Raw genomic sequence first — 70,548 nt, forward strand, 5'->3', positions numbered from 1 at the left:
CAGCATGCCAAGACATTTTAGGCAACTTCATGCTCCCAACTTTGTGGAAACAGTTCGGGAATGGTCCCTTCCAGTTCCAACATGACTGCACACCAGTGCACAAAGCAAGGTCCATAAAGACATGGATGAGCGAGTTTGGTGTAGAAGAACTTAACTGGCCTGCACAGTCCTGACTTCAACCTGATAGAACACCTGTGGGACGAATTAGAGCAAAGACTGAGAGCCAGGCCTTCTCATCCAACACCAGTGTCTGACCTCACGAATGTGCTTCTGGAAGAATGGTCAAAGAATCAAATAAACACACTGCTAAACCTCGTGGAAAGACTTCCCAGAAGAGTTGAAGCTGCTATAGCTGCAAAAGGCGGGTTAACATCGTATTAAACCCTATGGATTAAGAATGGGCCGTCACTTAAGTTCAATACTTTTGGCAATATAGTGTCATTTGGCTCAGTTTTATTTATATAGTCCCAAACCTCAGTAACAGTTGGCTCAAGGCACTATATGTTGTAATTTAAAGACTAGAATAATACAGAGAAAACACCAAGCATCAGATGGCTCCAAGCACTTGGCAATGGTGGGAAGGAAAAACTCCCTTTCAACAGGAAGAAACCTATGGCAGAACCAGGACTCAGGGAGGGGCAGGCCCATCTGACGTGACAGGTTGGGGGTGCTTTGAGTGCTAAGGCAAAGTAGAGAAAGAACTCAATAAGAATCAGTCCATTTACTTTGGTTATTAGTGAAGATAGCTGCACTATTATTTTAGACACTGAGTTTGTTGCCGCTTTTTCTCCAACTGAAGGAGAAGTTATCGAGGCCCCATTCTCTGCAGTCATTTGGGCATGGTCCCTTAAAAAGCTCCAACTTTACAGATGAGTTAAATTAAGCTGAATAACTCACTTTACAAATGGCTTTCCTCTAGCTATGCAAGAAGTGGAAGGCATTTTATATCGCCTCACAAGATTAGTGAGAAAGCAAACAAAAACTCCGATTCCAGGAATGATTCTCATTATAAATCCGTCTCTCCCACATCTGCTTGGACTAGAGGACTATAAGTCAACATAGCAGGTAAAGTTTTTCGGGGAGGTGGATATATTTGGCTTTTCTGTGAAAGCGACCAACTAAATATAAAGTGTGTGGGTAAAGGTTTGCGTCACCCCCGAGATATTCTGAGATATGGGACGCCTGGCCTTTTTCATCTCTGCGTGAGCGAACCTGCGTCAGTATGTCACTGTCTCCTCAGCTAAACAAATTTGTACGTTTGATTGATCAAAGTTTATACGAGGGCAGGTATTTGATTTCAAAATGCGAGGGGAGGGGAGGAAAGGGGGGCAGGGAAAGCGAGGGGATGTAAATGTGTAGACGCGGGCAGAATGAGAGGGCAAAAGGAAAGGGAGGGTTTGAGAGCAGGAGAGAAAAAGGAGAGAGACTGAGCAGCTGGATTGCCATGTAAATAGCTGTGCAGATAGGTAGGGTTGGGCTCTGTGCCAGAGGCTCTACAAAGGGCTCCTAACATCTGTTTGAGACTAGATTCCTGCTCTGTGTTGTAGTAAGAATAATAGTCTCACTCTGAGGGCTTGTTCCCTCATCAGACAGGATCATGAGCACGCATATACAATCTCTAACATCAGACCGCAGCCCTGCAGAGCTGAGAAACAGCTTAAACGCTGTTCTTGGTATTCATACACCGCACCTCAGCACGGGTGGACAGGTGGAGCATCACTTGGGTGACGGGGACTCGCTCAAAGCAACAGCACAATTAAATTAGCAAGAATCAGGTCCAGTATAATGCTGTAAATGTCCACTCGTGATAAGGAAGACTGAGCCAAAGAACATCGAGGAAGGAAAAAACTTATAACTCTGCTCCTTGTATCATGGATAAGAAGGAAGTTTATTCCACGAAACACAACTTTTATTGTTCCAGTTTATAGTTAAGTCAGGCCTCTGATGAAAAGAGAAAAACCACAAGTTTGGAGTATGGATAATTAACTGCTAAACCAAAATGTTAGAGACAAACTTGAAGTATTCCTACCAAGGTTTTCCCTTCGGTTTAAAAAAAAAGGGACGTCTCTGTTGGTGTCATAACAAGGATCTTTTTTTCCCCTCTCCCAAGAACATATGTAAGCAATTTGTATAACAAATGTTGGTTTTAGACCGTTTCCCTTGCATACAAGTGGCTTCTCAAAACCTACAGGGCTCCATTCGTTAGTGCTTGAAAGCAAAGCAAACAAATTAATTAACACTATCTTTACATGGGGTGGCCAAGGAAAGCAGGCGCTGAAATGTTACACCATTACCTAAATTCGCATCTGTCTATGCCCCCACCCCACCCCATGCCTGCCCTAGTCCTCCCCCCCAATGTGTACTCTCCCAACCCTGCCCCAGCGCACACAGCGCCCTTGAACAAGGCTGAAGGACCACCTGTGTGAAAGAGGAGACCCTCTCTGTTATGTCTCTGCTAGGGAATGAAATAACATGGAATCCAGCTCTGCAAATAACTCACAGTGAAGATCATTTTCCACATGCTGGTTGACAAAAGGTAAAATAAGAACAGATGATATCCCCTCTCTCTCTGGATGTTTGTAGCTCTGCTCTAAGGCTTATGCTTCGCAGCCTTTCTTTACACTTACAGTTGTCCAGCTCTGCGTGCAGGCAGACGGGAGGTCCTGACCCCTTTAGCGGCCTCATTAGCTGAGCAGTATGCGATATGAGGCCTCAGTCTTATACTGAGTCAGCCTTTTTTTTTTTTAAATGCCCTCACTGGGGTAAAGTTGAGAGGGTTTTGAGGAATCTGATCCTAGATCTGTGTGCCATCATAAGAAGCTGGAGGTCTTCTTCTAAACTGAGCATCCGTCAGAGTGAAGAGGCTCCACTGTGACTCTGGCCAAGACGTAGTCCAGCACGTAACCTCCCGTGAACCCTGTGTTATTTTGAAACTCGGGTTTTTGTAGCGATCAAGCAAACAAGACATAACATGGTAGGAACTGAGGCGATGGTGGGGGAAATGGAGCCAGCAGATCTGTTTCTTCTTGTTTCCAGTCTTCATGTTAAGCCAGGGCTGACTCTAGCTGTTTTGATGCCCTAGGCAAGATCAGAAAGCAGTGGCCTCCAACAGCTGTAATGAGCTCATATCAGAACCTGAAGATGTCCGCTGCGTAACAAACGATCGGACTGTAAGATTGGCATTCTGTGTGTGGATCTTACAGCTGCAGGTAACCCCAAAGAAGCTGCAGGTATTTAATAAGCTCAGAAGAAAGACTCCTACAAACAGCAGAAAGCAACAAGCGCTACTGTCGCGTTTAATTTTATATTTACAATCTAGTGATTCTTACCTCCATATTCTTCTGTCTTCCTCCCCTTCCTCTCTCTTTTTTTTGCGCCACTTTCAGCGCCTTGTGTTTCTGATCATTTTAAAACCTTTCATGAGTCATTTCGCAGATGTGATTCGAAGGCGGGATTAGACGCAGACATGGAGGATAGCGCACATGCTATCAGGAACTGGTTTCGCATATCACATCACGATAGCAGGCAGTGTTTACTCATGTTGTGCACATGAGACTGACGGTTCAAAAAGCGCACTAGATTTATTATTGTAAATAAAAATCTACTTTTGTTGATGATGTTGTTACTGATCTCTTGGCCTTTCAGATCCTAGGCAACCAGACCGGCTCTGTGCTAAGCTAACCAGCTGCTTGATTCTGTTTACTGTGAGACCTGCTTTAGTCTTCCCACCTAAATCTGGGCATGAAAATGTATCTTGTGTATCATAAGAAAAACTTTAAACTTCAATAATGACTCTGACAAGCATCTCCGGAGAGATTCATAATCAAATTAAGCACACCTCAGTCTGTGCATTTCTTTTCCTTGCAGGCCTTTGTTCACCTCTTGGAGGAGGACACATAAGAAGTTGCTCTAATCCAAATAAACAGGTGAGGTGCTTATTAGCCCCCCTGTTCCCAGTGCAAGTGTAACTTCATTTTCAATTCTGACTCTCTCTCTCTCTCTGTGACTCACGGGAGAGCAACTTCAAAGCTGTAGCTTAATGCACTTGAGGTCATTATCTTCATTTCTATATCCTCTGCAGGTTCTCAGCATATGGGAACATTTTGACTCTGGATTTTTTTTTCATCTGCAGCCATAAATCTGCCATGTCAACTATAAAATATGGCAGACCAGCAACAGATGTAGCTCTAATAGCTACCAAAAAAGAAAAAAGAAAAAGTAGAAGAAATCAAAATTCACCACCACTACATTTTTATTCTAACATAGATTGATTTCAGTTTTGTACAGAGGTGATGGACACCAAGCGAAAATCAGAGGAGGCCCGTGGGGAGGGAGGAAAAGTGTGTTTCCTTTTAATGTTCTGTTATTCTTGCTCAGTCACTTTCTTTCTCCTCTTCCCCCTTTTCTTTAATCCTTCTCCTTCCACCCTTTTAGCTGAGACCAATTCTCCTTTCATCCTCCTCGGCAGCGAGGGCCCTGGTGTCTGTTCACACAAAGCCTGCCCATCAGTGACTCCTCATCAACCCCTTTTTGCCCAATTCATCAAGCAGAGGCCCATGGGCATTTATCACCCCTACCACCTTTCATATCCTGCACCAGCTGAAAGCCACTGTCCCTCCTCTGACTTCAATGCAGCCATGACACACCCCTAAGATTTATGGAGGCATAATTAGTAGCAGTGAAAAAGGCTTGCATGCTTTGGAAGGTCAATCATACTGTATCCCACTCCGAGAAACTCTGAAAGCCGCTAACATCTGCTTCAAAATAGATTGCGCCAGTGCCACAAAAGCTGATAAATTAGCCCCAAAAAACAAGAAGCCAAGAGATCCATCTAAAGCCTGACAGTGACATCAAAACAATCATACACACTTTGGGTGATTTTAACACGCTGTTCGTCACTGTTCATTGGAAGTGAGACACTGTCATAAATCCCCTTTCTCTACAGGGAAGCTGCTGCTGCTGCCTGTGATGAGCAGCTCTGAGGTGAGAACTCCCCCTCAGGACGGGGGTTTCTGAAAGCAGCTTGAGGGAGGTCTAAAATAACACACCTTAATAGTTAAGTGATGTTATTCATGTAATCACTCCCCTCTCCTTCCTTCTAAACCCATCCTGCTGTCACTGATATCTCAAGAACAGTGAACTAATTAAAACGCTCCCGGAGTTTAGTTTTGATCTTCGAACAGGAATACAGTCTTCACCAAACAGCTTTGTTTTTTTCTCTCTCTCCCCCCCCCCCCCCCCCCCCCCCTGCACAGCTACACGTTAGGACCTGTAGTGCCATTGTGCCCAGGAGAGATGCAAAAATCCCCATTCAGAGCCATAAATTACACCTATTATTCATTAGTCCTGCTGTAACTTTCTCTGTGTTCTTTTTCACGGGCACGATGGCAAACATCAAATATTGTGCTCCTCTTGATTTATTTGACAGCTGTAGTTATTAGTTGCTTTTCAGATTGTTATTTTACATCTAAAACATGCGACTGTCTTTAAGATTAATTTAACTGAATATGAAGAATGCACAGTCTTGGCCAGGCACAGCCTAGAGGAACTTGGAACAATAATTTAATACATTTTCTACTACTTCTACTACTCTGACATCTAACAGCTTCTGACTATTGCTACTTTTAGTTAATTAAGTAAGAAGCAGAAATATTTCCTCCCCGAGAATGGCTATCTGTGGTGTTTGGTGCTTACTCTCTTGATGTATTTAGAAGTTTTCTGTGCTGCTAAAGTGACTGTTTAAGACTCTGCACCAGTCACATTTAATGCTACATGTCATCAGCATTTGGATTTTCCTTCTTCTTCTTTTTTTTACACCCCCCCTCCACCCCCACCCCTTCCTTGCCAGTAGTAGAAGTGGTTAAGCTCCTGGTTTCGCTGAAGCACGCTGCAAACGTTGTGCAGAGGGGCAAGGAAGCACCTGCTTCCAAGAGGAGGTGGAGAAAATGCTCTCGTGAAAAGCTCCAACTGCAGTGGTTGGCACTGAAACTTGTGCGGGAGGTTGGATTACTCCGAAAGTATGCACAGGTTATTTTGATAATCTGTGTGTGTGTGTGTGTGTGTGTGTGTGTGTGTGTGTGTGTGTGTGTGTGTAGTGTAGGGTGGGATGGGAGGGGGGGGGGGTGAATGTTTCTTTGCGGTTTTCCTTTGTGGCTTCCAGGAGTCTGTGGTGTGACTCAAAACCCAGTCAGTATACATTATGGATTGGCTTGGTGGTGAAGAAGTTCTCACAACTTATGGTGCATTTTCGGCTTTACGCCAGCTGTCATTTGTCTTTTGGCCATGGTGATCTTTGATTCCGCTCCACAAACTTTTACCAGACTTTGCTGCCCTGAAACAAGCGGTGCGGTTTTATCCGAAAGCCACGGAGCGCAAAACGGGGGAACTACGCGAAGAAGATACTTCTTGACCAGGATTTATTTGATCGGAGGATCAGATACGGCTCTCTGAGAGGGCAGAGACACGCACGCACGGACAGCGGCACCATCACAAGTAGAGAGAAAGAAGAAAAAAAAGTTGGACTGAAAGTGCACATTAAGTAAAGCAAACTGATGCGCGTAAGAAGGGATGCCAGCCAGGCGTGGCTTGTGTCTGAATATCCAATGTGAGAATGCGTGGGGAGCATGTATATAATAGAGTCTTTCTATTTGATAAACACAGATATCAAACTCATGATTGCAGCAAAGCACCATCAATAAACTGAGAGGACTGCGCTGATTTGGAGGAGCAACGGCGCGCTGCGTGGTACGCTTTTTGGCGTGCATGGACCGGACTTCTGTGAACTTTTCTCTCCTTCCTGAATTTACCGATTACATCCCAAAATACCGTCGTTTAATTTGACAGCTGTGCACACAATGGCAGAGGTCGTGAGTGTTCTGGGGACGCTCGGCTTGGATTTACAAAGCACTCTCTCTTCGGTGGGGACTATGCCCGTAACAGAGTCCCCCATAGGGCTGAATGAGCGACTGGGGCAGATTGAAGGCAGAGTGCAGCGCGGGTCGCCCACAGATTTCGGCCACCTCAAAGGGATCTTGAGGCGGCGGCAGCTCTACTGCAGGACCGGCTTCCAGCTAGAGATATTCCCCAATGGCACAGTGCACGGGACAAGACAGGACCACAGCAGGTTTGGTCAGTATTTCTTTATTCTTTGATCTATTATTTGGAGACAGAATTTCATTTTAATCTTTACCGAACTATTTTTAATACCCCATTTATCTCCAAAACGGTAAATGAGAAAGGGGTCAACTTTCCCCCATACATATATACCCGGTTAAGAAGGGGTTTTATCAAGAAGTTTCTTCTGAGCGTCCCCGGTGAATACTCGTTCGTGCGTCACTGTCACCTGGCGCGAGGGCACACACCTTTTTCTGGCAATCCCCGCTGCGCGTGGGCCACAGGTGTCTCTAATCAGGCGCAAACAAGCAGCGAGCGCGCGCGTCCTGCAGCGACAGCAACAACAGGCTCGCAGGCTCTCGCGCGCGCAGGTCAGAGGGTTTTCTCTCGTTAACAGACGTTATTTCACAGCAGGAAACACAGGTATGTATATGATATCATTAAAAAATAACAGTACTTGATTTAATTCTAGTCTCGTGGCCTGTTTTTATTATGTTTGTATTAACTTTACAAATAGAAGGTTGAAAAACTGTGTGCCGCTCGCGCGACACGCGAATCAAACGAGGTCAGAGGGCAGACTCGCACATGTCTCGCGCAGACTCGTCACAGGTGCAGGCCGGGCGAAAACGGGTAAGGGGGAAAAAGGCGGAATATCTCTAAATTAAAGCGTGACCACTGCGGAATTCAGAGAAGGTTTAATGTTCAAACTTGAGCCAAAACGAGCCGGTTTTAGAGACATGGGTGGTCCGCGTGTTTGTTTCTGGCTTCGCTTAGATTTAAAGTGCAAAGATCTTTGTGAGACCTGCGTGGTTTTGATTAGAGGGGTATGGGACACACCCCTCTTCAAATAAATAAATAAATAAATGAGAAGGATCTTCTATGTCATCCTCTGACATGGGATGAAGTCGCGGAGATGGGGACCAGGTGGCTGTAGGCTGGCCTCTCTGCCAGTCAGCACAGGCAGCTGGATCCTCTCTGACTAACCTCCGCATCAACAGTGGCTTTTAATTTTACCAGTTGTTTCCCAGCCTTTGATGTAGATGTTCGCTTTATTGTAACTTCCTCCGAGTCAGCGGTTCACTAAACAAGTAACCCACGTCTCAGCTTCATAAAAGCGACTTCACAGCCTGCGGGGGAAGTCCCAAAGACAGGATGAGCGCATTTATAAGCTATTAAAAATCTCATAGGTAGGAGAGGCAGCCCTTCGATTGCTTAATGGTCTTAAAACGGCAAATTTTCAAATGAAGTCTGGAATAGCTGCAGGATTTTGCATAAAATGACAGTAAGGACTGGTCTGCAGTCAGATTAAAAGAGGCCACCTGCTTGCGTTCTTTAGGGGTGATCACACTGAGTTTGTGGGCTTGTCTCACCAGTGTTTCCATGTTATGTGTTTGACCTCAGGTATCCTGGAGTTCATAAGTATAGCAGTAGGTCTGGTGAGCATCAGAGGGGTGGACGCTGGACTCTACCTCGGCATGAATGAGAAAGGAGAGCTCTATGGGTCGGTGAGTCAAAAACCCCTCCTTTCACTTCACCACCCCTCACCGACAACCTCTCTTAAAGAATATACTATCGCCTAGTCATTCCCAAGGAATTAAACTTTCCTTCATTCATGTGTCTTTCTTTTTTTCTACAACACATGTCAGTACAGAGCTATCAAAACGTTTAACAAGGTTCCCATATGCAGCAGATGGGCAAAAGCACAGTCAGACAAAACAAGTATGTTTCCTATTACTTACACTTGTTTTCTGTGTGAGGGGAGTCGAGGATAATCAGCTTTTAGAGTGAAAACCAACCACTTCATTTAGTTTTGAGATATGCGGAAATATTTACATATTTTCCCAAAGTGGAGACGGGAAGGGCTGACGTTACTCTGGATGTGAGCTGTGTGTGAATTTGGTGGAGATTGCACCTCCCTGCTCTTCAGTTTGACCTGCAGTGCTGTAAAAAACATAGAAGAGAGATCTGGTAGTTTTTCCAACAGCCTCTCTTTCCGACCGACACATGGTGCATACCTGCAGTCACAGGGAGAGGAAAGGGAAGAGATGAAGACAATGAAGGGGAAGTATGTGAGGCTTTACCTGTATCAGGTGTCCCAGGGCATTACCTGAGGGGGCCTCTCAGGGCTCAGACTACCCCGCACCTCCCCCGAGCATTTCGAACAGAGGCTACTTTTAAGCACGGCCATTATGTGGAAAGTGCAGATATTGTTACTGCATACTATCAGAGTCTGGCTCCCATCCTGGAGCTTTGACCCGGGGTGGTGGTGGGAGGCGGTGATTTGGGGGTAATTGCACACCTGACTGAGTCATCTGACTGACAGAGGGAGCCATGTAGACATGTATGAGTCTGAGGGGCCAGGGAGGGGAGGATAGCGGGTAAAAGGGTGCTTCCGTCCAACAACCACCAGACCATGACAAGCGTTTGATCCAATGAGGTTTGCGTGTGTGTGTCTCTGAGAGAGGGTGTGTGTGTGTGTGTGTGTGTGTGTGTGTGTGTGTGTGTGTGTGTGTGTGTGTGTATTAGGATGGAGCTGGCCCAGTCATGTGCCCTCTGGGCTGTGTTTACAGACAACAGCTTCGCTACACAGCCGCAGCCAAGCAGAGCCTGACAGCCAATCAACAAAATTGCTTCTGGAATAAAACACGGCAGTCTCGCACAGATGCTTCTGAGTGTGTTAAAGGCAGAGAATGAGAAATATTTCATGTTCTGTAGATGTATTTTCTACCAAAAAACACAAAAAAGGAAAAAGAGCAAGCAAACATTCAGAAGTGGTCCTCCGCTGAAAACCTTTTACTTGACAGGGTTCGACCCTCTTTACAGACCAGCAGAGGCTGACTGGTCTTTGCAGGAAAGCAGCTCAAACACTGATGTCTCTTATTGTTCCCACCCATCACCCAGCCAGCATGCTCTCACCTGCTGAACCCACAGCCATCGCTCATGCTGTTCTGTCAGTGAAGGCTGAGGCTTTGAAAGCTGCTCTGTATATATGTGTGTGTGCATGTTTGGTTCAGAGGTGGGGGTGGAAGACGTCCGCTTGGCGTTGTCATTGCATCACAGGGAGGGGAATAGTTCTCCATGCACAACGAGAGGTTAACAGGTCTGCGGAGCATAAAGTGAAAATCCGCTCGTAATGACTTCGCTCCTTTTGTCATAATGAGCACCTGCCTAAATGAGTTTCCACTGGTTCATTTCCACTTCTAAGTGCACAGTGTACAATAGTTAATGACAGACATAAGCTGGTGCATCAAGAGGAGAGGAATCTGCATGCGAAGCTCAGTCTTGACTGCGTTTTTTGCAAATGTTTTCTGCATTTTCAAACCTGTTGTTTCCTCTCCTGCAGAAGAAGCTGACAAAAGAATGTGTGTTCAGGGAGCAGTTTGAGGAGAACTGGTACAACACCTATGCTTCAACTCGGTACAGGCACACGGACACGGGGCGCTTCTACTATGTGGCTTTAAACAAAGATGGTTCGCCCAGGGAGGGCGGCAGGACTAAAAAACACCAGAAGCTCACCCACTTCTTACCCAGACCGGTGGAGATTGAAAAGATCCCTCAGGAATTCAGGGATTTATTCCAGTACAGGTGACCAGTGCTTACACTGGGAGAGCTGGTTATTTCTGAAGGAACAGAGATAAAAGAAAAAGACAAATGAGGGGGCGGGGGAGGGATATTGCGGATATTTTGGACCTGGTACAGAACTGTTTACCCTCACCCCCCACCTGAGGTTACCATGTTTGCATCATCTGCAGCGGACTTCAGAGAGGAGATAAAACTCTCTTATAAAACCCCTGTTATCATGGACAAAGGAGGCCCTCATGACTGCCCAGCTGTGGCTGAATCAGGAAAATCAAATCAGGTGCCATGTTTTCTCTATAAATGCATAACAGAGGTTCATGTGTAGATACCGAAGAGGCAAAATGGGAGTGGTCGCTCTTGATGGTTTTGGCCGGGACAAGGAACAGTCAATGAGAAGTGACTTTTAGGAGCTAAGGACATAAATCCCTGCATGATGTCACAGTGTGCACACTGTTATGGCAACATTAAATGTAAAGGAGAGGGAAGGAAAGCACATTCCACATATACAGCAGAGACGTGCAAACTTTGTGCTACATGTTTGTTAAGCGGTAGTTTGGGATATGTGATGAGATTGTCTTTGAGTTAGCTACGAGCAAGTTTTGTTTCAAATAAAAGACAAAGGATGGGAATAATGTCTCCGACTCTGGGATCAATCGAACTGCACTTACTGCACATCCCAAGTCTCAGCGTCACGCTCGGTTGGTCTGAGTTTAAACATCAGATTAAATTCAAACAAACACAAAAAAGCTATGGGAATTTAATATGCAAAAAACAAAAGCAGTTAAGCTCGGGCTAAAAGCACTTCATCCGACTGGGGTTGTGAAGACTAAAGAAATGGGTGTTCTTTTTAAGGATGATGACTTGTAATGTTCAGAGCATCGGGGAACATTATTAAAAATGCAAGCAGCTGAGGTGTACATATGGGTGTTCCTATTTATGAGATGTACAATATATTTATTTTCTACATATAAAGTATAAATGTAAATCTATATATTTATTTATTGCAAAGACTTTATTTTGTAATGAACTTGAAGTTATCTGGACTGCAGATTCTACTGAATTGACACCAAAAAAGGCAAACAAAAAATGAAGAACTGCAATGAAACGTGACAATAAAATTGTCCTGCTATCGCAACGTCATTGTGAGAGACCATTTTTGCTTGCATTAAAGTCTGTACCAATTAAAACCAGATATGTGAATCCTGCATGTCTTTCCTGTTATTTCAGCCTATTGTGGCAAAATATTTCACTTTTAGATGCTTCTATCACTTTAACATTTTCACTGACATTAATGCCAAGAGAGAATAAATTAAAAAAAAATGTCAGATTCTTTCCCATACCAATTTGCCCTCGTAAACCCCTTACCAAGTGAAGGGTTACATTATCAAGTAATGTGCACAGGCTCTGTCTCCATGAGGTCTTAGCCAGCCTACATCCACCATACAAAATCAGATTCCTTATGCAACCGGATCCCTAATTGGCTTTACACATCAGCGTGGATTAAGAGCAGTGATTGGTCGTTCACTGCAGGGGCCTCACGGTCTGGCCCTACAGCGGGTCTTTTCAACAGACAGAAACAGCTGCATGCGGTGCGCAGAGAACCAGCAGGGATGTGCTGCAGACCTGGAGTGGTGGCTCTGAAGTTAAGTGAGGATGGGATCAACATTTCAACATCTGCAATAGTTGTAATGTTTCTCCACTGGCAGATATCTGTAAGCTGGGAGAGCAAGCTCCCCTGGGGGGGAGGGAATGGAAAAGTCAAAGACATGCAGGGGGAAAACCCTGGCAGGCTGAGAAATGAAAACAATACCAGCAGAGGGGAAAAATAGATGAACGATTGAAGGGAGAAGAGAGTGGGACAAAAGGCACTTTGCTGTGGGTGTGAAATACAGGGACGCTGCATCAGGATGAATCAGCGTCCCAGCTGTTAAAGGAATAGCCGTAAATTTTGGGAAATGATTTGCTCTCTTGCCAAGAATAAGTTAAGAAAACGAATACCGCTCTCATATCTGTCATAAATAGGAAGCTGAAGCCAGGAGGCAGTTCATTTAGTTTAGCATAAAGCCTCAAAGTTTGCCTCGTAGTAAGTTGACGTCATACACCATATTCAACCCAATAGCCCCACCATCACCTTTATAGTGTTTTTGCTATGATAACCTAAAGTAAGTAGCTGCTGACTGTAGCTTCAGATTTACACTACTGTGCAAAAGTCTTGAGCCACACCTCAGTTCAAGGAGCCAGACCACTTTGTATTTTTCTCTGGTCTTGAGTAATAGTTCTCCAGGTTTTCTGAAGGTCTTAAAGTTCTTCTTTGGCGTATTATTGGCTTTTTTTTTTTCCCCCATTTGAAGCCGTTCTTAAGATTGACTGAAAACCAGTGGCAGCTGATTTTTATGGAAAGATGAATTCAAATTTGAAATGGTTAGTTCAAATTGTTGTCAATATGTATGAAAGAACAACCACGAGTGTCTCCACAGTGGAGGCTTTGTCATGGTTTGGGGCTGCATTTGACAATGCAGCAAAAGCAGACCCGGATTACAAAACAGTGAAACACTATCAGTCATGGATTGGCCTCCCCAGAGCCCAGACCTCAACATTATTGAAGCAGTTTGGTCTCACTTTGCAGAGAAGGGAACAAAAGGCAGCCAGCAGTAAAAGAGGAGCTTTGAATGTCCTTCAAGCAGCCTGGAGAACTAATCCTGAAAATGACTTAAAGAATATACAAGAAAACTGCCTGAGAGTGGTCAGGCTGTGTTAATGAATAAAGGTGTTTATAACAAACACACCTTGTTAAATAAACCTTGTTAGAACTGTACAAACTGCTTTGCCTCATTTTTCTTTATCTCTTTTACCCATTTCCAAACCAAATATAAAGAAATGGCAGGTGGCTCGGGACTTTTTGCACAGTACTCCAACAAAGACAAATGTAAGTGGTAACAATTCTGTAACACTTGGCAAGAAAGCAAATATGCACGGTTCACAAAAATGCAATCAAAACCATTTCCTGCCTATTAGTTGTGCATTTGTTTCCTGTGTATTATTCCCCATCAGTCTCCACCCAAACTCTCCTGTCTAATAAGGCATAACATGCAACGATCATCAAGGTGGAGCTAATCAGAGAGAACAAATGTGCAACCAGCATTCCTCTTTGTAAACTCAGCGAGGTGAATCAGTGGCAAGTACTTCAATCCCTTTAATAAAAAATAAAAATAAAAAAAAGACTCCAACACATGCACCGGTTATACTTTTGGTCACTTTATTAAATGTTATATTAAATACTTATCAAGATAATAGCAGATCAGATTCATGGCAAATCATGTTGGTGTATTCGCTAACGTAAGAACATTCTTAGACAAGGGCAAAAAACGTTTTCTACATTTATGAAATACACCTTGTGCAAACACAGGAGTCAATCGGAGAAGGCAAGTCGTCTCTCCGTGAGAAACGTTCATATTCCTCATGTTCAACAGCTACACCAGTTTAAGCATTTAGAAGCATGAATGTGCCAAAGTAGAATACAAGTAGTCTGGGGGCCTGCCTGGTGAGACTACAGTGTCCAGGAGAACATTTCTCACAAAGCAGAGGACACAAATCAGCCAGGTATAATAAGATTTCCAGCCTTTACTCTGTCAATCCCATCTGGAAACGCATATTTCAAACGCTGAAAGATGCTGAAAGGTAAAAGTTCTGGGCCCTCTGTGACACCTGGCTGAACCGCCTCCGCTTTGCGAGACCCGGCCTCTCACCCAGGCTCGGGGATCAACACAAGTGGAACGTAATGAACGAGACGCACGGTGCTATGCTAGACGACACGTGACAATGAGGGTGACGTTACAAAAGGGTCATAGGAACTGGCAGGCAGTTTCTGAACAACACAAGCATTCCGTTACCATGTTCAGCGACAACTAATGTAAACACTTAAAAGCATAATAGAAAAGATTCTCAACAAACCTCAAATCTTTACAGAGCTTTTTTTGTTTTGTTTTTTTAGCAAATCAATAAGGCCATATTTTTTTTCCCCCAGTACCCCCCTCCCCCCTTTTATCAGTTTCTCCCATCTTCCAAAAAGAAAGAAAGAAATAAAAAGCAGGACTTGCAGCACCAACAGCTGTCTGCTTTGCTAGATAAAGGTGGAGGAATCTACTGGAGTTCATCATCGTGTAGCGCTTTGCATCAGAGTCCTGTCACCAACAATACTGGTCCCACTCAGGTGTAGATAGTTAGGCATTTAAAACCGTATAAAAAAACTGAGCTGGAAATAATAAGGAAACCCTTTTTTTAAAAAGGGCAAATCAATACAATGCCTTAAAGCATTGGGGATAAAACTTTAAATACATGAAAAATGAAGATATAGAACTTGAATAACATTAAGGCGGTATATACATTTTTTTCCCCCTCTCCTAACAGACATTTCACACAGTCATTTATACATTACATCCTCTCAGTGAGTTACAGAATAAAGCACTGAGAGTCTCTCTCACTTGAGGCTCCAGTGGACAGCAGTCCAGTCTCAGTCTCTCACCGACCCTCTGGCTCGTTGCATCTGTGTGTTTTGAGCTTCTTTTTTTTTTTTGGGGGGGGGGGGGGGGGGGGGGGGGAGGACCTACAGGCCCTTGGAGGGGCCAGGATTTTTGCCCATACCCTGATGGCCGCCGAGGCCGTGGAGCTGCTGGTAGAGAGTGAGCAGGTCCATCTGACTGAGCCCGCCAGCTCCCATCATGCCATTCTGCAGGGCCAGCTGGTTTAGGTAGCTGGCCTGATTGGCCATGGCCAGCTGCTGCTCCTGCACCTTCCTGTTGGTAATCAGCTTCTGCACGTACATCATCAACTGAAACACACAGACATTGAAAATTAACACAATTCAAAGGTAAAAAGTACACTTTGCCCTGTCACGGTTTAACACAATGACAACAATTATAGGAAGTAGTGAGGGTGGCAGTCCCTTGTCCTCGTTAAAACCCAGCTCAACAGCTGACATCAGAGGTCACATATAGTGGTGTCTCTGAGCTGTAGTCAAGGCTGAATCAGAGCTTTTAAGAGGTCAAACTGCCTCATGCTTTCACAGACAGACAGTAAACAGAGATACTACTCCCACGCTAACCTTTTTTCTTGGCTGGTGCAGGTAAACCAGTATAGCCCTCTCAGCACAAAATGTTGTGATGCACAGTGATATTATTGCCAGTTTTTGGCCTTTTGACTGTTTGGTCATAATGGATTAATTTACAAATTACCCTGTTTAACCACCATAGATAAACTAATGAAATTAAACTACTGTGATGATTTGTTGGCGTCATTCAGTTGTCTGTTCTGTCTCGTATACAGAGTGGCTCTTACCGACTGCTGCCTGTTGAGGACATCCCTGTAGATCGCTTCCCTGCGTTTAAGCTCTAGCTCCACGGTGGCCTGTCGCCCCAGAGCGGCAGCCTGGACCTGGTTCTCCGTAAGCGCTGGGTTCTCTTTCCACTGTGGTGAGAGGCAACAGCCATTAAAACATACAGTGATCCCTGTAAATGGAAAGTGATTTCAAAGACCTCACCACTCTGCTGATTATATCTTCCAGCGACTCCCGTGATAAAGACTTTAAAGCATTTGTAGCCTCGATGACTTTCTGTCGGCCCTGGTTTATGAGATCCTGAGCAAAAACAAAACAAGGCAGAGAGAATACACATGAGACGAAGGCAGGTGATCTTTGCTTGTATTCACTGTGTCGAGTACTTGGTGACCAACAGTAGAGCAATATATTCAGCTGCCTCTTCAGTGAGCCTCTCTCATCCATCACAACTCCCCCAGAATGTTAGTTAGTGTTAGTCCTTCCCTTTCAGCCATGATAGCACCAGTTCTCCACCTGCTCAGGAGCAGACCTCACAGCAAAGACCAACACATCCTCTTCAACCTCAGGATAACAGAGTGAATGTAGAGGCCGCTCTACATTCACTAGAGGTGCCTCTATTCACACATTCACACAAAATAATATCACCACTATGACTGATCAGCCTGTCTTTGGGGAAACAAGACAGGAAACCTCTGAGCTAGTTGGCTAATAGCAGCAGAACTTCAAAATAAAAGCAGGGACTCTCCCATAGGGCTGCTCGATTATGGCAAAAATGATAATCACGATTATTTTCACTGAAATTGAGATCACGATTATTTGACGATATTTATTTAACCCTTTAAGACCTACTATAGAACCAAGTCCACCAGAGCTTATATTATTTTTTTTACATGCTGTAGTGCCATTTGTGGGAGCATTTCAAGTTGCTATACATCAATACAACTGTTATAGCCCATATTTTAATAATATGTATGCATTAAGTCCATAGTAATTACATAAATTGCAAAAAAGTGCAATAAACTAAAAAAAATTGAAAATCGCTTTTGTTTTGTTTACATATATTTCTACTTGGAGAAATTTAAGAGGTTTATCCCTCAAAACTTTAAATACAATAAAGTTGCAAAAAATAGTTTCCCACCACAGGAAATTTATTTTGAGTGTCTTCATAGTTTTATTTTGGAGATACAGCAATTTTTATATACTGCAGGAAAAACAAAAAACAATCCTATGATGCAAATTTGCAAAGAAAACAGCATGTGCATCATTTCACTGTGGGAAGTGTTACCAACAGCTGATAGGAACGGCAAAGCCTGTTTCTGGAATATTATGTTTTTGTTCCTGCAAGCGCTTTTTATGCAGTTTTTGCAAAGCTATATGTGGAACGAAACCGTGACCGAGGACAAGCTGATGGCATCAGATGTAAGTACAACTCCTCCGGTTTCATATGCAAAACAAATTATTGCGCTAGCTTACACGGTTCAGGTTCTACAGGGATTTAAAAATAGTTACGCAAAACGGAGCGTGCTGCTCTGACCGGCTTTAAAGGGTTAACAATGACTTTAAAATAATAATATAAAATGGTGTGCAACACCACTGAAGTTTTTTTTTTTTAAACTCTCTTTTCAACCAACGGCAGTCACTCTCCAAATAACTTCTGCTTAGCTTTCCGAGCTTCCCTCGGGTCCTCTTAATCAGCGGTCTCCAACCTTTTTTGCGCCACGGACGGTTTATGCCCGACAATATTTTCACGGACCGGCCTTTAAGGTGTCGCGGATAAATGAGGGAGGGGCTAATAATCGGCGCAGTCATTTTTAATGATCGTTGAAAGCCCAGATCGTAATCGTGATTAAAATTCGATTAATTGAGCAGCCCTACTCTCCCAAACAGATGGCAAAGTGAACAAAACATTTAAAAGATCCCAGATATTGTACCCTATGTATGGTAATCTTCAAAATGCGTAACGTCAAAAGGTGAATCATCTCCATCTGTGCAGCTCCACAGAAATCCTTCTAGCTTATTATTTGTATTTACAGCCCGCACATTTACTGTAATGTTGAGTCTCACCACTTTCAGCAACAACCAACAAAAAAAAAGAAAAAAACCTGTAACTGATTAGCTGTGCCCAGCACCGCACAGCAGACAGATAAAGTTTGCGACCGTCTAATACAACAGTGAAAACCAAAAGTAGTCTAAATATTAGATTTTCATTAATCGGATGACCTGATGCACATGAAAGCATGTGTCAGCAAAATCACTTTTGACCTCCAAAACCTGCTTTGCAGAGTCTACTGCTTTCCGCTTACATAATGTCTCATATGTGATTATTTAATTTATAAAGACAGCGTATAGTAGTTTAAATTTTAAACAAAAAGTTCTGTTCACTCCATCAGTTGTTGTGCATTAATAGCTGCAGACGTTGAGCAGCGTGGGGCAGAGTTGGGCTGATCTGCTACCAGGACTGCTGTCACAATTAGCTGTGGGGTTTGAGGAATGTGAGTCGCCATGCTGCGGGGGGAAGGAGCGGGACGGGTGTGAGGCAGCAGTGGTGACATGTGGAGCTCATTACTTACCTCCAGCTGCTGGTTGGTCATGGAGGGCAAAGCTCCAATGTTGTAGGTGAAGTAGCTGGGGTTGTTCATGTCCGCGTGAGCGTATGCCGTCTGGTAGTTGGTCCTCATGGACATACCCTGAGAGATGAAAGACAAGAGGAAGAGACAGAGGAGGGAGTGAGGAAGCAGAGGCTAATTACGCAGGTGTTAAGAGCCACTGAGGCCATGATGGGAAAAACTAAACAATCGGCGAGGCTGACGAGAGACGACGGCCCACTTTGTCTGTCATATTCAGTCGCACATTGATGTGATGAGGTCTTCACTTCATGTTGAGTCTTCATGAAGTTTTCATATCTACACAAATAACTCCAAAAGCAACAAGCTGTCCAACATCAGCCTGCTACCGCAGTATTAAATATGTGTGTGAAAGTAGTGACCTGAAGTAAACAGTCTCGTCCCAGCAAAGGCCAGCAGGATGCCGATGTTTGTATGTAATTGAGTCTCTGCTGCAGATGGTTTTCCCGTGCCCTGTAATCTGGCCATCCGGTATGCAAGGGGGGGTGTCTGTGTGTTTGTGTGTGTGTGTTGGGGGCCAGCAGGGATATTTGGACCTGGTCAGAGACAGGTGTGCAAACCTAAACAGTACAGAACTTTCAACACACATTAATCTACGCACACACACCTCTTTAACTTTAGCAGCATCCTCCGATGCTCTGCGCCTTTCATACGTTTTCACACAGACGGAAACCAAATCTAGCCTTTGCTTCCAAAATTCAGTATCTGAAATCTAAATTTATGGCATGAGCCTCGGTAAGCTTTGTACCAAGCTGAAGTCATCCCAGTGAGAACCAGGGCTCTTGGGTTCAATTTCGTTTTGGGCTCCCAATCGCATTCTCAGTTTTTCCCATTTCCCTGAGTTGCAAATGTGATATTCATACATGCAGCCCTCTCTAGCCGCCGCCAGGCCAAACCTTAAGTTGTGAAGACATTAGCAGAGCTTGGGTTACGTTCCAGTTGTTTCTCCTGCAAAGCAGGGCGTACAACACGATACCGAACAACCTCTTGATGATGATGGTGACCATTTCTGCTCTTTTGCTGAAAGACAGATCGAAGTGATGGGAACAGACCCCTCTCTTTACTGCGACTGGGAACCCTCTGTTCTCTTGAAAAGCAGAAGAGGCTCCAAGGGAAAATCAGCTTAAGGCATAGAGGGCAAAGAAGGGTAGAGTGTGTTGGAAAAATAATCATTAGTGTGAATTTGAATCTAGGATTACTCGAGGGGCGTAGAGGAGACCTGCTCTTGTTCTCTTACAATATACACATCTCAAAATAAACCCCACTAATTGCCCCACAACAGAGTGAAGGAAGAGGGGGGACAGTTATGTGTGTGAAGAGGACAGGAGTCCCTAAACCTCTGTGGTCTTACAGTAAGTAGCGCTGACACTGCTTAGACAGCCTTGGCGATTTGTACAGCAGCTCACTAGCCTGATGGTGGGCCAAAATGACCATGAGCAGAGCAAGGGGGAGCCTCTGTCATCTGCTTACTCTGAGTGATGAGAGGATTATACAGATCCAACACTAACTCGCACATCTTGACAAACAAAAGCGGGGCCCTGGTTCACCTCACACATTACTGTCAATGTTCTGGAGAGTGACAGCCCCGAGGCCTAAGTGCTGTACACGTGGCCCTTTGATTTTGGATCTGGTGGATTTGCTGGTGCGCGTCTGTATGCATGCGTTTTCTGCTCGCCGCCTACCTTTTTCTCTGCTTCATATTCAGCCCAAGCAGCCTTGCGGTCCTCCTCGCTCAAGGCTTCCTCCTCCTTGTGGTCCAGCAGAGAGTCGTGCTCGTGGTAACACACAATCTGGTCCTTATTGTTCTGCAGCATCTCAGCCAGAAAGGGATCCTACATCAAGGAAAGATGAGAAAAAAATATGGTCACGGTGGGTTTGAAATCATCATCATTAGAGGGGAAGGAAAGATTACTGTGGAGGAGCCACAGACCTCTTGAGCACTAAAGGTTCCTCTATATTCAGACCGCAAAGTACAAATCCTTTTTTAATTACAGAGGATTTCATGTGATGTGCAAAGAATGCAGCAAGAATACCCATGAACAGAGGTGCATATTTGCTGGATTAAAACAATGTGTTTCTCAATAAAAATGTTCTGTGAGCTCCAAACAGCTCTCTCTCTTTTTTAAAAAAAAAAATAAAAAAATAAAAAAATCTTTTGCTTAATTGGCAGTTTTTCAACATTCACTTGAAATTAACTTGTTACATTCAAAAGTTTCCATAAGCTCCATCCTTCTGTCTTTATCCACTGACCTGTGATGTCCCTGAATGGTCAATCTTCAAGACTTTTCTTTAAACTCAGCAACATTATCATCCACCTTACTCCTTACGGTTATTCCGATGACCTGGTCTGCAATTAAATATGGCCAGCAGCTCACAAGACTTTTTTTTTTAAATTTGGAAACAAGAACACTCTTTTCTCCTAACCCCGTGGTTAAACTAGAAAACAAAACGCATGTGGACTCATCAAAGTGGCTACACCAGATCCATCATCCATACAAAGTGTACATGGTCTTTTTACACAGAAGCCATGAAGCATTTATACAGGAAATGACTAGCATGTGCACTTATGTTGCCAGTAGCGCTACCAGCTACCAGTTCCTTTGAATAAAAGAGCGCACACACCAAAATTGACATTGCAAACTGCTGCTACGCGATGCAATTTAGTGTTTTTTCTGTTTGTCACGCATTTGACTCTGAATATTTGTCACCTATGATTTAACTGCAACAGCTATATGGAGTTCAATTAGGGTCAGAAGTTTTATGCATGTGAAAAAGTGATTTGAAACTAAAATTCTAAGTTTTAAAGAACAGCAGCTCAAACAAAAGAGTAACCCTCAGATTTTTGACACTGCCCCCTAGTGACAGTAAACAGCTACAACCTGTAGACAACAGTGCAAAGCTGTGAGTTGGCTCTGCAAACCATGCTAAGCCCAACTTTCACAGGACTGGCTACAGGCGACAACCCCAAGTGAAGCCTGGCCATCTTGTTTTGACTGTGACCCACTCAAAGTGGATTCATTCTGTTGCACACACACTACCAAAGCAATGTGCATTTCATGAGAGAATTAAGAGTTAAAGGACTACAAACAAAATAACGTATGGTTAAATGTCACGTTGAGCAGTCAATAATATCATTTTTTTTAAACCAACATTTTAGCCCCTTAAAAACAGAAAAGGTTCCAGATGCAATGCTAATTTTTCTCTACAGCACCTTGAATCTGCTTTTTTTGCAGAAACCTCTTAAGTTACTAAAATTCAAAAAACACCAACACTACATTTAAGGCATCAAATCTTCTCTTAAAGCAGATTAGCACGCGCTCAAATGTCAAACAACTCCAACAGTGACCTGAACGCACAATTCAAGAAAACGTGGAAAATTCTGTTCTGATACCAAAATAAAAAGATAAATACATTTATTTTTTCAGCACATGTGTTTTGAGGTTTCCATGGCTACACTGTTATTGAAAACAATACCTGTGAAAAATTAAGAGTTGGGCCAGGCTTCGCTCACACAAACATGGTTTAAATTACTCTCTGTGCAGCATGTTTGCTTTTCTTTGTCTCAACTTAGCTTTACATTAAACTGGAACCTTGCAATCTGGAGACGTCATACAGAAGTTGCATCATTTCAGCTCCACACGAGCCAATTCAGAGGGGCTCGGCCCTCCTCCCTTGCTCTTCGTGCTCTCAAGCTAAACAGTGACAATGGGTGAGACGACACAAACAAAATTAATCATCAATATAGTTAGCAGTAAGGAAAAGGAGGGTAAAAACAAAAAAAACAAAAGCCCCCAGAAACAAACGATAAAATTAATAGCGGATTGCAACCATTTCAAAATAAAAAGAAGAAGAGTGGTAATATGCAAGAGCCTCCCTGACTTCAGAGAGTAAAAAACAGGTGGCTGAAACAGGTAGAAGCAGACTGGGACACAGTGTTTCTCAACCCTGCACACCACAGCCTCCAACACTTGGATCCTGAAGCCAATTGTGCTCCTCATTGACATGTGTTTATGTTTCCCAGCCATCACACTCAATCAGGACAAAACCAGGCCACCCCTGAACAACCAGACATTTCAGAGCAGCAGCACAGGCAGCGATTCAACTGCTGCTTTACTCTCTAATTAGGACATAAAAGCACAGAAGAGCCCGTTGGTCTGACTTGGATAAAAGACACCCATCATGGTTTGTTCTGCCAAAATAAGTCCGCATGAGGTCAAATAAAGGTCACAATCAAGGCCACAACAAACACTTGGGATGCAGCATGCACGGCTCAAACAGCAGCATTTTACCGATTTAAACACCAAACTGAGTCTAGTGGTAAAGCTTTTATCTCGCTGCTGCCTTGTCTGAAGGGCAGATAGCAAAAGGTACACAACGACTGCTGACAGCTTTGCATCAGTCCTTAAAAGAATTAAAACCAACACACACCCTGTTTTCTCTGCTTAAAAAGAAATATTACTGCTTTGCTGAACAGAAACATGATTTTGAAATTACCCCGAAGGTTTAGGTGGCAAGAAGAAAAAACAAAGCTACCATCTGAGCGTGTAGAGAATGTGAGGCGTTTTTATCCAAATGAATGAAAGAGGAGTTTTTCTGACTGCTGGTCGAGTAACGGGTCAGTGGAGCTGCAGGTCAAATGACAGTATAGGCGCTCCCACTGGAACACTGTGCATTCTGGGATACCCAAGTAATCCCTACCAGCAGTGGCTCTGGGGTGGTCCGGTCCATCTCCCATCCTAGTGCTATGTGTGCGTGTATCCTGAGGCGGCACTAATGACTGTAGGTAACCTGACCTATGCTATTGTCATCTGTATGGAGCTGTATGTGGAAGACTATCAATTTACTGCAGGGAGGTTGAGGCAAAAGACTGCGGGTGGGCAGATGCTCAGAGTGGGCGGTAAATCAGCCAATTCAACTCCATTTGAATGTTTTCTCCCTTTTGAGAAAAGCACAGGGGAGACATTTGGTGCGCGTTTGCTCAGACGCAGCACTGGAGGTGGCAGGTAATGTCTGCAGGCGACCTCTAGACGTTCCTCAGTTAGGACACAAACTGCTCAATCGTAAGAAGATCCTGATAATCAGATGTTTCAAATCCAAGTACAGGAAGAGCCTCTGTAAATGCAAACTGAACCAGTACTTTCATTAGAACCTGCATGGTCTACTTACCAAACAAGGCTTTCACTAAATTTACCAATGCATGAGAACCTTTCCCAAGGCATGCATCCTTTAAACCAAATACTTGCACATGTATAAAAACAGCTCTCCTGCCAACAGTTCACAAATTATGTAAAGGAGCTTTCAAACGTGGCTGCCTCACACATCACAAAGATGAAAACTTGGGAGTCCATATAAGTGGGCCTCATGTAGACTTTACTACTTGGCACAGAAGCCTACGTATGCTTTACAAACAGATTTTAGGTGGCGCTTAACTGTAAAGAGGTATGATGCCATTAAAGTGCCGCCTACATAACAGGCAGCAGTTCTTTGGCCACATTATCAACTTTCTGAACATTTTCAAGCATGTTAACTCCATTTCCAAACTCCTAAGCGATCAGTTAATATGTTGACAATGAGGTTTCTATTATACCTGTCATTGCCACAATAGTAAGCCTCCACCAAGCCATAAAATATGAAGGATGAAAAGGGAAAAGAAAGCAGCAGAGCAAAAGAAATTCTCAGTTGTTCAGTTACAACAACTATTCCCAAATTGTGCACGAGTTTTTAATGCACTGGCATGGCTGTGTGTGTGTGTGTGTGTGTGTGTGTGTGTGTGTGTGTGTGTGTGTGTGTGTGTGTGTGTCACAAACTGCTTTTGACACACAGGTGCATCGGCCATAGCAACTAAGGGGTCTAAAGCAGGATCGCAACAGCAGGAATGTGAAGGTATGGGATATTTCTAATACCTAAACATTAAGTCCAGTCAAAACTCTCTCTCCCCACCAGCTGCACATAAGTGACACACAACTCTACCAACCTGCACTAAACAGTCTCTTCGCACAAATGTGCTCAACTGCTGCTCTTGTACCTGACATCAGGAGGCCGCCCCTGCCCTTAAAACCATGTTGTTTTTACACCCTCTGGGGCCTAAACACAAGTCAGAGGGTTTATCTAGCTGTCAGTCAATTAACAAAGAAACAAAAATCATGCATGTCATAAAGGGCTAAAAAAAGACAATAAACATACCACATTCCAATAAAAACAAGTCTCAGCTAGCAGCAGTGAAGGGTTCGCTACAGGAGACAGCCAGCTGGAGCGGAGGGTTGAGAGGGGGGAGATGAGAATATAAAAATAGGAATCAGTCTCTGAACAAGCCTGAGGTGAGAAACGGGTGGGAGACGAGAAGAGGCAGACTGCTGCTCTTTTCAGATTCATTCATTGGCTCCAAAGTCTCGCTACAGTCAGAATAAAGATGCCAATGCACTTCGATCAAACAGCTCTCAGGTCAGTCAAACAGTTTCAGTCTCAAAATCTGGAGTAGAGAGAAAGACTTTATGCTGTTTCACACGGTGATTTGTAAGCTGTGGGGTGATGAGAAAACAAGTGCAACTCTATGAATGACTGATCAGTCTCAAATGAGTCACTTTATCAATACAAGCCTTTAATGACAGATGAATATTCTGCTCATTGACTGGCAATGCCACAAGCAAAGTCAAAATGATTTCCTGTACAAACACCTACTGCATATAAATCATACCGAGAAGGATTGATCATAGAAAAGACAAATAAGTCGGAGTCTCTAAAGGTGGTCCCAAACAATCAGAGTATAGCAACAGAGGTCTGATGATGACTTCTGATTCTCCCCACCACCACCTGCAACCACTTAATTTCTTGCTGTAACTATAATTAGTGCTCTCTCTACATCAAGCTCAGGCATGTTTTCTAAAAGCAGGCAAAAAGCACTCTGGGAAGTAAAAGAAACAGTTTATCCAAGGAGAGATCGGCCTAACTGAGGGCAGGTAATTTACAACAACAGCATCACAAAGGACCTCTGTAAACTACCGATCATTCATGTAATGCTTGAAGACTATCTGAGGGAGATTCCCCTCCCCCCCTCCAAGGTCAAAAGTGACTTCCTACCTCTAATGAGACAAGCATGGTGTGCTTTATAGCTCCAGTCTGCTCCTGTCTATACTGTAGTTTAGGCACAGCCTGCCCACGGCCTTTCAGCGTTCCTAGCAGAGCCTAATGACCACTGTAGCCATGACCTGCTGAGAGCACGCCAGCCGGGCCGAGAGCGTACAATGCAGAGCACGTCTGCACGAGATGCTGGAGACTTTTATAAAAATTGTTCAAAGACTACCAACATAACTTTAAGTACAAGTGGTAGCATGTTAGATGGAAGTGTGTGATGAACAGGAAGTAGGCAAGAGTGTCTCAGAAAGAGATGGGTGGAGAGCAAAAAATCTCATGTCTGGGCTGAGAGGGCCTTCTTTGTCATTAGCGGGAAGCACGCCTGCTTCCTTTGTCTCCAATTAGTTTTTCTGAAGACTAGAGAGCCATCTTTAAGAGTGGGGTTTAAATAATGACCTTTCATCATGCAGGGGGAGGCCAGGGGGCGAAAAAAGAAAAACAACTTTACTGAGTTCACTTTGAACATTTGGAGGTAGAGAGGCGAGTCATAGTAGCAGATGGTCACAAAGATGGCAGAGAAAAGAAATGGCGTGGATGGAAGAGAGAGTGGGAACATGAGTAAAAGTGCAACTATAGGTACAGTATGAGGGTTGAGGTAAGGTCAAGTTAAATAAATATCCATAACAAAGCTTTGCAGAAAAAGAGCTAAATATCAGCTTCTCTGCGACCCAAGTCTTTTCTGCGTGGAAAAAAAACCCTGCACTTCACAGTGTGAAGAAATGGAGGAAAGAAAGTACAAGCTCTCTCGTTCTTGGCTGAAAATGATGGAGGGTGTCTGACTCATCTTCACATCATTCCAGATGGCAAATTCCTTCCGTAATACTGCAGTCCTGCTGCCACATCATAGTTAACCCCTTGGCCAAAAACAGGTTGGCTTTATAAGAGCTTGTCAGCTTCTCCGTCTTTAATACTGTGTCATATAAATGTCACTGGGCTCGTTAAAGATCATACACATCTAACAGGCCGCAGCTCAGTGAACACATCTTTCCTCTTCAGATCTCCAACTGTGCTCTGCTGCGCTCTAAGTAGGCTACTCTGGGTTTAGAGGAATATATGTGGTGGGAGAAATTATAGCAGCTGCTCACTGAGGGGATTCTCACACTGCTCCTACCTGATAATACTCACCAAGAGAGTGGCAAATGCAAATTATTCTGTCAATGTCAATAAAAAAACAACAAAAACAATTTCCAATGAAGGTGAACTGTAAGGACTTTTCTCCAATGAAAGAGCATGCAAGCTGTATATACAGTGGGTTTTTTTAAACCTGTCTGTTTACAAGTTTCTGCAGAGTAACCCGGGTCAAACCAAAACAAAGAGGTAAAACCACTTAAGAAACAGATCTGAATAAACCCAGAGAGTTCAAAAAAGGGAATGAGTGGGAAAGGAGGGGAGTAATTCAAAGATCAACAGAGAAGTAAAAAGCAGCAAGGAATGAATGAAAAAAAAGAGGAGTGCAGGTTTATAGCAGGGCAGCAGGAGTGTTGCAATGGGAAGACTATTTAGTAAATAGCAGTAAACAGACAGATCTGTGCAGCTGTGCTGGACTGGATGGTCCATGTAAGCGCTGTGTTCTTATTAAACCCCAGGGGGCCTAAATAGTGACACTGCACCTGCATTAGAAGAAAAGAAGAGGCGAGGGCAGGATTATGAAAGGAAACGAGAAGAAATACCGAGATCCCAGAAAGAGGCTAAGCAGGATACAAGCTGGCATTGGGTTTAAATAACAGTTTATCACTGAAGTGCAAAACTTCAAAAGGAAGAACAAGCTACTCGCTGAAAGTATGGAAAAAAAACAAGCTTGGCAATTATAATAGCATCCTGTGCCATGTTTGCTGAAGGAGAAAAAAAAAAAAAGCTATTTTACTACTGTTAATAGGTTTCAGCCTGTTTTCAACATTTCCTTCAAAGAAAAGCATGAATTCTCAGTCAATGATTCATCAAAGCCAAATTACATGTCTGATTTATAGTGTCAATTTAACTTAGGGTTAGGGTTGCTGAAAGCCCACCTTCTCGATCTAAATACATACAATATATGCATCTTTACCTTAGGAAGCATGGGTGTGGCTTTCTTGCTCTTCTTTTCAGAGGGATCATCCAGCAAGTCTGGCTCAAAGGTGTAGAGTTCGGCCAGCTCGTTCATCGTAAAGTGCCTCTCAATCTGCTGCTGGTCCACAACCCGGAATGACAGAGACTGTTTGGTTACCTGCCGCTCATAAATCTTCTCCTCCATTGTGCCCTAAAAAGGGAGAATGAAAAGAGATGAACAAAAAACGGAGGTTTAAAAAACATCAAGTGGCTTAGGAGTCAATCAGAATTACACAAGCACATCACATCCACCCTATACTGGATGAACACAGAGGCATCAATATCAAGACAATGCAGCAAGAATTCCAAGTACAGTTTAGTGAGTTCATTACCAATCTGCATTTCCTAATGAGGTAAAATGATGATTTAGGTCATCAATAGTTTGCCCAGCATGAATCCAATTCTATTGTCTGCCATACTCAAAGAGGTATATTAGCCTAACAGCTCAACACAAATTGGTGCAGAGTTATTTGGAAGTAGAAACCGAACGATTTTCGCCTGATAGCAAATATTAACTGACCAGATTTATTTGCTTTTCTATTGTATTTTTAATAGTCAATAAATTAAAATTGCCAACTCTTCATTTAAAGAGATGGGAGAAATGCCCTTCAGCAATGTTTTGTGTCAATGTTGCATAGTTTGTCCACCAGAGGGCACTCTGCAACAGTAAATAAGGATAAGTAAATATAAATAAGTATACAAAAGAAATGTAACAGAAATGTGTCTGTTTAGAATGTTTGAAAGAAAAAAAACGTAAAAATTGACCAATATACTGGAAATTCGGCCAACACCGCTTATACATTTGCCATCACAGGAAACTAACTAGCATGCTAGATTTCTTCGGTCAGCACGTAGCATTTAGCTGATTGAAAGGTAAGCACTTCAAGCTATTTTACACTCACAACACACTAGCTAGACTTTAGAAAAAGTGTCTCATATTTCAGCTAAATTCAAAATGGTCAGAGTGAAACCAAAAGTCAAAAAGTTAAACAGAGTTGCCCGAACACCACCTACAGTTCAATGCCTCAAGTCAGCAAATCCACAACTTCCCAGCCCATCGATGCTGCATTAGTCACCTAATTAGCCATGCATTTATCAAAATCTATATATAAAGTCAATATTAGTCCCAAAAATTCAACAGCAGCTCATCTCTAGCTGAATTTCACAAGTCTTAATTGTTGTCACCTTAACCTTCTAGGACCTGGCGTCCACATATGTGGACATTTTGGGTTGTCTGTACCTAAAAACACTAATGTTTCTCTACGAGGGCCTGATATCCACTTATGAGGACATTCTAATGCCACTGTTCTATCAAAATTTAAAACGAATGTCCTCATATGTGGCTCTCATTTTTCTTAGAAACAAAAATCAGGTTAAAAAAAAAACCTGGCAATTCTTTGTTTTTACATTCATGAGGTCCCAATATGCCCAAATATCAAAGAGAAATTAAAAATGCATGCCATGGAAGAGCTCGGGTCTTAGGAGGTTAAACCATTCTTATACTTTGTTGTGGCTTTTCAACGTTTGCTGGCTTTGCTGGTAAATGTTGTAAACTTATACAGAGCATCTTGCATGAAACTGTTTATACTCATGAAAGTCTTAATCTATATACAAAGACCAACTACCTGCTTGCTGGTTATTGGTGGCTAGTTTACCTGCAAATGTATTGACTTTTATTAAACTTCACCTGGGCAAGCAACCTGTAGACGTAGACAGTCTTAAGCTGCCCAAAGCGGTAAACCCTGAAGATACTCTGGATGTCATAGGATGGATTCCAGGAGGCATCGAAGATGATGACCCGATTTGCTGCCACCAGGTTGATGCCAAGTGAACCAGCTCTTGTAGAAATGAGAAACAAACGGCCTCTGTGTATGAAAATGGAACAAAAGGAGACACATCACAATTATATCCTGTGTCACGTGCAAAAATGTTGCTTTAAGATTCTCATGCTCTTTTTTTGCAAAGTCGCTGTCATCATTTTGCATTTTGTAAACACAGCAAAGATGTCACCTTGTGTTACTGGTGTCATTAAACTCCTCAGCCCACTTCTTCCTGGTGGTGGCATTGGTAGAGCCGTCCAGACGATAGTAGTCAATGTTCCTGAACCACTTGCCTTCACCTTCACAAACACGAGAGGAACGAAATCTGATTTGCCATCTGCCGTCTACGTTCAACAGAAACTTCAAAAGCACATGTATCTGCGTCAGTGCTGCCTTTTGCTTGTCAAAGAGACTTAGTTTTGGTATTAACAGGCAGCAGATAGATGGCTGTGTTGGTTAGAGGCCAGCCATGTTTAGCCTTCAAGATGGCCAAACCAACCCCTCCCACCAGCCTTCATAACCAACATTTCAGCATGTTTTCAATTACGGCACTGTGATCTTTTCATTACAAATTACAAACCCTTGAGCAAACATTTTTTGTCGAATAAAAAGTCAAGGTCTAATCATTTTCAAAATGAAAGCAAAAACAGCTGCTGAAGTTTAATTAGGAACATGACCTTACACCAGCGGCAATGTGTGTATGTTGGTGTGTGTTTAAGAGTAATAAGCACACCAGTACACATGTAAGAATACATGCTGCGTGTGGGTTGACTTATGAGTCGAAAACCTGCATTTCTATGAAAATGCTTCATCCTTATCCAAGGCTCATGTTAAAATTTTTTAACACAGTTTCTCTCATACACACACACACACACACACACACACACGTCACTTTAAAAAGCGCAGTGTAAAACCACAAAAATGAATCTTGGGACAAAATGAAGCTTGCCAATCTCAACTCGCTTATAATACTAAAACAGTGCTTGGCTAAGTCTAGCAAGTCAGAAACAGGGCATAGGTTCATTTTTGCATAGTGTAATGCTATGTAAAAATGCCCAAAACATACCTTTGTATGGAGAAATTTTCTCTTCATCTTTAGCTCTGCAAGCCAACTCTAAGAAATCCTCAATCAGATCCAGAGAGATGAGAGACTGACTGAACACCAACCTAAAGACAAACACAGAGACACACCTTGCAATGACACTGCAAACTGACAAAGGCTACGCTTGCACACAGTACAAACACACTTACACTTTGTCGTCTACTTCCTCAGCCATGCGCAGGATCTCAAAAAGCAGCATTATCTTCCCTGAGTGCTCCAGGATCTCAGCGTCAGCCTCCGTGACAAACTCCTTGTGCCAGTCAGCAGTGGGACTTCCTGGTGCAGAGCCAGAGGGCCGAGCTGTTCATAATACAGAGTTACAGATTAGCCTACATGCATCTGACAACAACAAGCCTGTAACAGACACTGAGTTTCCAAAGCTGAGGCCCACTATTACATGGTTGTCTATTGTGTTACAGCAGTTAAGTGTGTGAAAATTATTCTTTTTATTTAGTTTTAATATGTCTGTAAACTCAACCAAGCACTTAATACGTGGATACTATTAGTGATTCCAAACTCAAGCTTCTACTGCCACTGCTAGATCTGCATATGCAAAATTGCTTTTTTTGCATAACACAATGATGCCAATAGCATGCTGATCATTTTGATTTGATACATTTTGACTAAGTGATTAGTGGACCTGGGTAGTAGATGATCATCCTAACATTACTGGCACTGTCATAATTTTGTCCCAGACCATCTTCCATTACATGACAGTTACTGCTACATTTAAACAGCTCTCTCAGTATTATGCAGTACAACTGCTGGTGCATGATATAGTGTACCTTTGGAGTCACGGCCAGTCCCACACATGTGTACAAAATCAAGCACTTAACCATGCAGTCTGCCTTTACCAACATTTATGAAAGAACAAGTCCTTCTGAAGAACGTGGTACTGTAATAGGATGCCACCAACGCAACGTGATCCCCCCCCCCCCCCATTTTCCACGATTAGCTATAAGTGGTGTTACTGCAAAGTGGAAGTGTTTAGGAACCACAGCAAGTCATCCACAAAGCAGCAGACCACAAAATGCTACAGAGCCGGGTCACCGAGCGCTGAGCCACACAGAAGTCGCCAAGACTCGCACTTAAAACCTGTAGAGTTCCAAAACTCCTCTGGCATTAACCTCAGCACAGAAACTGCCTCATTTCACAGGTTTCTATGACCGAGCATCTACAGTAGGTGTGATGTATAGATGGCTCTGTACTTTGATCCATATACTGTATCTCCATGAATCTTTGACTTTAAAGGAAACACAAGATTTTAGACTCACTCAAACCCACAAGTAGCTGCTCATCCCTACCAACCAGTAAAGTTCCAGTTTAAATCCAGGTATTTTCAGGTGTGACCCTTTAGGTATAAAAGGTCATCACTTTTTCCATGTCATTCTATTAGGCCTTTAATTAAAACTTTTGCTTAATTAGCGTATTGATTTTTTTTTTCTTAATAGGCATAAAAATTCTCACATTATAGCTAAAAATGTGTTTAAAGACTTTGAATCAAATCATCCTGGATTAAAGTGAGAAGTCAAGACATCTATGGAGACATCGGGTTCATGAGAATGGGATGGAAATGCGTGCATTTCATATTTGTTTATACTGAGAGGCGCACTCATCAACAGCTTCTGCCTGTAGCAGCAGCTGGATGTGAAGCCTCCTAATTTCTAAATAAAACAGAAGGATATCACAATATAATCATCATTCCTCAGTATGTGGGAATGAATAAGGACAAGGGCAAATGGATCAGCTCGGAGCCTAAAATAAGGCTGCAATAGGGGCTTTTTTTTCCCTTCTTTTTTTTTTTTTTTTTACCTAGGCTCAGACAAGCAGGTAGTGTGCTTGGTTCCCTGAGGTCAGTTCTGATAAAACAGATTCCCCCTCTCACTAACTAATTACTTAGAGAGTAGGAAGGACTGAATCAGAGCCTGAAATGTTATATAGATATACAGTACAGTTCATGACCCTCTTAAACCCAGCCAACCAATCGTAGTCCCCTCTGTGTGTTATTGCACACTCACGTTCCTCTACAGACTCCGCTCTGTTTCGGCCCTCGCCGTTCCTGCCACGAGAGCTGGTGTTCCACTCTTTGATGACCTCAACATCATCACTGTCCGAATCGTCAGATCCCTTCTTTTTCCCTTTTCCCTGCTTCTTTTTCCTATTAGTCAGGAGGCACAGCGAGACTGGGTTAGCAAGAGTAAGATGCCGAGTAGAAAAGCAGTTTAATTATGTCATATCTGTATAAAGAAATAAATAAATAACAAACAAACATGACTTTACTTTTTGATCTTCTCATCTTCGGAGGTCAGACTCATTGAGGATTCTTCTGTTTCTGAAGCGATGAAGTCGTCCATGCTGTCCTCGTCAAAGAAACCCTGCGGGAAAGTACACTTGTGTGAGATTCAACTGTGCAGCAATGCAGGTCAGCTGTACGCAGGGCTCGATCTTGGGCAGCAGAAACGATGCATAAGGGGAAAAGTTTTGCTTCAGTAGCAGTATGTGGTGTTCTTGCTCGAAGCGTGACCTGTCAGCAATGTGTTTCTATTGTTTTGCTACAGTGTGCGCAATTTGTGGGAATGTATTTCTAGTTTTTCAGTCAGTGTTTGCTGTGGTTTAGTCTCGTCTTCCCCAGCCCTACCCTGTTTTCTTTACTGATGTAGTCCAGCTGAAGGCACCAGGGATGGGTCCAGATTCTGCTGAGCATCTGGAAATCCTGGAAGAGTTTGGTCCCCGCGCGGCCCCGGCTCCCCTCCACAGCATTCCCCACACCTGCACGCAAGGGAAAGAATATGAGGGAGAAGATGGATGTGTGTTTGCATTACGTACCTGACAGCATGCTCTTAAACCTTTTATACATACAGACGATAAGAACAGGAGCAACTGAGTTTAACTCTCTGTAATCTTTCAAAAAGAGGAAACCTGACAAACTGACAGACAGCTAAACTTAACTAAGAAATTTCTGAGAACACCAATCATAATTTAGTTTTCATTTTAAGGATCACAAACCACTCTTTCAAACTACATATGATCCATTAAGAGCTTTAAATTTACATGTTTTCACAGCCCATCATCAAACAATGTAAAACAATAAATAAATAAACTCTTGTTTTTAATAATTAAAAAAATATATTTTGGTCATGAGAGATTGTTAGAAACACAATTCACACCTTTGTCAGTATTAAGCCTTTAAGCTGTAACCACACAGGGCTGAATGGCAGGAGAAGTAAGAGTGGCAGTCCATGGTGGTTCAAAATCTCCCATCTGCACTGACACTGTACCGCCTCTTCCTTGGATCTTATCCCTCCTTCTGAAACCTCAGCATTATCATTCGCTTCTTTTTTCACATCTTCCTCTACCTTTTCCACCACTACTCCCTCTCTCCCTTGTATCCAATTCATCATCTTCCTTCCACACCCCGTGCCTCAACTCCACTGTCTAAAACGTGCATAAGTCTTTTAGTCGGAATAATTAAACAGTTTGTTACTGTCAGCAGATTAAACATGCATTTCTCCCCAGTAAATGAACTGCTCACAACTAGCCAGCCATAACAACAAATGAGCTTTGACTAACCAGTTTTGGACTCCTCCACAGTAAACAGATATGGAAGCTTCACACAGCTGAGGTAAACAGTAATTTGACAGTTAATACAGATTAATGCTGGCCGGAGTGTCAGAGGGGGATATAGCAAAATATTTAATTGGTACTCAGAGGTTGTTGTTTTTTTTTTTTTCCATAGTGAACAAGCTCTAAGCAATCCCAACTCATCTTAAAAAGGATTCAACTCAATTTTAAACCTACACACAACACTGAAAAAACAACAAAGCAAAAGGTCTGTGAAGGTTCTCAGTCATCCAGGTCATCATAGTCTAAGAAGCTTGGAAAGAAAAGCGTCTGGACTTCTTTAGGTTGCTTGAAGACATTTCACCTCTCATCCGAGAAGCTTCTTCAGTTCTAGGAACTGAATTCAAGAACGGAAGAACCTAGAACTGAAGAAGCTTCTCGGATGAGAGGTGAAACGTCTTCAAGCAACCTAAAGAAGTCCAGACGCTTTTCTTTCCAAGCTCCTTAGACAACAAAGCAAAAACAGCATTTGGAGTGAGACTCACATTTGAGCTCTAATTTTATCAATTATCCTCAAGACGCTTTTAAAAGTTGATTCGAGGTCAGCGCTCCACCCATCAGGCCTTTATAGTAAGAGTAGCCAGGGGGAAGTCGCTCCTGTCTAAAAGACACATGACAGCCTGCTGGGAGTTTGCCAAAAGGAACCTTAATGACTTTCATACAGTTAGAAGAAATATCGTCTTGTCTGACAAAACAAAGATTGAATTATTTGGTCACGATATCCAACAGCATGTATCGTGGAAACCACAATTCAGGAATGCCTCGTTGACACTGTTGTTACAGGTCAACACAGCGGTGGCTGACTGTGACAGTTTTTCTGTTACATAATGTGGGAGATTAGCTGGACAGACGCATAGAAAAAATGGATTTAAAAAAAAAAAAGGTCTAACTTTACTCTGAGATCCTGAGAGCTCTAAAGTGTCCACGTCAACAAGATAATGACCTAAAAGGTGCTGCCAGATAGATACAAAAGTGGCTTGGGTTGAGCTCTAAAATGTTTTCCAGAAACAATTCTGTTTTTGAACAGTTATGAAAAAGATTATCATCAGGAATATTGTGCTGCATTAGTTATTAATCTTTGACTTCTCTTCCACAGGCTGTATTTTATCCTGTCTTCCTCCCCTCAACCCCAACTGGTTATAGCAGACGGCTGCCCCACCCTAAGCTTGATTCTGCCAGAGGTTTTTCCTTCCCACTATTGTCAAGTGCTTGCGCATAGGGGGGTCGTCTGATTGTTGGAGTGTTTTCTCAATTATTTTAAGGTGCTTATCTTACAATATCAAGCTCCTCGAGTTGACTATTGCCGACATTTGGTACTATATGAATTAAATTTAACTCTTATTTGCTCTCGTCGTCTTATAGCATCATGTTTCCCCCTCTAATTCCTAAAAGGGCAAACTCCCTCACCATTTAGATCAAACTGAGCCAAGATGATAAAAATCGCCTCTGAGAGCTAGAGAGTACAGACATCAACGAAATACTCAAAGCATGCCCGGAGAGACCTGAAAATGGCTGTGCACATTATCGGCACATCAAACCTGGTTGAATTTTTTACATTTTTCTGCCAAGAAGGATGGGAGATCACTTTTAATATGATTTGAGGATGGCTCAGCTGCCAAGACTTCCTTCAACAACAAAGTACAAATGCAAAGGTCGGAATACTTGCAAATTAGCCATTTCATTATTTTTCTTACATTTACACAATACCCAAAGACCTGTTTTTGTTTGAACACGGTTGAGTATTGTGTGCAGACAGACAAGAAAATAAAATAAATTCGATCCATTTTAGATTAGTCTGAAAATGTGGAAAACGTGCAACGGCCTGAAAACTTTGCTTGATTTTGACTGTGCAGCGCATTTACAAAGTAATTGTACAGACAAAACTAAGCAATAAGTGCAAATCATTCTTCTCAAGGAATGAACACTGAAACCACAAAATCACAATAAAGCCGATGATTAATAGCTAATTCTTAGCCTTATAATCTGCTCCATCAGCTGCTTCCTAGAGCAAAAAGCAGTCGCTAAAACACTAACGTACCTATTCAGGATGCTGACCTGCACTGACCCCAAGACATCAGAAGTTAGTTCAAGTTTTACATAAGCAGTGGAATTAAAGGAGAGAATATTTATGGCTATTCCCACCACAACCCGTGGTGGTCTTTAGTCTGAAGACACCACTTTAAAACACTAAATCCTCTGTCACAACATCAGCGCTGTGCACTGTGGACAACCCAGCCTAATGAGCCACAACACATACCAACAATCCCTCCAAACACTCCTGTTCTTAAATACCAGCCCTCCTGTTCTTTGCTTTTGGTGTAAAACCTCTGGCCCCTTCTCCCTAGAAATTTCTTTCCCTTCCCTTTATGCCCCACATCCCTCCCCTCTTACCCCACACCCTCACTCCCAGAGCTCTTCATTAGGGAGACGTGGGAAACTGGGCTTAAACCCTGCCTGCGGCACTGTGCCAGCTGCCACTCTTTTTTACACACACACACACACACACACACACACACACACACACACACACTCTCTCAGAGGAAAAGTTCACTAAATGACTTACTGCGCCACCAGAAAGACCCTCCATTTATCTAAAAACCTTGTCTGAGCAAATCCAGTAAGGAGAGCGCTTTCAAGAGAAACAGAACTCCCGCAGTAGGATTTAACCTAGTCCTAGCCTATACATGTTTTCCAGTCGAATTCCCTAATTTTGTTTTAGTCTAAGCGTGGTCTAAATCTTTGTATGAGCAATCAGATCAGACTTGTCACTGGGAAAGCACTGCTAGCAGCCACAAGAGTCCCTGCTGTTTATAACCCCCAAAGATCCAAATAGTTTAAAGCAGTGGTTGTCAAACTGCACCATGGGCCCACACTGGTGAGGCAGAGAGCCACTGCAGCAGGGCGTGAATAACCATGGGAAAAATATGGGGAGTTAAATTAACACAATTTTAGTACCAAAGAGTTTTCCTCTAGTTGGGACTAAAACTTAGGGTTGTTGAACATCAACAAAGCAAAAAACAAACTGCACTAAAGCTTGGTTCTCACCTGTGAAGTGCTCCAGGTAGTATCTGTAAAGTTTAGCCTGGATTGGAGTCATTCTGACTGACAACACATACTCATGCTTGGGAGGTAGGAACTTGGTGAGTGCAGTGTAATCTTTTCTCTGTAGGAAAAGCAAATGCATTATTTAAGCAGGAAGTCAAAGGAGGCCTGAGAGAATCATTTCAAACACAAAAATGTTTTTTTAAATATATACCTGGACGCATCCAGCAAGCATCTCATAAAGAATGTGAGCTCTTTTCTTCATGACCCGGACATCTTGTAGGGTGGAGTCAGCACACTGACCGTTCTGGATGGGGTTAATAAAGCGGTTCCTAAACTCCTTAACTGAACCAAGCAGGTTTTCCTTAATGAAGTTCACCATGCAGTGGTCTGGTAAGGAGACAAAAGTCAGAAAAGTTATTTTTAAAAAGTAAACAAAAATCATCCATATAAATGATTCACATGGATGATAGCAGGAAGTCTCACATTCAATAAGGTTATTTTGCAGCGGCGTTCCAGTCAGCACAATCCTCCTCCTCGTCCTGATAGAGTTCATCGCTTTGGACACAGCAGAGGCCTCATTCTTCAAGATGTGGCCTTCATCACAGATCACCAAGTCTGGCCCTAGTAAAAATGAACACAAGGATAATTTTAATGCAGCCAATTTCAGATCAGGTCACACCGCTGGAATGGCACGCACATCGAAAAAAAAAAAGGGGTTTACCAGTAACAGGCTCAGATGTAAACAAAAGAAAATGAAAACAGTTTGGCTAATTTGGTACATGTGGCCACATTAGAACAGCTAACGTGCAAAAAACAACCCCAGGACTGAGTCTACATTCAGCCAGAGATGTACTCACTTAAAGTGAATGTTTGTTTTAGCTTATATCAGTTTAAAAAAGGATCATTTGGACCACAAGATTGATTTTTAGGAGCACCGAAAGATAACCTAAGTCCATAACATGTAACGTAAAAATCACTCTACCTGGATCTACCAGAGTCTTCTGAAAAGTCTCTTTGAGCTTCTTGCTCTTGATGTTCCTGCCCTGCGTCAGGTTTCGGTACATTTCGTAGCCCATGATCATAACGCCGCCCATCTCCTGCCATCGCTGAAGAGCGTACGCTCGCTCCTGTGGCCTCTTCACTGTAGCCAGCTCAGTTACCTGTTGAGCACACCAAAGGTAAATATGCTAAGCAACGCACTGGAAACAGAAAAGGCTTGAAAGGTCACAAGGGCAACCCATTACCTCTAAACTCTCTTCATCCTTCATTCCTTCTTGCCACTTTTCAAATTCATTGAGCCAGTTCAGGACAGTGTTCAGAGGGCAAACCACCAGTGCTGTGCTGAAATCGAGCTTCTCACAAAGCAGCAACGTGTGAAGAAATGTCACCACCTACAGGACAAAACGAGTCAAATGTTGCACCAACAGCACAGAGCTTTCGAACATTTTTATCAGACTGCCTTTTAATATAAGCACTGATTTTGACAACTGCTTCTCTGTGCTGTTCTAAAGTTCCACAGGAGGTCATTTCTGTACGTTTGGGGCAGCTAAAAACATTGCATTACACAACTGGTGTAGTTTGTACAAGAGTGAAAATGAACAGACAATATAAGGCAAGTAACTCACTTGCAGAGTCTTTCCCAGGCCCATACAGTGGGCAAGGATGCAGCCAGAGCCAGAAGACTTCTCAATTTTTTTCACCGATTCACAGCAGCAGTCCCATATAAACTGCACTCCTGACAGGGACACAAAACACACACGATAGGAAACATCAGTGCCGAGCACCTCAGGCTTGCTTTGCTTTTTTTTTTTTCTCCAGCTCCTACCGGTTCAAAATTCTTTGTGCATTGTGTCCTTACCATCAACCTGGTGAGGTTTGAGCTTTGTCACCAGGTTCCTGTGCACCTGCACCAGAGGCTCTTTGGTTTCTTCGTCCTCGTCCAGCACCAGCTTGGTAGTGATGGGGCAGACAACCTGGGAAGACTCCTCCACCACAATCACCTGCAAAATGAAGAAGAGCCAAAAAGATTATTTTAATTCTAAAATCTGGAAATAACGTCTTAAGTAAAAGAAATATATCACTAATTCTTCCAGTATGTTAAAATTCTCACTTTGTATCTCCAACAAAATACCTTGCTCTCTTTACGTCTGTGTATGTGAAGGAAGCCCGTTTAGGCTAATGCATGGTCAATTTCACATATTAAAAGAAAAATCCATCATGCACTTTTGGCAATTCTGACTAAACCATGGCGCATTTTATTCATTTTAATAAAAAAAATAAAGTACTTACGGAAACACCCTGCTGCTCGTTACACTTTCATTTTCTAAAAATGTCCTTTAAATGTATTTAACAGCAGAGCTACCCCTGAATTATGAGCACATGGCTGACTTTTTACATGGGTCGTTAATATTGGCAAACAATGTAGCCACCACAACTGGCACTTTGTATGCTGGATACATACAGGCTGTTATGAAACCATGCTAACGCTAATGCTAACACAACCACCAATAATACAACAGGGAGATAATAGAGAACAAGAAACAAAAATGGAGACAGCTGTGAAGCATGTTGTGGTTCTGTGTGGCCCTCGTCTCCCCAACATCTGCTTCTCTCCAGTAAATGTTTGATTTGGACCAGCAGCCTCAACCCACTTACTTTGGCAGTACTGCTCCCAGAGGCAGCCATCAGCGGACTGCTATGGGCTTCTTTTAGATGAAGGTTTAAAAGAAAGAAAAAAAAAATGTGCCACTGCAGGCAAAAGAGGATGAGCAGAGTGGTTCAAAGGCCACAGCTGCCAGAGAGTCCTGGTACAAACACCAGGAACATTTTACATCATATGCAGGAGTTACAGGACAAGTTCTCAAATGTCATGCACCACAAAAAAGTCTAGCCCATACACTATAGATCCCAATAACAAAAATGTTATCACAATTAAATTTGTGACTGGTCCACATGGCAGTTTAGCAAATCCCTTTATTGTAATTCTTAATTTCTCTACCAAAAAAAACAAAAAAACATATCCATTCAACTTGATTTCACTCTGGATTTTTCTTTATTCGTAGCCATTTACCACCCACAATGCAGCAGCATTCCCACCACTGAGAACCAACTCAAAATCAGCAGGATGAGTTCTAACCTACCAGGATTTGTGCCAAGTTTAAATTTGTAGTAATAGGGAGATTGGTCAGGAAATGTGTTATTGGCCTATTAAACATAAATTTGCATTGGCATACACACCAACCATCAAAGTCCAGGATCCCTGTTAGTTTCACACCAGTGTATTTCACAAGCTAGTTGACAGCCCATCTTTTCACACTAACCTTTCTGAATCTTTGATTCATATATTTGTTTTATGGTAATTACTATAACTTCCAAAGCAGACTCTCCAACTGCTTGATCTGAAAAACTTAAGACACATGATTTGATTTAGCATAAAGTGCAAATAATGAAACGTACTGCTCATCATTAGATCCTCTTACAACTAATATTCACTGGAAACTCTTCATTTTCTTTCCACTTCCTACAACAGCTCAGGGCTTTGAATATCGAGTCTATACTCCTGATAACAGCCGCACATTTCATCTTTACCTCTCGAAGTTTCTCCCTGAGTGCCTCTCTCTCTGCTATGCGCTTCCTCCTCTCCTCCTCTTCTTTCAGAGCATCCCTCGTCTCCGTCCGCAGCTTGTCATCCTTCAGGATTTTGCGGATCTTCTTTCGGCCTTTGCGTCCTTCTCCATCTTGGTCCTCCCCGCCCTCCTCTCCACTCTGTGGAAATGAACATCAAGTTCAGCCCTCTGATGTTCAGCCCTTAGGCTACGATCAGTAGCTGAGCAGCCCCATGATTGGTTTGTGGCCTCAATAATCCCCACAACACACTCCAGGGTAAGTTGAAATAACATTTTAAGTGTCGTGCATGACTTGACTTGGTAAATTTCACGTGGCTCCATTTCCTCTACCTAGTAATCCTACTATGAAAAAAGAAGCTTTGGGACAGTTTAGGAGCACCAAGTGCACTGCATTTAAAACACCTTCTCATTGCTTGAAGAAGAATCCTGAACTTTGATCCTGCGTCGCTTCTTCTTCTGAGCATAACTTCTCTGTTTTTCATCATCCTTCTTCTTCGCAGCTCTGCAGGAATAAAAAGAACAATACTAGATTTGTCCGGATCCACCGGCAGTGAAATAAGTCACCACCACTGGTTGGAGTTCTTTCCTCTCACCTGGTCTTTCGACGCTTGTCTTCATTGTCTGAGTCGCTAACTACCTCACTCTCGGCCGACTCGCCACTGGACTCTGACTTTTCAAAGTCTGAGTCTGCAGAGTCATCGCTGTCCACTGAAATGCAAATAAAAAAACAAAACGAAAACCTGTCATCTAACAGCTTCTTCAAATATTTTAACCTCAAGTAGGACGTGGCACAGAGACTGAATTATAATTTCAGAACAAACCTTTCCGTCCTGACTTCTTTTTGCCCTTCTTCTTCTCTTTCCCAGCAGCCTTCTCCTCTCCTGATTCACCCTCACTCAGTGAGAGTTTATGACGAAGCAGTTTATGGCGTCTGCCACTCTTCTTCACTTCGACATCAGAGCCAGAGTCTTCTGTATCCTCATCATCTTCATGGAAAGAAAAATTTGTTTTGAAAATGTTCATGAAGATGAGTATTATTAAAAAAATAAATAAAATAAAATCCTAGGATTATTTAACAAATTTCTACCTTGCTGTTCGTCTTCTTCATTTTCTTTTTTAACTTTCTTGGAGGACTTCTCCTCCTTTTCTGCCTCTTCATTGTCAGAGGAGCTCTCTGCTCCCGAGGAGTAGTTCGATTTTATTTGGGCAAGAAGCATTTTCTTTGCAATCCTGCAGGTAAAGAGAAATAAAATCATAAAAACCTGATTTTACAAAAACATTCTAGCCCCCCAAAAAATGAACAAACAAATACAACATTTGTGTGGAACCTTGTAAAGTTAGTGCAATATAATATAAATCAGAGCATTCGAACACCAGTTTCTCCTTTGAGATTGTTTCAATGCAGCTGTTCGATCTGCTAACGCTAAACCTCGCGTTTCACTGTTGGGACTGAATGATGTTGATACCCACTTGATGCCTAGTTGGAAGAATCAATTTCTTTTACAAGTACCTGTTCTCAGGATCGTCGTCATCATCGTCGTCACAAATCCCAGTAATTCCCTCTTTAGTGTCCACTTCATCTCCTGTACAAAACACCACACATTATAGCAAACCTCTCCGACATTTAAACAGATCAAAGACATTATCAATATAAAAAATTGCTAAATTAGAATGATTCCTTCACAATTTTCTTTTATATTGCCATGAACTTGTAGATGACTTTAATAAGAATAAAGAGAGTAATCAAAATTATCGCATGTATATGGAAGTATAATACAGAGTTTGAACAGAAGTCAGGGCTAAATGTCGCAATTATTTAGGTTACTACAGCTGGTCAGTTCCAGTAAGAAATAAATTGCTGATATGAATCATTCTGGCTGAGGAGATATAAACTGGAGATATCTTTAAGAGGAACTGCCTTGGGTCAAAGCTGTTGGCTTTGATGGTAATAGCTCAAAAAGATGCTGTTGTTTTCGCTGTGGTTAAAGATTAAATGTTAAAGTAGTTTTCCATACACACGTGTAGCTAACTGAAGGCCATGCAGGTCATTACAAGAAAAGTTTAACACATCTCTGTCCTCCTGAAGCGCATTCATCAGCACATTTCATTTATTTAATTCATGTTATAAAACTTCCAGGTAGGGCTGCTCAATTAATCGAATTTTAATCTAAATTACGATCTGGGCTTTCAACGATCATTAAAAATGACCTCCCTCGTGCTTTACTCTCGCGCTGCTCCGTGTGGCAAATCGAGCGCACTTCTCTGTGTTTCGAACACATCACGCGTCACAACAATTAAGAGGACCCGAGGGAAGCTCGGAAAGCTAAGCAGAAGTTATTTCGAGAGGAGAGTGACTGCCGTTGGTTGAAAAGAGAGGTTAAAAAAAAAACCCTTCAGTGGTGTGGAAACATGGGTTCGCTGAGTCAGACGTGGATCAAGTAGACAGTGTGTAAACTTTGCTACTGTGTCGTAGCTGCACCACAGAGCAACACTGCAAAGTTCACTAAGTATAGATGTTTACATTTTTCATTTATTTTTTTATATTGCTAACATTTGCACTGTTATCAGTATTTGCACACTATTTTATATTATTTTTTGACAATCTTTAAAGCCATTATTCAACACATTGTTATTGTTAAATAAATATCGTCAAATAATCGAGATCTCAATTTCAGTGAAAATAATCGTGATTATCATTTTTGCCATAATCGAGCAGCCCTACTTCCAGGTGTACCTGAGGATTGAATAAAGGCTGCACTGCCTGCCAAAACGTTATCCTCCACAATAGGTTTGATCTTTTGCTCGTCGCTGTCCTCCCCAGAGGCACCTTCAGCCTCCTCTTCCTCATCACTAGAGGTCAACTGTAGCTTTGAGGATGTTCCAGAGCCCTTTCCCTTGCACTTCTTTTCATAGGACCTCTTCGGCTTCGTCTCAGGTGAGTTTTTGCTTTCTTCTTTTGTGTCATCCTGCTTCTTTACACGGGTAGATCTCCTCCTCGCTACACGCGCTTTACTGTCCTTCTCCTCAGAGTCCGAGTCTGAGGAGTCTGAGCCGTTCCGTTTCTTCTTCTTGGAAGTCTTCTTACCTTTACTTGCTAGGTCTGAATCGGAGCTTACAGACTTCCTTTTGCGTTTGGACAATTTCTCTGCGTCTTCTGTGGATGGCTTTAGTTTGCGCGAATGCTTTTTAGAATTGGCGCTTCCCTCATCAGTGCTGTCGCCTGCTGCGGCTTTTTCCTTCAGTACATCAGGAACTTCATCCGAATCAGAGTCAGCTGTCTTTTTATCAGAAGCCTTGGCCTGTTTCTCGTCTTCCTTTTTAGTGCTCCTGGATTTCTTGGAAGACTTGACCTTGTCTTTGTGATCTTCCTCTGACTCTGAATCCGAGTCAGAGGACACATTCTTGTCCTTATTCTCAGTCTGCTTTCTCAAAGGAGTAGTCTTCACTCTGCTAGAGCGACGGCTGGGCGGTGGGCTCTTGGTTCCATCTACTTCATCAGAAGCAGCATTTTCTTCTTCCTCGCATTCTTGTTCAGACTTTTTTGACACCTCGCCGCCCTTTTCCTTGTTTTTGGACCTGGATGACCTTGACCCACGCGTTGTAACAACTGGGACAGGAGTCAGTTTCACTATAAGGTTCTTTACCTTAGGCTGGGGCTGAGTGTCTGCTGGGTTTCCATTAGACTGTGACTCGGCATCGGTGACCGAGGTTGTGTCAGCCTGTGACAGCATTGTAGAATCTGCAAGACTCTCCACCATCTGAAAAAGCTCTTCAGGAACCGAAGGCGGCACAGACATAATATCATGATCTAAGGACATTTCACCAGCAGACACCAGCCCATCTTCACAAACTTCTTTTTTAACGGTCCTTTCGGTTGCGTCAGTTTCTGTTTGGTGCTCTTTCATTTCACTCTGTTCTGACACCTGATCTTTTACCACATCCTGCTCCTGAAGCGTCTCCTCATCCGCCTCTTTAGGTGGATCGCTCTCACACACCGAATCTGCAGTGTTGTCCATGGTATCATTTTCTGCAACTGCCTCAACATTAGTGCTTTTTCTAACAACGTGCTGGCCTTCATTGCCATTCTGCAACTCCATGTTTCTAAACTCAGGCTCCAAAGCCTCCTCTAAAGCACTGTGAGCTTTTCTCAAATCAGAAAGCACGGCCTTAAAGGCTTTCAAATGCCGATACCTGATAGATCTATCTCCCTGGTCCTCGGCTTCCTGTTGAATGAACTGAATGAAAGTATTGTTCAACCCAGTTGTAGTTTCAACAAGCTTTTTTGCTTTCTTTACAAGTTCTTTTGGTATGTGCAGTTTTCTGTAGGAGAATGTCATGGTCCCCGAGTCTTCTGTGTGTTCTTTTCCATTGACGACTGCTTTGTGCTCTTTGGCTGCTTTGTTCTTATGCTTCTTGCTCTCACGTTCCTCCGTCTTCTCCGTTTTCTTTTGCTTAAGCTGCTGTTTCTCCATGACGCGACTGCATTTGGAGACCAGATCCTGGAGGGGCTCTGATCTGCAGACATAACAGTGCCACTTTGAGTTCTCATCAGTAATCCCTGACAGCTCCTTCCTGCCCAGGTTGCGCAGAATGCACTTCTTGCAAAAGGCGTTGTTGCAGTAGTCACAGCAGATGAGTTTGCCGCCTTCAGCACACCACCTGGAGAAAAAATATTTAACATGGTTTGAGGGCAAATAGCAAATGAGGTCCTCAAAAACTCCTCCAAACATTACTTTAAAAGAAATTCACTGTTTTATTAGTGTAGTGTACCTGCACTGCTCATCCATCCCATCAGAGTCTCTGCTAATGTCATCACTTGTATAGTATTTGTAGCATGACTGGAGGAAGAGGAAAGAACGTAAATATTAAAAAAAACAATAGTGAAAATGGTAGAACTTGTAATAATATGATGAAAATATGTGAAATGTCCATCTCAGAGTCTCTACCTTGCAAATAAGTACTTTGAGCACAGGATGAACAAACACAGAGTTACGCTGGAACTGGTTCACTTGTTTTCCACAGGCAGTGCAGTTTACCTTCTTCTGCAGGGCATCATCTACAGCAAGAAGGAAGAAAAAAAAAAAAAACATGACTTTCACAATCCACTTCATTTACTTTAAAATCTTATCCAGGTTCACTTTCAACAGTCAACATGACAAATCTGTCTCCCCCCCCCCACGCACGTTAAAAAAAGTCAGCATTCTTTTAGCGGCTGTCCAAGCATATATTAATGTTTTCCTCTGTCTGAGAGAATGACAGAATTCCAATGCCCTCACCCTTACTTTAAAAGTTTAGTTGCCTCTAACCAGTTAAATTACTATCTCCAGTTATTTAAATGCAAGCTAGGCAGATCTCATGGTAGTTTGAGGTCACGTGCCTGCACTCTGTGGACTGCAGCTGGCAACAGGAGAATCAGGTCTACTGTTGCCAGCTGCACTTTTGGAGTACGAGTCAATCCACTAGACGAGGAACTCACTGAAGAAGCAGCTGATTCCTATCACCTTATTTATTGTCACAATGTACGTTTACTTTTACACCTCTTTTTGTACCACACCTGCCAAAAATCATATTTAATTCTGTAAGAAACACTGTAAACACACATTTTTAATCAGAAATATAATTACCTGTTTTTTTCTGTTTGAAATCCACTCTGAGCTTCATAGCACCTTTGTTTTCATTCCCAGCTGGCCTCATCACTAAAGTGCCTGAAGAACAAAACAGCTCCGTTTGCAACCCAGACATCCACGACATCTTGAATAAAAATTCAGAAATACCTTCGTACAGTTCATACCTTTAGAAACACTCCCCGTGTTATTGTCTGAAGGATTGTCAGAAGTGGCACCTTCACTTTCAGCCGAGGACTCGGATCCATTCTGGTCCGTGTGCTTAGCTACAGAGGTGGGCTTCCTGCAATAAGTCAGGGAATCAACTTTAACATTTCAATCTGCATCATCTCTGCGAGCTATTTTGACCGCATACAAGTGCATAAGCAACAACAAAAGGCTGACACATTTAAGAAATCTGCTCCGCACCTCTTGTTGCGAGAAGAGGAGGGCTTCATAGTTTCTGCTGAGCTACCAGGCTGGCAACGATATAAAATGTGTTTTAATTGCTTGAGAATGAACAAGTTTCAAACATTTAAAAAGTCTAAAACAAACAAACAAAGTGGTGAACTTACCTCCTCTTCCTTTTCCGCCATTTGGTCTAGGTGTGATTCTGAAGCAGCCAGACTCATTTTACCTGAAAAAACATTTACAAAAAAAGTTTGCATTCTGGTACCATATTACATCTGACAGAACAGTCAGAAACTAGAGGGAAAAACACATTTAAAAAAGTACAGCTACATGCATTTACTGTATGAATCTATGTTCACATTCTGCATTTAAACTGAGCTTTTGTCTTTAATTTCAATCTAAACAGTTCATATCTTCTATTGTACCATGGTGCTCTGCTCTGTATAAAGCCCAAGGCTACGTTCACACGTACACGGGTATTTTTGAAAACGGAGATTTTCCGTTTTCGTTTTAAAAAATAATCCCGTCCACACGTAAACGCAGAAATGAAGGAAAACGCTGCTAGGAACATGCCAAAGCAACAGGTGGCAACATTTTCCTTACCGTGTAGAAATGAAGCCTCGGTGGGAAATAGTAAACAAGGATGGGGCATAGAAGCAGAACCGAGTTGTATGTGTGGAGGGACAGTAACTGTGTGTATATGTAAACATTTAAACACTGCAGAGAGTACAATTAACAGTAACAGTATTGTAGAAATTCATTTCACCGAAACAATAACGTGGCGCACAGTGTGATGTCAAAAAAGGCGCACACCTTTGACGCTGCGTTTTCTGCGTTTTTCTCGTCCACACCTAAATGCAAAAACGGAGTTTTCAAAAATATCCACCCTGGCCGGAGTTTTTAAAAATCTCCGTTTTCAGTGACCGAAAACGCCGTTTACGTGTGGAAGAAAGGTGCAAACGCATCGAAAAATCTGCGTTTTCAAAAATACCCGGGTACGTGTGGACGTAGCCCAAGACCAACAGCATATCACTACTATAAATATAGAATAACAAGAATATCAACAGCAGCAGACAAAATTATGATACAAAAGACAAACACATTAAATTTTTCTTTAAGGTAAGGTGTCCAGCCCATTGGATGGCTTCAGAAAATATAAAGGAGGGCAAGAATTTTGGACTTTGATTCTGACGTTCCTGCTTAAGGTGACAAAAAAAAGAAATAACTAAATGTTTTTGCATCTGTCCCAATTTTATAGCTATTGAGAGTTATATCTTGAATAAACTGGAGTTAATTGCATTGTGGTGCTCAAAGTGCCAAAACACCAAAATATGGTCTGTTTACTTCTTTTTTTTTTCTCCTTTTTTTAAGGATAGTCCCACTCCTTGTTTTACAGTAGTTACTATTTCTCCCCCCCCACCCACTGTGCATCTACTATGATGAGAGGCTCCAGCTCTTCACACTGTGACAGGATGTACTCTTTCATGTCCTTCAGGTGAAATGTAACGGTTGCTAGGTCTATGCTTTCTGTGGTTGGCGGATGTAGACAAGTACAACAGGAAAAAAAAATAGTTCCCACATAAAGCCACTCGCAACAGAGCTTTTCTTTTAATAACTATGGGGTTATTCTTCATGAGTGTATTGAGTGAGGCTTTAAGAAAGGGGAAAGTGGCATTTAGCTTTATGATATTCAGAAAAGGGCCGATGTCTCCAAAAGTGCGCAACTCAGACCAAAACAATTTGTATTTGCTTGATAGGCCAACTGTTTCTCTAACGGCGATTTTATTTATATATTATTTCCAGTACACCACAGCATGAAAACAAAGCTATGCCAACATTTATGTGCACAGTCTTCCGTAAACAAACTCCGACAAAACTGAACTAAATGCAGCTAAATGAGCTCCTGATGACAACAAAAGCCAAACCGCAGGTTTTGCGAGTCCGCACAATCACGTAATTAAATATACCGCTGTGACCTACATGTTTTATAGGCACATCTTTGGAGCATGCCGCTCTGCAGACAGAGCCGCTGCTGTTTATTTTGCCCCTTTTGCGTCATCATAACGTGCTGATTAGATGCTACGAGATGTGGTGAACAATCACCCGGGCTTGCTAGCAGCAGCCGGCCGTACAATTCTTACTCAGTTCTTCCGCGGGAGAAAGAAAAGAGCCCACCTATCTGTATTTGCAGCTTCTTTATCCTCACCGAAGTCTTTCCGGGTTTTGACAAGTCACAAAGTGTCGACTATCAGGGATGCCAAGTTCAGCTCTGGTAATATTAGCCCGTTTACTTCTTTTCACTGCCCCCGTGTTGCCCTGGCAACCTTGCAGTCTCGGCCGTTCACACAAGCTCCAGTGCATGGGCATGCACCGCTGCATGCACAGGCCTTTTTCTCCCTGTGACGATGCCATGACACCAACCCGCGCGCTACCCGCAGACTGGCACTGCCTCGTATAGCATCCCGGCTAGCAACATTTAGCTGGCTCCAATTAACACAACGAAAACTACCACTCAATAAAAAAAATCAATCACATTTAGGATTTTGATCACTTTGACAAACATCCATGTATGCGCATGTGTGCGTCTGAATAAGCGTGTGCGCAAACTTGAGCATTACCGGCCGCGCAGCTAACGGCTGCAACCAAGCTAGCCTAGCTTGCTAACTAGCAAATAGGCTCCTATGGCCCGGCTCGCCGCTAGCGAAGGCAAGCACGGCAATCAATGCAAAACTGACTTGTCTAAACAAACAAGACAAGTGTTCGTACCTACTTCTCGCCGTCGTCATTTCTTGACTGACAAACACGGGTTTTGTCTTTGGCCCAGGCAGCCCAGCTCAGTCGAGCATACAGATTTTCACTAGTGTTAAAGCAAGAAGAAGCAAGAGAAAACCGAAACAACTCCGGTCAGTGGAGACAAAGCAGGGGGACCATCTTGCCGGATGGCTGTGGACGCAGTAAAATGGCGCATCTAGCCTCAATCCTGTGCGGATTCCTATTGGCTGACAGGCTCGTGAGCTTTGGCGCTCTGAATGGTCCAGGCTCTCCGGAGCTGATTGATCCTCCGAGCGAAAGCAAACATTTCCTCCATAAAAAACAAGAGCGGCAGCTGCTTTTGCTGCTGCTCCTGGCTGGGTTGTCATTCCTGTTGAAGCCTATTTACTGATAAAGGTGTACAGCACACAATTTCTATACATCTTTCTCGAGGACGACAGTTCAAGTAAATAAACATGTAGGATCTAAATACACATACCATTGTAAACCTCAAAAGTTTACAATGGAAAGATAATATAAGGCATGTAGCTACAAAAAAGGTGGAAACCACTGTTTAATCTTCAGCAGTAGAACTGACAACTTATATATTATAAATACATATGACACAATGTTAGAATGTGACAATGTACTAAGTTGAGCTTTACAAGCATCTAATGGTTTAAGTAAATAAACATGACTGTGTTGCACATTTGGTGCAGTCTGTCCTGTTTGTTTCTGTGATTGTTTTGTTTCTGTGTTCAGACAGCAGCAGCTTGTGAATGCCTACTGCAATACACTGAATATCCTTAAAGCTGAGTTACTTAACAATACCTAAAGGTGGGGCCCTTTCTCAAAGGATGTCAGCCTCTCCGGTGCAAGGGCACAGCAATAACGAGTAGAAGTGCATAAATGTAAGCGTATTTAAACTGCAAAAAGGTGTGTGCTCGAGCTTCAGCATATATAAAAAAAACATCACATAATAAACCAAAAATGTTGCAGCTATCTCTCAGCTGCACTGGGTGTGATTGGTGGAGGCTGTGACTAATTCTACTAATTCGAGTATTTTTGGCTTACTGTTAATGAAAGCTAAACACTGTATTAGTTGTAACTAACTTTTAACTAAATAGTTTTAAATAAATAATAATTTAGTTAAAACGAATACAGTAATACACTACTACTGTTGTGTCTAATAATGACATAATTGGAGAGAGGGGAGCAGGGTGTGTGTGTGTCTGTGTGCGTGGGTGAATAAGGGTGTGTGGGGGGGATTACTATACAGAGTAAAACTGACATTAGGGCTATTAGGAGTTTTCTCTATCAGTCACATTTTCCTCTTCCTAATGTGTGTGGGATTGGCTTAAGTTGAAATCTTGACTCAAAATATTTCCCATGTGCCTACACATTACACACCACAGTCTGATATGTCACACATTAATGGCTAGACACTAATACTAATAAAAATACTAATAAATGTTAGTAATGCCACTTGCTACCACACGCAAACTCTGCTTGTACATTTAAAGTGCGATAAGTCAAAGTCCCAGTGGTGAAAGTAAAGGGCGCACCAAAGCTGCAGTCTCTGTGGTAAAAATATACCTTAAGGTGTGAATATGGGGGGGTTAGGTTCTTGATTAAACTTTTCAGGAAAGGTAACTTCTTAGTAATCGATGGAGTTCAACTAGTGGAACATGTAATAATCATCACGCCTTATTTGGTGCTTTCCCCCTGTGACGTGGTCATGGGTGAGTTGTATAAGTACCAACAGTAGTAAGACTATCTAGGGAATTTACCTTATTCTACTCAAGCTGACACTTCTAGCTCCGGAGCTCTTTGAAAGACATGAAGAACTTTGGTATTGAGTGTCTTACACTGTTGATGATAGCTGTGATGGTCTATGCAGCACCAATCAACCCGTGTGAAGACAAAAGGCTGAAGCTGAAGCAAATTAGAGAACATGCCAGCAAGACATTAAAAGATCATGTAAGTAAACTTTATGTTTCTCTGTTAGTACGCCATATATTCTTTGTTGATATACTCACATTTTTATCTAATTATCCTTGCAGCTGCCTGACTTCAATGTGCCTAAGATAGAAAAATGTGTGGTAAGTTGAAAATGTTTCATATTTTACTCTTCACGGTGTTCTTTGACCTCTATAACAGACAGCGGTTACCACGCGTTTGTTATGTTATGTCATTCACTTTCATCTCCAGCATGTTGGGCACCGTTGCTTATCACTGTTTTCTCTTTGCAGGAAAAATTCTTCTGCTTAGCTGACAAGGCGCTGAACAAATCTCTGGAAAACAATTCAAATCAGAATCTGGCAACACTTGAGCATTCCCTGCGTGTGTACAGCAAGGTAAAGATGCATATTTCTTTCAATGCATTTGTATGGCAGTAATTCAAAAAACTGACTGTGTTTTAGTAATTAACACAGCAAATTGCTGATGTGGTGATAAAAGATTTGTGTGTGTGTGTGTGTGTGTGTGTGTTTAGTTCTGTCTTCAACTAAATTTAATGTTCGAAACATAACTGGTAAACCTGATTTTGTTGCAGGATGAAAACTGTCACCTGCACACGCAAAACCAATATAATATAAACGACTTTCTGGAGAAAATTGTGCATTGTGTTGACGTCGCCTTGAACAACAAGAGCATCCTATGTCCACATCATATTAAATGAAGAGTTATCCCCAAGTTTATTGCAACTGTAAATATATTTATGGACTTATTTAATGACATATTTATTACTTTTTTCACGTTTTCTATTTATATACAAATAAATTAAAACAAAAAGGAGCACTTGTCATTACTTTGATTTTTACACCTATTGATGTGTGTTTGTGTATTTATTACTCATTACTGCCATCAGTGTGTAACGTTTATGGGATAATTATGAACTTCAGCCAGGCATGTTAATGATTTAGACATGTGATCACTGGATTTATAGCCTATCTTTATCTCTTTATTTAAAATTAATGTGTGCATCAGTCGCATGCTTCTTACCAATATAAATGATTAAATTATTAAATGTTTTTTAAAACATGTCATTCATAAATAAACAAACAGGGCCTGCCTGAGTAGAGCGTAGGCTTCTTTGTCTGCCTGAGAAAGCGGTCTGTTGATGGTGACCACTTCCCACGCAGGAAAGCAGAAACAGCCCATTTGTAGCACCTCATCCCTCTTTGAGCCACCTCTCTGCGGGGCAACCCCCGGTTCATTTACTGACACAAATACCAGACTTTCACAGTTTGAAAGTCAATAAATAGATGACAATGACTCGGCTATGTGACCCGTTTCACATCACCATGAGCCGCCAGTTGTAACTTGATTTGATGCAGTGAATGATGCCTGCCTCTGTGGTTTCCAGCAGGATGTCACACAGATAGCAAGCCCTGCTGCATGGCTGCAATGTAGATCGAGGTTAAACTGGGACGAGCCGGAACCTTCGACTAGTGAGTGAATGTTGAAATCTGCTGTTACATACAAAATGCTTTCTGGCGAGTTCATTTCCTCTGCGCTGAAGCCTAGCGTTGCTTCCAGCTGACGGCATGGCGATAACTCCTCCATCAAATTCAAAAGCAGTGTGCACATCCTTTTATCCCTTTCATCCCCGCTTTGCCCGATGATGTGCAGATTTTTAAGTCAGACAGTGGATCTGTACATGTGTCCCTGAAGTTATTTCATATTAAGAAATGACCTGAAAACAAATTGAATCACTGGAATTTTGTGCTATTGAAATATGGTATTTTAATGGTATTAAAATATGTGGAAATTTAGTGCAGTTTACACTAATGGACTATACTGGACTAGTGTAGAGCAGGATGTGGTGTTTAAGATCACTTTTTGATTAGATCTGTGGTTCTCAAACTGTGGGGCGGACCCCACTGCAAGTGCACTGACAACCATCTATAAATATGATGTAAAAATAATGTGAATAAATATGATTTATTTCTACAAGGAAACATGAGAGTTTGCTGATTCAGTTGCACTGATGACTTTCAGCTTTAAGTCTAAAACAAATTCTCTTATTTTTAATAAGATAGCCGATCATTGTTAGGTGTTGTAGCAAACCTTTTCGGCTTCTGAAATGGGGCGTGTAGTTTTACTCATAAGATTGTACCTTTGATACTGCCTGTGAGCTGGTAAGGAGCTGTGACAGCACATGAAATGCTGAATTCAGACGGTTAAATCCACAAAGAGCAGTAAACCTCAAGGCTGACAACAGAACAGATCAGCTGATCACAGCCTGCACAAAGAATACAAAAGATTCTCACAAATGAAGTTATCGATGGACCATTGTGCTGGGAATGCTCATGCAGATGATCAGGCGTGTGTAACATGTCCGATCATCTTTCATGTGTGGTGCCATCATGAAAAGAGGGATCAAGATCACTTCCACCTGTATTCTGGTTTGTCCCACAGGGGGATCAAAAGAGCAGGGGGCGGTGGGGATCCTTGGTAAATCACACCCTGAAAGTATTTGTGGGTAAAACTGTTCAGTAAAAAGTTGTTTTATGCAAAAGATAAAGAAAAAACAAATATGACATCAATTAGGTTAGTTTAGAAATTCATTCTGAAAGCCAGCTGAGCTGTTTCTGGTGTGGTGGTGTAATCATGATAATCTCTTCTAGTTTCTAACATTTTAATTCTGAAACACAAAGAGCATCCAGAATGTGAGATAAAACATGTGGAATAATTTAATAAATAACACCCCCCCCCCAAAAAAAAAACAAAAACAAAAAAAAAACCCCAGTGGTTTAGGGATTGTAAACAGTTGACAGTATGATAATACAGTATGATACCAAATAAAAGCCATTTTGCCTCTACTATAAAACACCATGAAATGAAATCATCTTCACAAAAATTCCTACTAGTGCATTATACTAAGGCATACCATATGCATGTAGTATCTCGTTATAATAATATAACACAGTGTCCTGACATCTGACAATAAAAAGATGACTTTCCTATTTTAGCTATTAGCAGTAAGAGTTGACTGACATGCATGCTCCTATGCTCCTTACCTACAGGAACGAGTATAAAGCAAACTTTTCGTGTATATAATTATTTAAATACTTTGACCTTTTACCCAAATGATTTCTGTGAAATTGCACACGCAATCAGAAATTAATCATAACACATTAATATCCGCACGAGCCACTTAACACAAACCAGTTGGTCACATCGCAGGAAATCAGTTTAGAAGCTCACAGCTCTGTTTCTGTCAGCTTCTGTCAGGATTTAAGACATTTTCAAAAGAGAAATGTATATATTTATGGTTATGGTGCAGCTGAAAAATGTCCCAAAGCAACATAAAAATACCACAATACATATAACAGGTCCTCCAGGCCAAGAAGTCTAAAGTCCTATCACAGGTGCAACTCTTTTACATGTAAAACCGTATGAGTTATTTAAAGTATGCAGATAATCTTTTAGATAGTGTTTGGTCATAAACTGGACCAACAGCTTCTTTCAGGTAACACGAGAGTTGCAGTGCACTGGGGCTCTCCTCTGTGCTGTCATCACTGCAGAAGGGATTCGATCACAGCGTCTGGCTTTGCAGATCTTTTCCTGTGTGGAGATGGGTGTGTGATAAACGTTATCAAGCATTTCAAAGAGCTTTTCAGCCTGCTCAGTTCTCAGAAAAGCAGCATATCATGATATTGACTAACACCATCATGCTTACAGCTCATATCAAACTGCTATAAATACACTAATTATGAAGAGTTGCTAAATGTTTGAGTTCCCAAACGATATTCAGGAACTCAACGCTATATTTAAATTGATCACCCTGTTCTTCACTTGGACTGCATGCACTTCATATTCATGCAGTCGAACTCAAGAACAAAAAAACAAAAAAGATAAAACATAAGTAGAAATGTCACTGATCTACAAGTACACATGGAGATAACCAGCTCACTGTTTAACAAATTATTCTGAACCCTGCATCTAAAGAACCCATTTACACTTGATCTGTTTTTGCATCTAAGCTTAAACTAAAAAAAAAACAAAAAAAACAATCAGTTTGACCTGATTAGTACTTTAACTCTGCCTCAGTGTAACTACGTGAGGAAGATCTTCCTCTGTGATAACTGCAGCTGGGGTAACAGAAAAATTAAGTAGAAATCAACCATCTCTCTCCATGATAAGCAAGCGCAGGAACGCGATTGCAACAGTCAGCCAGGAGCAATAATCTGATCCAAATTCAGCACTAAGGGAATAAAAAGGCCAACATTAGAAAGAGGTGCAAGTTTGAATTTTGGTGTTGTTGGTTAATGGTAGCTATTAGCTGGCCTGTTAAAAAAAAAAAAAAAATTATTGTGGAAGTTTTTTTTTTTTTCCTTCCTTTTTTAACATTTCGGTCATTCATCTTGCAGACAAGATGCAGTCCAACCCATGCAAACCAAACTGGGTCAAATCACATTCAAGTACATTGTACATTCAAGTTCATATTTGTTAACTAAGAGGAAACAGAAGTGTATTACATACTGCTATGACAAATGTAGATGGGGGAGGAAAATGTGTGTGAACTACACAGGGGACAGGTAGTCAATATTAAAACACAAGGTACTGATTTGTGTAGAAAGCTCTCTACCTTCGCCCCGTCTTGGGACGGCCACTCTTGCTACTTTTAGAGGTCCTGGGCCTCTCTAGTTTCATCAGCGACTGCCGCATACTCTCCTCTGTGTAGGCTAGATACACATGAGACAGATCCACCTCAAATGGCTACAGTGACAAGGAGAAAAGAAAAGAGGTCAGAATTACAATGTAAAGAGAGAAAAAAAAATCCACAACATCAATGATTACATAAAAACAACTTTCCACAACTCACATCTTTTTCTTTTTTGTCTGGAGCAGGGGTCTGTTTTCTCATGTTGTTGCCAGTGTAAGCCACACATTTCTAAAAGAGAGACAAATCACCAGAAAGAAGGAGTGAAACTCTTTAAACGGATGCTGATTAGACTGTGCACCAGTGTGTGAATTAGCTGTGCAAAGTGAGCTCACCAGCTGCCACTCTCCAATGTCCTCATTCCAGTGCACATAGTTCTCTATCATCTCCTACAAGCAAAACATGAGAGATTATCAGAAGCACTATCTGGAAATTGAAGATGAGATATGTTGCATGGTGAGAAAACAGCAAAAGTAGCATTTCTTTCTGCTTGTCAAAGAAAAACTGGTCAGCTGACAGTTTTGTAGGCTACTTGGAAGGACATGCAACCTTCCTGTTTGCCTGCTTCTCAATGAAAATGTTTAATGCTGGTAGATGTTGCTTCCCATGTAAAAATGTAATCGTACAGGAAGCTCATTACTAATGTTTGAGTAAAGAAAGAAGCAGCTTTTCCAGTTTGTACATCTGAGTTTAAATGCATGTATGTCTACTAGATTTTGAATTGCACCACTTTTGAAATCTGTTATCTCTTTTCACATCTACTATGCACATATACACGACTTGGACAAAATACTGGGCACCTACACACAACACCTACTAGAGCTGCTCGCCCATGGAAACCCATGCCTAGCTAGAGGCACATTAGTTTCTGTGATGTTATTACTGGCAGAGGAGGCTAGGAGCTCTACAGTTACTGGGTCATCAGAGCGTGTCGTGCCCTTTCAGCACTTGACGATCCTGGTCTGTGACGTTAATTGGTCTGCCACATTTTCATAAACCCCTCCAATTCAAGCTCAAAGTCTGCGCTTCAATCACATATTGATGGATTGAAAATTCACTGTTGTGGTGTACAGAGGCAAAGCTACAGAAATTATGTGTTTGTCAAACAAATTACAAACGCAGCTTTTTGTCTTCCTGCTGATGTGCGCACACATACTGTGAAGAGCACTATCGCACAGTCTGTCTTTTTGTAGGTACTTTGGTAAAAACAAATTTGGCTTGTATATCTGTCACATCTCATTCAGCACTACAACATAGCTTTCTAACAACATCGTACTACGCAAACATCCTGTTTTAAATTAGTAGATAAACCTTAATAGCTTCTTCTCCTATGGATGTGTGTTGGCCAAAGTAAAGCTGATTAAATCTGACCCTGTGTTACTCTGTTTGCGGTCTACTCTACAACATCTTGCTTGGATGCTCTTCTTTTAATTTCCTGGAATATATGAAACAAAATTTAAATGTATGTTTGTAGATGTGAAAAATAATTATTTGGTCACAACAGTCACTCTGTTGCTGGTTGGCAAAATTCACAAAGGTCCAGCAGTAACAAATCCTCTCTCTTATTAACAAAGGCACAGATCTTTAGGAAAATGCTATTCATTACTGTCAGTGGCATGTCATTACAACTGACATCTTCCTACAAATACCATTTCCCCATTAATAATCGTTAATACCATATCAGGATTAAAGATTTACAGAAGTTCACTAATAATCAAAACTTTCATTATGTGGATCAAATATGTGGAATTTCTGGAAAAAAAAAACAACAACCAAAAAAGAAACAGAGGGGTTTGTTGCTACTGTGAGACTTTTGGTTGTTTTTTTTAATCATTGTTAAAAACATTGGAAAAAAATATAATGTGATATTTCTAAGTATATCCTTCAGTTTTTAATATGGCTTTTATTTTGAAAATCTCACACAATCTGATCATCTTGATAACTTCAAATAAATAATTGGCAGCTATAATTATCAAAGCTGACATTTTCAAGCATGTTGGTTAATTCCTGTAAGTAAAAGGAGGGGTCATTCAGCATACAAGACAAAAATTCATGCCTAAAGATTGAAAACTGTGGGCAGGTTAGAGACAATTGTTTTGATTCTAACATCTGACAGTTAATTAGTCCAATTCAGACCTACCATTACTTTGAGTAAGGGCAGATTTTCAAAACAAATTATTAATTAAAAATTATTAAATAATTCAGAAAGAGTAAAACACATGCACAAGGTGTCTGAACTGTGTCTCTATGACAAAAGATGTAGAGCAGGGGTAGGCAACCTTTCTGATGACGAGTGCCGTCTAAAATTTCCTCAGAAGTCAGTGTGTCATATGATTGCATTAGCAATAAATTTAATAACGCTCTATATTAACAGTTACACACTATATAGAACCACTTCATAGAATTATATTTGTTTGCAGATGTTTGCAGCTATCAGCGAATAGTTATCAGCTATTTTGAAACAAAAAAAAAAGACACTTTTTATCCATAACAAGAACTCCATAACAGCAAATGAACTGTACAACAGAAAATGCTATTTCCTCACAACAATGATAAGAAAAATAAACTGAGCCAATATGGCATGTTTGTTAATACAGGGATACACATGTTAATGTGATCTCTGGTCTCCCACTCAGAGACACAGGTCTTCAAGTGTCCAGCATTCAGACGGCTACCTGAGGACACTCTTCATGTGAGAGAAAATCTGCTCACACAGACGTGCAGAGCCAAATACTGTCAATAAGGCCTCTGCAATGTTTTGAAGACAGTTAAACTTGTCAGGTAGTGATGTCCAGCAGGTGAAAATACAGCTCCATGAACACGCACAGCTGTGGATTCCAGCTGCTTCGATGTTGCATTAACTGGCATTAACTCAGCCAGTTAATGCAAGACAAATCCAGCTGCTCATTAAAGCTTTCTGGTGTGATCAGAAAATAAAACATTGGTCCATACACCTGAAAGTCCCAAAAACGAGTCTGTATCCGTGTATTTCCATGGTGCTGATGCTGTGCTGAGCGGAAAGCTCCTGAAGCTTTTGAAGTGTTGGAATGTGGAAAGCTAACAACATCCCTCTCACCAGTAGGCTAAGTTATTTTTAGCCAATTACAAGTTGAATCTGGTAGTTGGGGTTGTTAGCTAAGATACCGTCATTAAGAAGTGGCACAACTAATATGTCTATGCAGCTCATTTCTGATGTGCACCGCTGGCGCGACCATTTATTTTTTAATGCATCTTCTCAGATTAATTCACTGCGTGTCTTGCCCAGGGCTGGACTGGGACAAAAACAAAAAAACAAAAACAAAAAAACAGCCCAGGCATTTTGACTAGAGACCGGCCCACCAGGTATTAAAGCTATAAAGCCTTTGAATGAAAACAAATGCTGTTGTGACAGTGATGTACAATCTTGTTGGTATATGTATGATTTCTATACATTTTACGTCAGATAAAAACTTTGGTTGTAAGCTTCAGATAATTATTTAATAACAGCCAGACATTTTAAATGAGAATAAGAAAGTTTTTCTTTGTGCCCCACCTTTCCCTGTAAATGCCCTGCCTGGCCCCCTAGCAAAACTTTGCTAGACCCGCCCCTGCACAGTTACCAACTGTCAGTTACATAGAAAAGGATGCTGGTGTTATTTGTCTCTCAGAAACAGTTCATAACTTCCCTTCAACTCATTCATGTCACCTAAAAGGTAAACCTGTTTCTCCATCACCTGTTCAGCTCTGATGATTCAGTAAGAACATCTCCTGGTTTCATCTTCATGTTTCCCTCTCACCACATATCCAAACCGACATCATGACCAGCAGCTTTTACGGCTGTGGCTCCAGCAAACATCAGCTGATACTAGAAATTAATATTAAATAAATTCTAACAACAGCTGATCAAGCTTGAACATGCTGCTGTTGTTTAGCGCGAAATCCAGCGGTTTCCTCTTTCTGGCGCAAAGTGGGCGATAAACAAACAAGAGAGAAAAGCCGATCAGCTGCTCATTGATCAGTTTCATGATTGAAGTAGCAACAGGAGAGGGAGGGGAGAGAATGAGAGGAGAAGATGCAGCTGACAGCATAAAGATAGAAAAACTCCAGCTTTGTGCCTTTTTCACTGTAGCTGAAGTACAGGACAAACTGTGTTCCTTTTCAGCTCAATACGAAACGCGTAATATTTTCTCTGAACACAGGACGATTCCGTCTTTTTACGGGATGGTTGGCAACTCTACTAACTAACCGTATGAATAAAATAAAGTTCACTATCAGTAACATCAAAGCACCCACCCAGCTGTATAGAAACTCTGTCGTGCTAGCTAGTACGCAGTACGAGTTATTGTAACTGACTGTAAAAAGTCAGCACAACGAAAATAAACTCCACCTAAACTTGGTTTATATCTGACCCAGATAGACTGCAAGTCATAACTTCTTACCTAAAGTTCAGTTCACCTGACACTCGGACCGGCCCCGCCTCTGGTCTCTCCTGTTGCCTCCCCTTTCTCTCATCCACCTGCTGGCCACCACTTGCTAATATTACTGAATCTGTGGAAGCTACGCCATATCCACCACCAAAAACTGAGTTATTTTTACACACCGGCCAGCATCTGGCCAATCTACTACCTTTCATTGTTTATACCGTTACAAAAACAAACAAACAAAAAAAAAAAAAATCATCGGCCCACCGAACAAATGCCCGGTATGCCCGATGGCCAGTCCAGCTATGGTCGTGCCATCACTTAACCCTGGCACGGGTGCCTAGGGTTGCCGACCCCTGATGTAGAGGAAGCAGAAGTAAAACAACAATAAATAAAGCCAACAACAATATAAAAACAACCCCACTCAATTCATGTCAGATTTAGATGATGTATGCTTAATGTGTGTATGTTTAAATAACAGGTAAATACAAGTATCAGATTAGCCTTGTAACTAAAGATGTCTAATATTACAGTACTTCTACTGTCATTGCGTTATCTGGACTTCTCTTAAAAGCCCACACATGCGCACGCACGCACACACACCTGGTATTCCTGGGGAATAAAGTTGTCTATGATGAGCATCTGGAGCCGGAGTTCTCGGCTCAGCTGGCGGATATTCTCGAGGAGGCCTTCGATTTCTCTGTGATGCTCTTGCTGCAGATCTGCCATCTAACCGATGAAAAACAACAATGCTAGCGGATCAGTTTCTGCTAAACTGATAATACATCTAGCCACAAAGAGCTATTTGATTAAATCTGAATATACATGCTGCATACACAATTAATAATAGCAATACTTTAGTGTCTCATAATGGTCACCCTTCTGTCCCGACAGGGAACAAGTCAAAGAATAATGATCATTTATGGTGCAACCCTTTGTTAAACTTACTTCAGATTTGGCAGCCATCAGCATGGTCCATACTTTCTTCAGCTTCTTGGTCTTTCCTTGAGCCTCTTCCTGCAGGCTAGTATACTTCTCTTCTATATCCAAACGTTCTTGCTGTTTTAAGAGGGACGAGGTTTGTGATTATGCACAATCAAGGTACTTTTGCAAGCTTTTGTTTGGGTTTACAAAAATATATTGTGTGTATGGTAAAGGACATTATACCATCGAGCTGCAAGCAGGAACAGCCACAAATAAACAGCAAAAAATCAAAATATCACTTTTAATAATAATAATAAGAAAAAAATAAAGCTTTCAAATATCTTTAATTCAGACATTAAACTAAAAGGACATGAGTTTCAACTTTTATCTGAACATCGATCATAATCAATTTGCACATGAAAGTGTGTAGTATTAACTTCTAACCATATTTCCAACCACAGTGATGCAATAATTTCTCTAAAAAACAAGCAATGTAACTGTCAGCATATCCTGTCATCTCAGTGAAGCACGACAGGATAATGGTTAGCTATGAGTGGCAAAAGAGTCGCAATTTTTTGAAGCAAAATGTTGCCCAAAAATAAACAAAAAAACTAAAACAAATTGTAAAACTATTAATTTAGCTGGTTTTTTTTAAACCACTGGTCAGCAAGCAAACAAAACATACATACATGAGATATTCTCTCCAGGGTAGCTGACAGATATGGGTTACAGGTTTAATTTCCGAATGTATGTGTTGCTTTATTGTGGTTACAATGTGGTACAACAGGTAAAGAAGAATTTCCCAAGTGGTAATGCTGATTCATTATTGTGACATTACCGTCAACAGCGTGACTATCAGCTGCCAAACTTAGGAAAGGATGAGATAATGCGTGGATTCAGTGACGTTATTTATCCGTACCTCTTTTTCCTCCAGTTCCTTCCGCAGCTGCTCTGCTCTCTTGCGACGCTCTTCGAGTTCATTGTTGGACTCCTCCAAAAGCTTCTCCTGCTCCTCAGCTTTGGCCAAGAGGTCCACCCCACCCACAATCACCTTCTTTTCTAAAGCCGACAATTTCTCTAGCAGGAGGTGATGCTCCTGCCTGACATTTTAAAAGGCCCACCAATTACCAAAATTAGCAAATACCACAAATGATTTTTAATAGAATTTATTTTCTCTTTATTGACTCACTGGGCTTTAAGAAGGTCCTTCTCCCTCTTCTCAAGCTCTGCTCTTGCCTTGTTCCTCTCCTCCTCCTCCATGTCTAGCTTGGCCTCCAAAGCCTTTCTTTCCTCTTCAATCTTTGCCTGCATCTCCACCATCTTGTCTGGGGAAACCTTCTTCCTTCCTGAACAGACACACATAGGACAGCAAAGAGCCTTAGTGGTTGTTTAACAAGCACTTGTCACTGTATAGGTATTGGATCATTTAAAGGCAGATTCATTCCTCTTTAACAATCAGCATTAGTATTATTTAATCTGTGCAGTTTCTGAGCAAACCTGTTGGTCTTCTGAATGAGTCCTTATAAAGGGAATGCTAGTAGGATCCATGTGCATATGTTTCTAGCTTGCTAGTGCACAGTATTAAATAATCAAAGTTAGTATATGCAAAACCTATGAATAAGGGAAACTATAAGAAATGCGAGGATGATATGGTGCTTATGAAAAGAGTAAGTATTAAGGGTGGCAGTCAGACAATGGACAAACAGAAAAATGCTAGCAGTGCTTATACAATCAGCAGTTATCCAATCGGTTAGTGAAAAGCTACTAAAGCACGTGTTGGCAATCTTGATCATTTTAAGTGAGCAAAAAACATTGTTTGTAAAGGACAGTTTGACCATGTAGACTCTTACACCAACCTCTTTCTTCTTCAATTAAGAGGTGTATAGCAAGTCAGACAGGCATCATTTGCACCAAAAGGAGGAGAAAGAAAGAGCAACACATTACAGAGTGATTCGGAAAGTCTTACATCTCTATAAATTGAAACAAAATTATTTATTTATTTATATATATATATATATATATATATATATATATATATATATATATATAAATGCTGATGAGATGAGAGGCATCTTTTAGTGATGCCAGTCATAAGACACACAGGAAAGAAAAAAAAACCCATAATGAAACATAATGTGGGTGAATTAGGTCTTAAAGAAATCACAATTTGAGCAGGTATAAAGTGAGGATATTGAACTGTCATGCACAAAAACTGATCATTCGGGTCATCTGTAAAGAAGAATAATAGAAAATATTCTTCAGATAACATCAACCTTTCACAAAGAGTTGTCCAGCTGGGCAGATACCCCAAATTAATGGACTGAGTGGATTCAGGAATCTGCAGCATGAGCACCTTCATTCAACGGACAAACTTGCAATCAGTTTTATGGAAACCCTAACAAGGCCTGGGAGATGACAATGAAGGTGTGTGGAGCAGTCGGGAAGCGGGATTACGCTGTGAGCCTACAGGAGTGGCAGTGTGTCAAGGATAGTACAAAGCCCCTTTTCACACATGTCCTGTAATTCACAAACACAATGTAGAATTACCAAACTAGGATCAACACCCCAAAAGATTGCATGCTTCCTTGTAATCCAGCAATGCAATCCTGATGCTAATTGTAAATATAATAACAAAAGAAAAAATAAAGGGGTTTAAGGCTTTCTCCATTACATCAACTGATCAAGGCTTTTAACAAACAAAGAGGACATTAAAAATTATATATGAATTTTCACTAAAAATAGTGAAAATTGAGAAAATCTTCAGAACCCAGACAACTGCAATAACCACAGTGAAAAATAGTAACAGGTAACTAGGTAAGCTGACCACTAAAGAGGAAATGCAGCAAATTACTTGAGTCATTGACGGGACATCGAGGCCTTAGGAAATCCCCTAAAGAAAACCACCTACATCCACGGCATGAAGAAAAAAAAATTCTGTCTTTATTAGACATGAGGTTGGTATTCAGCTTTCATTCATGCTCTTTTACAGAGCATAACAAGAAAAACTATAAACAGCATACAAGCCATCGTTTAATCTTTATTTTAATCCCCATTCGAAGAGTTGCAACAAGCTAATTAGGAAATACGGAGGGCAAAAAACTTTAAAAAACTAGAAATATAGACTATATAATTACGGATCATATTTACTTTACTGTGAAACTGCTTAGGAGCATCTGTCTAAAAAGGTTACATTGTTTGGGGAAACTAAAATGGGAACAAGACTTGTCAAAGAACTGCGTCTAGTATTCATGAAAGCAAACAGCCAATAAAGCGCAAAAGTACACGGCACAGCAAATGTATCTGTCTCATGTGTGAAAAGGGCTTAAATTTGTAGGCAGGTGGGTTGGTGAGCAGAGTGCTGCTCTAACTCACTATTCTGAGGTTTGTCCTCAGTGGACAGTGGCACTGCGGAGGTGCAGTCACAATTTGAACTGATGTTGTCTGTAAAGGAAAAGAGGAAGTACTATACCCAACAAAGCCCACAATGAGAAATAAAAAAAGAGAGATAAGGTCTAGCAGCGTTTGTTTTGCAGTTTGCGGGTATATCAACTGCAGCTCTGTAATGTGCACATATGCATATAAACAAACATAGCAGACGAGCTTACTCACAGCATACGGACAGTCTGGCTGCTATTAATTTAGAATAGCTTCATACTATATCAAGTAGAAAAGTCCCAACTGAAAAATATGCACACACATCAATTTGAGATAAAAAAAAAAATAAAAAAAATAGAACAAAGCATCAAGAAAACATCCAGCACTGCAACACATACCGAATTCATGAGTATTTAACACCTACTTTTTAAAAAAAGAAGGTGAGAATACCAGGGAAACTAAGAGGTCTTATGTTTAAGGAAGACTGTGAACATTCAAGCAGCATCAAAGCAACCTCAGTGCTGACTCATAATAGAATGATGACAGTGATAAGGCCTAAAACATCTCTTATGCAGAGCATCACTGTAAGCAGATTTAAGGTTGAACGATCTATGTGCTCATTCACAACTGTTTTTACCTCTTCTTCTCCTTCGACCATCTCCTGCCACCCCTCCTTCATCGTCACCTTCATCCATCTCCTCTGATGCACTGCCATCAGAGCCAGAGATCTCTTCACCTAGATGCGTCACAAAGTGGCATTTCACAAAGACGTGGCGTTAAAAATTATATGCAAATCAAAAAGTGCAATGATTTCTTCAAGCTCTGGTTTTTTACCTTCTTCCAGCTTTTTCTTGAGCTCCTCGATCTCTTTCTGAAACTGACGCAGCAGGGCATCTTTAGGATCCTCGTTGATCCTGGCTTTGTTTTTGATGTTTTTAGCCCTATTGGCATAGCGAAGGGTACTGATGGTCTCATCATAGTTGTAGTCTGCAGGTCCTATATTTGCACACTGGAGGGAATTAAAGTGTTGCATTTAAAGAAGTGAGGCAAAAACTTTCAATTCAACATTTAAAATACTGTAAAAATCCCCCTCAATTTAAGGGTTAGTTGGCTTTTTAGTTAGGTCAGGAGTTAGTTGTTTTGTGGTGTTACAGCAAAACAGATCACCCAAAGTATTTTTCAAAAACACATCTATGGTTTAAGCAAGAATTCAAGGTTTCTCTAATTATAATAAATCCTTCCATCCTTGCAAAGACAACAGAACGCTGCTTCCCAAATTTAGCAGTACCATCATTGTTTTGGAGTTTCCACCGAGTGAATCCTGGAGTAGTCGGGTCAGTTTTGAGTTCCTGTAGGGAACGTGAGTGCTCTTGCCATCCACCAGGGCTGAGATGACATTACCCAGCGTGGAGAGAGACAGATTTATCTTTGTTGCTTCCTTTAAACGCTGACCTGTGGCTCCAGTCTTGCCCTGTCTTTCTGAGCCCTGTAAGTAGTGAAAGTCTATATTTAATTAATGGCAGTGAGGTATATCATGGACTGTAAGAATATAGTACATACACCCAATATCAATATCATCTCCTTTAGTTTAGTAGTACAAGAGTACATACCGCAAGGTCAACCAGATGAAGTTTTCCCATGCGCACATGCTGGTTGCCGTCTACGCCCTTCTCGCTGCACTCGATGGTGATGGTAAAAATAGCATGAGAGCGCGAGCTATGTTCATTCATGTTTGTGGCTCCAACAGACCCTAAAAATACCACAATAGGGTTTGACCAGACAATATAATTACGGTGATTGATTCAGTAAAATTAAAACAGAACCTGAAATTAAAACTTTGAAAATGTTATTTTTGCATATTTCCCCATTTACTCTTTAGCAGTCACCATTTTCCATTTACTACAAGTAGGGTGAGAGCCTTTTACTCTGACGTGTGGTTTTTTTTTTTTTTTAATCACAAGAGATAAATATCTCAGTTAGGAGGAATGAAGATCAGCATTTAGCTTTGTGGCATCTATTTCACTTTCAGTACTGCCTGTGTTCTGCTTACGGTTTTTGTGGCCCAGTGTCATGATCCTGTCCATGTCATCAGCATTGTTCACGACGTAACCAGACAGGTCTTTTATGTACACGCCAACATCTGGTCTTTCTTTCACCTGTCATAAAAAAAAAAAAATCAACACCATAATGTTGAAAAGCTGCTGTCAGAAATACACTAGCAAAACACTGAACATAATCAAATTAATTTAGCCATCTTCTGGAAGGTTTCAGTTCAATTCAATTCTATTTAAAAATCACAACAGTCGCCTCAAGGCACTTTATATTGCAAGGTATAGACCGTGCAATAATATACTATAGTCATATATGGATAAGACTATAGTGTCCTTAATGCCAACTTTATCCGAACCGCTTTGTTAAAAGTTACTCATTGTAAATGCAGTGTTACCTCTAGCCTCTGCAGCTGGTCCTTTCCCAACAAATCCCGCACCTCTTCGTTGTAAATCTCCAGGTATGAAACACGAACTAAAAACCTGTGGAAGGTAAGTGCAAATCAGACACTCCCTAAGACTTCAAACTGTAAATTGTAAATATTTTACCTGTAACAGTTTAGGTCAAAACCTTTAAGAGCTCTGTTTAGAGCCCTTAAAGGTTTGGAGCCTTTAAATAATTTGAATTTAAAAAAATCGCCTGAGCCAAGGTGTGAAACTGGGTGTGGCTCAGGCGATTAGAGGATCATCAGGGGGTCCTTTTGTCCCTCTGTGGGGGGTTACTCCCACTAGGTTATATCTGGGACTCTCCACCATTTGACCTTAGAACTGAAGAAGCTTCTCGGATGAGAGGTGAAACGTCTTCAAGCAACTTAAAGAAGTCCAGACGCTTTTCTTTGCAAGCTCCTTTGATCAACACTTGAGGATAAACATCGCACTTCACCAAAGACTGAGTTTATGTGAAGCCAGTTACAGACATCCTCATTACACCTTTGACATACACTACTGTGGCTTCTTGACAGCCACAATTTATAACAAGGCTTCAGCTAACCATAAATGGATCAAATGAAAGGGCAGTTGAATCTCTTAGGTTGTGTGTCAGGTCTATACTAGTTGCCAGGTTTTTGGCTAACAGCTGTTTGGGAATCACCTTGCTGGTGCAAAAATACTATTTTATGCCTGTCAAACAGTGTTATCTTTGGCTTTTGCGTAGACTAAAGAAATGGAAACAAACTATGCATTTTAGTGACAATGCTGCTACTAACAAAAGTCCTAAAGATGTAACTTGTTCTTTGCCAAGTTGTCTGCAATTGACTGGATCAATTGTGTGTAACTGATTGTGGTCTTACCTTGTGTCACCCTCTGCCTTGGCAATGTGCCCAAAAATATGAGCAAAGGAATTTGGGATTATCCCTCTGAGCCCTGGCACCGCTCTCACACCCTCCATTGTGAAAGTTTTTCCTGTGCCAGTCTGCCCATATGCAAAGATTGTGCCTGAAATGGACAGAAGAAAATAAAAATCATTACTTCAAATAATGCATGTGGAAAATAAGAAAGAAGAAAAAAATGCAAAGTTTACAATCCAATAAAGAGAACAGCAATGGTTTCTTAATTTGAAAAAGCAATGTGTGTAGTCGCATTAAATATACCATTGTAACCCTCTAACACTGAGTCAATGATGGGGCGGGCTGTGAGATTGTAGACATCCAGCTGTTTACTGTCAGGACCAAAAACAGTGTCAAAAGTAAAGGTCTTGGGAGGTTCGTGGGGGGTCTCCAGCTTGTTGACTGTGATGGTCCCACGCATCTCATCCACTATGACGGCCTGTTTGTGGCCCATCGTCGTCTCTTTCTGGTTGAGGGGACGACATCTCACCACGACCTTAACGTTATCGCTGACCTCCTGCTTCTCAACCTTATGGCTCTGAAAAAAAAAAAAAAAAGGACCACAATACCATAATAAAGACAGTTATTTCTAGTACGTAGCAATAACTTTTATTTTACGAACATGGATATAAGGGCAGAGCTGTCAGGTCGATTCAGTGGAGCTAGTTTATTAGTTTGGACTAAATCTGAGGGTAACATTTGTAGAAGCTAGCTAACGGTGAGGTTATGCTTGAGTTACCTGCTTTGCATTTGCCGCTAGCTTTTTTTGCTATGCAAAAATACGCTTGGACTAGTAACATAAATGACAATGCTAGCTAGCAAGCACCACTCAAGAACACCAAATCTGAGGTGACACGCAAAACCCAACGTCGGAAGAATGAGTCTGCGGGGTTTTTTGTATCCTACAGCAACAACAACGGCTAGGTTAGCTGTGCTAACCGGTTAGCATCACATCAGCAGAGGAAGGGAGGAACCCAGTTTGCAAACAAAACAAAAATGCAAACATGCGTGGGGACTTACCGGCATAGTGATAAGGCCGAAATGCAATTACAGTGCACGTGTAGTAACAGTAAAATATTTTCAAGCCTTTGTTCATTTGACTCTACGTTATCCGAAGCATTAAAATACCAAAGCTATGCCCATATTACCAGAACCTCACAACCGATCGCTTGTTGTTAGGTCTGCTTGCGCATGCGCTAACCGGTCGTCACTGGCTCAGTCAGCTGCAGTTTAATATTAAATGACATCGAGAATTTAATGTTACGGAGACAAGTACAGGTGGAAAGTATTGGGAAATATTTTGTTATAGAGTGATTCACTACACACACACACACACACACACACACACACACACACGTCTTCATATCTTTGAATAATACCATCTGCTTGCCCAGCAATGTTCCCTCTAATTTTTCATGTGTCTAAGCGAACACACAAACTCCCTGAGAGGACACTTGGATCACTGTGAGCAACAGCAGACGTGTGCACTGTGGTCACGCCAGCATCGAATCCATCCAAGTTACATGGTTTATTAAAATAATCAAATTACAACATTTACGTTAGACTATACTTTAACCCACTTACAATGAAAATTAAAAAAAATATATTGTTCATGACCTGTGCAGTTTGTTAACACTATTGGAAGTAAAAATAATAATAACTTGTACTCCAATTTTGAAAACACAACTTTCTTTTTTTTTTTTTTTTTTTTTTTATAAAGCTCTGACTTGTATTATGAGTATGAGTCTGTGGTCTGGGAGAGAGTCCTGTAACTCTCTGTCTGCAAAATACAGTATATAATGACCAATGTTGGGCAATTATTTATATAGTTACTTCTTCAAAAAAGTAAAAAGTTTTTTGCAGCTGTTTACCTAAAAAGCATCCAAGGCAGTTTTTTAAATAAACATTTCAAACTATTTACAGAACAATCATCTGTTCTGCATCAAATTTGATGCCACACAAA

At 41.6% G+C, this 70,548-nt stretch overlaps 4 protein-coding genes across 8 annotated transcripts; 2 read left to right on the plus strand and 2 right to left on the minus strand.

Moving 5' to 3' along the window:
- Positions 1-6,219: 6,219 nt before the first annotated feature.
- fgf16 (fibroblast growth factor 16) lies at positions 6,220-11,882 on the plus strand. The gene is made up of 3 exons (XM_085476936.1): positions 6,220-7,128; positions 8,515-8,618; positions 10,457-11,882. Exons 1-3 carry the CDS (start codon positions 6,855-6,857, stop codon positions 10,700-10,702), a joined length of 624 nt encoding a protein of 207 aa, XP_085333062.1. The 5' UTR covers positions 6,220-6,854; the 3' UTR covers positions 10,703-11,882.
- A 2,045-nt stretch (positions 11,883-13,927) lies between these two features.
- Positions 13,928-50,100, minus strand: atrx (ATRX chromatin remodeler). Of its 4 annotated transcripts, none has more exons than XM_085476947.1 (34): positions 49,863-50,100; positions 47,257-47,318; positions 47,111-47,160; positions 46,870-46,985; positions 46,703-46,783; positions 46,025-46,134; positions 45,849-45,916; positions 43,813-45,737; positions 42,589-42,661; positions 42,166-42,308; positions 41,900-42,064; positions 41,672-41,786; positions 41,481-41,580; positions 41,041-41,217; positions 39,311-39,452; positions 39,078-39,187; positions 38,697-38,843; positions 38,435-38,612; positions 37,936-38,073; positions 37,664-37,839; positions 37,453-37,570; positions 33,425-33,555; positions 33,067-33,161; positions 32,805-32,944; positions 30,936-31,086; positions 30,751-30,851; positions 29,875-29,983; positions 29,552-29,729; positions 27,824-28,015; positions 20,331-20,480; positions 18,595-18,711; positions 16,229-16,324; positions 16,027-16,155; positions 13,928-15,520 (listed from the first exon to the last, which is right to left on the minus strand). In XM_085476947.1, exons 1-34 carry the CDS (start codon positions 49,876-49,878, stop codon positions 15,296-15,298), a joined length of 6,024 nt encoding a protein of 2,007 aa, XP_085333073.1. In that variant the 5' UTR covers positions 49,879-50,100; the 3' UTR covers positions 13,928-15,295. The 4 variants fall into 4 exon arrangements, with proteins under 4 accessions (XP_085333073.1, XP_085333080.1, XP_085333093.1 ...); XM_085476954.1 differs by having other exon boundaries at positions 49,859-50,099; XM_085476967.1 differs by lacking the exon at positions 49,863-50,100 and adding an exon at positions 49,299-49,421.
- A 1,051-nt stretch (positions 50,101-51,151) lies between these two features.
- LOC146717493 (uncharacterized) lies at positions 51,152-52,651 on the plus strand. The gene is made up of 4 exons (XM_085466000.1): positions 51,152-51,823; positions 51,907-51,945; positions 52,096-52,200; positions 52,398-52,651. The coding sequence occupies exons 1-4, from the start codon at positions 51,683-51,685 to the stop codon at positions 52,521-52,523; spliced, it is 411 nt and encodes a 136-aa protein (XP_085322126.1). The 5' UTR covers positions 51,152-51,682; the 3' UTR covers positions 52,524-52,651.
- A 1,866-nt stretch (positions 52,652-54,517) lies between these two features.
- On the minus strand, positions 54,518-69,793 carry kif3a (kinesin family member 3A). 2 transcript variants are annotated; one of them, XM_085477023.1, is made up of 18 exons: positions 69,606-69,793; positions 68,850-69,123; positions 68,550-68,694; positions 67,659-67,743; positions 67,263-67,368; positions 66,823-66,962; positions 66,501-66,698; positions 66,047-66,221; positions 65,850-65,948; positions 65,210-65,278; positions 63,027-63,183; positions 62,757-62,937; positions 61,862-61,972; positions 61,517-61,642; positions 56,849-56,902; positions 56,676-56,744; positions 56,439-56,569; positions 54,518-55,414 (listed from the first exon to the last, which is right to left on the minus strand). In XM_085477023.1, exons 1-18 carry the CDS (start codon positions 69,609-69,611, stop codon positions 55,366-55,368), a joined length of 2,175 nt encoding a protein of 724 aa, XP_085333149.1. In that variant the 5' UTR covers positions 69,612-69,793; the 3' UTR covers positions 54,518-55,365. The 2 variants fall into 2 exon arrangements, with proteins under 2 accessions (XP_085333149.1, XP_085333157.1); XM_085477031.1 differs by lacking the exon at positions 65,210-65,278.
- Positions 69,794-70,548: the final 755 nt, after the last annotated feature.

Source organism: Copadichromis virginalis, linkage group LG2 (assembly GCF_057382275.1).
Source record: "Copadichromis virginalis isolate Kocher_CV1m ecotype Utaka linkage group LG2, C_Virginalis_male_GT1.1, whole genome shotgun sequence".
NCBI classification, from domain to species: Eukaryota; Metazoa; Chordata; class Actinopteri; order Cichliformes; family Cichlidae; genus Copadichromis; species Copadichromis virginalis.

Coding starts and splice junctions, on each gene's coding strand:
- fgf16 (XM_085476936.1), top strand. CDS start 6,855: ATGGCAGAGGTCGTGAGTGTTCTGGGGACGCTCGGCTTGGATTTACAA. Junction 7,129..8,514: donor ACAGGACCACAGCAGGTTTG/GTCAGTATTTCT, acceptor GTTTGACCTCAG/GTATCCTGGAGTTCATAAGT. Junction 8,619..10,456: donor AAGGAGAGCTCTATGGGTCG/GTGAGTCAAAAA, acceptor CCTCTCCTGCAG/AAGAAGCTGACAAAAGAATG.
- atrx (XM_085476947.1), bottom strand. Junction 45,917..46,024: donor TCAAAGTACTTATTTGCAAG/GTAGAGACTCTG, acceptor CTCTTCCTCCAG/TCATGCTACAAATACTATAC. Junction 20,481..27,823: donor CCACACCCATGCTTCCTAAG/GTAAAGATGCAT, acceptor TCCTTGATGTAG/GATCCCTTTCTGGCTGAGAT.
- LOC146717493 (XM_085466000.1), top strand. CDS start 51,683: ATGAAGAACTTTGGTATTGAGTGTCTTACACTGTTGATGATAGCTGTG. Junction 51,824..51,906: donor GCAAGACATTAAAAGATCAT/GTAAGTAAACTT, acceptor TTATCCTTGCAG/CTGCCTGACTTCAATGTGCC. Junction 51,946..52,095: donor CTAAGATAGAAAAATGTGTG/GTAAGTTGAAAA, acceptor TTCTCTTTGCAG/GAAAAATTCTTCTGCTTAGC.
- kif3a (XM_085477023.1), bottom strand. Junction 63,184..65,209: donor TGAGGACAAACCTCAGAATA/GTGAGTTAGAGC, acceptor GTGTCTGTTCAG/GAAGGAAGAAGGTTTCCCCA. Junction 56,570..56,675: donor CAGACAAAAAAGAAAAAGAT/GTGAGTTGTGGA, acceptor TTGTCACTGTAG/CCATTTGAGGTGGATCTGTC.